Raw genomic sequence first — 72089 nt, forward strand, 5'->3', positions numbered from 1 at the left:
AATTTCATACAGAGACTCATACAAATAGAAAAGGTTTAATGCAAAAATTTAGAATAACTAGGCAAGAAGCTCGGAATAATGTTGAAAACTCTCCTAAGTATAGTATTATAAATGCTCTTAATCTTCCTTTCAATAGGCCACACCCATGCCTAGAGAAAAGGCTGACTGTGTCATTCAACATCTTATTGAAGCTTTTAATGTTATCGGCATTCCTAAAGCAATTAAAAATGACAATAATATGACCTATACTTCTGCTAAATTTTAACAATTCCTAGCATTTTAGAATATTAAACATATTACTAGAATTCAATATAATCCACAAGGACAAGTGATTATTGAACACAGTAATTGCACTCTGAAAAATGTTACTTAAACAAAAAGGAAAGAGAAGGAAGATTATCCCCTAAAATTATGTTACACAAAGCTTTATTTACTTTAAATTTCTTAAATACAGGAGAAGATAATTTGACTGCTGCAGACAGACATTGGACAAAAAATAACAGTTCTAAAATTAATCAACCTATACATTATAAAAGTGAGTTGGATCAATAGGTACCTAGTGTAGTACAACATTGGGGAACATTAAGTCATTTTTCCATTCCAATTCTACTGTGACCAGCGTGGGGAAGTGAAGACCTGGAGTTAACTAAGAAATTAATGAAAACACAGAGACATAAATAGAGTTTCGACCAGGTGGGACACAGTGCTTGGATAGAGACACAATGACACTGAGCCTGGAAAACCTGTCACTTGCCAGATCACTCAAGGACAAACACGTTCCTTCCTCTGTTCTCAGTTGCATGTAGGCCAGACACATTCAGATGAAGTGGTTCTCTACACAATTTTCTTTTTATTTTGTATTTTTTTTTAAATGAGAAGCTGGGAGGCAGAGAGACAGACTCCCACATGTGCCCGCCTGGGATCCAACTGGCATGCCCACTAAGGGGCAATGCTCTGCCCATTTAGGGTGTTGCTCTGTTACAACTGGAACCATTCTAGTGCCTGAAGTAGAGGCCATGGAGCCGTCCTCAGTGCCTGGGCCAACTTGCTTCAATGGAGCCTTGGCTGCAGGAAGGAAAGAGAGAGACAGAGATAAAGGAGAGGGGGAAGGGTGGAGAAGTAGATGGGTGCTTCTCATGTGTGTTCAGGCCAGAAATCAAACCAGGGACTTCCACAAGCCAGGCCAACGCTCTACCCCTGAGCAAATTGGCCAGGGCTCTACAAAATTTTCTGATTAACTCCAAATACTACATCATTACATGCTTCTCAAACTGGAATGTGCACAGCCCAGGCCTGGGCCAGCCTGCTACAAAACAGCACAATATCTGTGCACAGCTTCCTGGAGCATCAGTCTTCCTATCAGGTTTGGAAGAAACAAGTTCAGTGAGTAACAATAATCCGCTTCCCTCCCTCCACAAACATGTGAGATAAGACAGAGAAGAGTGGGGGAGGGAAGGACTCCCAGAGATACAGTCCAGTCTCTGAAGAGTCACCAGATGGGCTGGATGGGCCAACCTGCAACGAGGGTGGTAGCCTCAGTTTTTGTTTCCCAAACAAACCTGGCAGCTCTAAGAGCTCAATGGTTATTTTGGAATCAATAGTTTTTGAGGTCCATGGAGGTGGCAGCCAACCTCTTCATCTGAACCTTATTGAGGGAACACCCTGTAGTTTGCAAACCGCCATCCTTCACAAAACCAAGTCCTCTCCCCTGGTCGTGCCGTGCAAACAGGACCACGTGTGCTTCTTGCACAACTCTCACCACAGCTGCTTGTGTCCGGCACCTGGCTGGTCTCCTGGGATTCTCTAGAAGTCGTGGTCTTCCTGCTCTATATAACGTGCGGGGAGTGTGGCTTCTCCACGCATCCTTGACCCTTAAATGGTGAATACTGACCCCATGGCTGAGTGATACCTGCAGGTCAGTAGTTCAGAGCATCGGAATTGCCTGATCCACACATTGATTTTCCACTTAAGAACCAGAGAGCTTGGGCCATTGAAGATCAGTATCTCAGAGTCTACATCTGATGGGCTAGAGAAATAAAAAGAACTCCAGGTGAAGCTAGTGTGTGTGTGTTGTATAAGTTAATGTAAGAAAGTGTACAGCTGTGACGGAATTTGAAGATGCCTTGCTCACCCGAGATCCGCACCTGTGACATGGTTCCCACCGCCCTCTGCCTGTTTCAGGTCCCTGGCTCTCACAAACGGGGTTGCATGCACATGCGCAGTACATGTCCCTTCGGGTGGCCTTGGGGCTGGGCCCACTACAGACCACCTGTTTGGCCTCCAGGGAAGAAGGAACCCACCCCATCCCCCAAATCGCTCTCAGGCAGCAGCTGCAAATGGAAGACAGCCCACAGTGGGACCTGGGGCTTCTTCAGAACCAGGGCTCATGAGTCTCTCCTGTGAGTACACAACTGCTTCCCTCAGGCCTCTCCCCGGAAGGCAGCCATGTTTCCTCTGTACTAACCCTCAGGGCAGTGAGGCCCTGGGTGGGTTCGGGGTCGCACTGGGATAGATACAGTGTCCACCCGAGAGACTGCGCTCAGGGCTGTGCCTCCCCGTCCCCGACCAGCTCCGCCCAGAGCCCTGGCTGCCCGCGCCTGCGCACTTCTCACCGTTACCGCAGCCTGCGGAGCTGAGCCCGCCCTCAAACCTCCATAGTCTCCGGGTCAGAGGGAGCCAACGACCCCACATGGCTCCAAAGCAGCATCTGCAAATGAGCATCAGTGTGTCACCATGAGGATGTGTGGCCTTACAGGCTCCAGGTCCTCCAGTGGAGGACACCCGGCCCGTGTCTCTCTCCCACCTGAAAAGCAGTTCGTTCTCCTCTACTTTCCGTGGACAGATGCGCATTGGGTAGTTTAGGTCTGTGCATGAGGAGCTGCCTGGTCCATAGACTCTGCTCCTGTATCCAACCGTCCCTGCTGTCTGGCTTCTCCAACGTCTGCGGCTTCTAGAGCCCTGGCTGCGGGAAACGGTACCAAACGCGCATGCGCTGTATGAACCATTACCGGCTGAGGAACGTGGGCCTCAATGCGCGGAGCTGAGGGATCCAGACAACCCGCGGGGCGGCAAGGTGGGGAGAGCCCATCCCCCTCAAATTGCTCCCGGGCTGCAATGGTCACTGGCAGGTGATCAGTCCCCATGTGGACTTGGTACATGGTGAAACCCGAGGCTTTTCCAGCAACCAGGGCTCCCGATTTTCTCTTAGGGAAGGTTCTCAGGCCACCCTGCCTGGCATCTTTCCAGCGTTGCGTGGAGGCTCCTCCAGCCCTGCATTTAATGAGAGTGGGTGTCATTAGTAGGTTAAGCCTTGCAATTAAGCAGATCACTTGTTTCCCCAACATCTCAAAACTCAGAACAAGACTTTCTCGACCCCTTGTGTGTTTCCGGTCCTGTCTGTCCTAAGCTGTGCTGACCCTGCGTGAAGAGTGTGCACCTGTCAGAGGCCCCGGTAGCTGGAGGCCATGGAGCATGCGCCATGCCGCCACCACCTGCACCTCGTCTGTGTGCAGGGGGCTCGCCCCACCCTCCCCAGGTGTGTGCCCTCTGCAGACAGAAACCCAGACACAGCACAGTAATTCTGGAAACTCAGAGAAAATGCAAGCTACGAGACTACCTGGCATAAATAAACAAATTGACCAGGAAATCATTACATCATAAGCAAAGAAATGAATTGCTTTTGGAAAGTTAATGTGTACAAATAGAATTGTGGAACTTGAAACTAGGGAATTCATTACCAGTCAACTGTCATTCATTAATCAAGGATGGCTTTGTGATGATGGAGGGATATCAGGCAACATGCAGATATCAGAAAGGTGAGCCTAAAATGCACTTGTACAGGTGGGGTAAGTGGTCCACTGACCGTGGATGGCAAGTAGCTTTCTCTCACCACATCATCCAGGCTCCTAAGAGAAGATACAGAGCACATGTCCCATGTCCCTCTTCTCACTGAAGTCTCAGGGTCACCATCACACGCAGATGGTGATAGCAAGTTTCTTATTTACTGTAAACTTACAGCTCTCTACTACCTTTGGAATTTGGGGCTGCTTAGAAGATGAAGAAGAGGAAAAGATAAGGTGTCTGACAGGCTATACCCCCCCCCCCCTCAGCTCTGATTCTGGCTTCTTCTCACAGCCCTGGTTATCATCTTGCCGTCTATACAGCCGCCTACATAGCTTTCAAACAAGCCGAGAAACTGGCCTTCAGCAAGAATACTTTGTAACTGAAACAGCTTTAGCTGAAATTGCCTAGCCTTGTGACAGACTCTAAAAAAAATCTTCCATTGAAGGAGCAGAGTGTGTGAAGTGGAGTGGGAGCAGGGTGGTGGGTGGGCTTACTCGATTCTAAGAACAAGTTGGTCTTTGGGGGACAAGATTCGGATGTTCCGGTCCCTAGCAGAGTGCTCTTTTATTCACTGCCTCCCCTGTCCCCCACTTTCCCTTGTCCTGCCTCTGGGATGCACTTTCAACAAGGCCACGTCATCTGAAGAGCTGCAGATTCACTTTGAAGGCTCTGCTGTAAAAGCAGATGGAATGTTCCTTCTGAGCTGATCCTTGCAGGCAGAAAGCCCCATCTTGACATCTGCCTGGGCTCCAGATAGTCCGTATAAAATGCTCACTAATTCTGCAGACCCTGCAGTCACTAAAGCAGCGGAACTACCTCCTCCAGAGCTGGCACCCTTTGTGAAACCGGCACGTGGTTACTGCCCAGCTGCCGGCATCAAGGGCCCCAGACACCGCAAGGTCTGTCTCCGTGCACACCTCCACTGTCACCTTGTCAGGTCCAAAGGATCGGAACAAAGCTGCATTACATTCTCTCTCGGAGGTGTTTTATAAATGATGACTTAGTTTAGGGTTTTCTGGTTGTTTTGCTTTGCTTGCCTGACGTATTTTGAAGGCAGCTTCCCTTCTAATGATGTCTCCGTTATTGCCATGCTCTCTTTACAGCTGCAGGTATTGCCCGGGTAGCTTTTTCTCTAAAAACAAAAAGAAACCTCCTGAATCATTTCTCTCTTTTATGTTCTGCACCAGAAAACTGCCTGCAGGAGGTCCTTGAGGCGTTGGGTGAACAGGCACTTGGCTGCTGCCTAGTGTCAGACCTGCGAGTTTAACGAGATACAGAACCAGGGACCACTCCCAACCCTGAGATTCCAGTTTGGAGCCTTCTGCTCCTGCGCCAGGTCCCTGTGAACCAGACAGACCCACCCCCGTGCTCCTAGCCCACTTCTGCCTGCCCATTTCTGCCTGTGCTTGTGACTCTGCTGTCACTTCTGTCCCCATTTCCTGAGTTGAGAGGCTCGTTATGAGACCTGAGGGTTTAAGGAAGTCCTCATAGTAAGTAACATCAACCCGTTCACGACAGAAACCATCCAAGAGAAGATGGTGGATGGAGAAGAATGCTGTTTGAGGTTTGCAGAGGCCCATAGGTGACCATGACTCACCACGTACCTGGTTCCAGTCCTCAGACCAGCATGTGCGCACAGCCTGGCTAACTTCCCTGATAAAATCAGTGTCCTCTTACTTGATGATCTCACAACCAGTGAGGCCCTGCTAACTTCAAGTGTAAGGAGAGAGTCATGGTCCTTGAGCTCAGGGCTGAGGTCTCATCAGCTGTGCCCACCCACCCAGGGTCCTAGCAGAGTCCAGCTGCCTGTGGTTCCACCCAGCAGCTGCTTCCTCTAAGACATAAATTCCTGAGGAATCCTTTCTTCTAACTGGGTCATTTTACTTCTTCATATGTTACTTAGGAACAATGTGTTTTTAACCACTACTCTAATATAGAAGTGAAGGAGGGGAGTGCATTATCACTGTAAGTGAGAACACTGTATCCCATAGAGCATGTGTGCTGTTAGACATGAGAACGTCATTCCAGGAGACATGCACAGAATGCTCAAGCTGGCCCAGAGCTCTGAGCTAGAACAACAGAAGAAAAAACCATAGAAAAATCATTTGAACTTTGTCAAGTTTTAAATTGCATGCTCTTTGAGAGACAATGTTAACAGAATGGCAACAGAGCCACAGACTTTTTGCAAATCACATATCTGAAAAAAAAAAAAAAAAACTGTCACGTAAAGCACCGCTGATCAGGTTATCAAAAGATGCTCCACCAAAGATGATATACAGATGACAAGTAAGCACATGGAAGAATGTTCAGCCTCAGAAGATCTCAGTGAAATGCAGATTGAAACCACAATGAAAAGGCACTGCATCTCTTGAGAATGGGTAAAGTTAACACGACCGACCATGTCAAGTGCAGACAAGGACGTGGCACAGTTAGAACCTTGTGTCCTTCTGGTTGGAGTGAAAATGATTAGATCACTTTAAAGAATGGTTCTGTTCTTTCAAAAAAATTAAACATATACTTGTTAGCATGTCCCACTATTGTATATCACAAAGAAATGTACACATACTGTATGTGCTTACAATAAGTCCCCCACAAATATTTATAGCAGCTTTATTTATAATAGCCAGTTACTGTAAATGACCCCCATGTCTCTCAGTAGACAATAGTTAAAATAAACTGTGCTATATCCATAGAGTGGGTACTTTTAGCGACTAATGACTTATGGATATATGATAAAGTGTAGATTAAGTTTTTAAAATGCCACATGAAATCTAAGGACAAACATTGTAACCTCACACTTCATTTTGATGCTTGGACATCATTAGTGACCTACAAAAATGAATGTCTCAACACAAAATTACACTGAGGGGATCTATTGATTCTAAAGCACTGGGTAGTGGCATCAGAATGACCCAATTTCACATACCAGAGCCCTTCCAGGAGAGCTGGGTGGTATGAAATGGGCTGCAGGATGTGCATTCTGTGACCAGCAGGGGGCGCTGGTGGACTGCGCCTGAGGCTCAGGGTTCTGGACCAGGCAGGCTAGGAAAGTTCTCTACTGGCTCTTGCACACTTGGGTAGGCAGTGTCCTCACTGAAGTGTGACTTGCCTGCACCTGTGGACCCAGGAAGGCCCAGAGGGCTGTGACTCACACACTTACCTCATATCTCAGCCCCTTCCCCTCATGGATTCAATTGTCCAGGCCTGATATACAGCTCAAAATAGATAGAAAATCACACAACACTTTCATTTTCTATTAAAAAACTAATTAAACTGCAAACAGAATGAAATACATATAGATACAAAATGGTAAAAAATGCTTGGAAAACTTCATTTTGATATCATCCAAAGAATGCAAATGATTATGTATAATACTAAAATTTAATATGAATACTGTATTACATTAATGCATTATTAAAGTTCCACCACTAAATGAGTCTGGATTGTATTTATTATTTGATGTATAGAGTTTCTGGCAATTGGTGTATTTTTACCAATTATTGAGGGATATTATATTAGATTTTAGTAAATATAAATAATCTTTATAATACAGCTCCAGTCCCAGTACTAGGGAAAGCCTGCCCACTGAGCAGATCAGAACAGTCTCATCACTGAGGACTATGTACACCTGGGTGGTCAGCGTGGGAGAATATGCTCAATACAATGTGTCATTGGGCATTGTAAGTTTAAACAAGAGATGCCACTAGTCCCATTAGAATGGTAACCCTCAATACAAGGATGACAGCAAATGCTACCCAGGATGTGGGCAGCAGGAACTCTAACTCATGCTGCTGGCAGTTCAAAGTCGCATGGTTGCTTTTGTGACCCTATATCAGTTTCATACAAAAATAAACACACTTTTATATGATACAATTCCTGGGTGTTTACTTATATCAGTTATTTGTGTCCAAACAAACAATGCACAAGAAGTTGTAGCTTCTTTATTCATGCTTATTATAACTTAAAGAAGCAACTGCTATGTCCTTTAATAAGTGAATGAATTAGCAAATTCTTGTCCATTTATACAATGGAATATGATTGGAAATATAAATAATAATTTATCAGGATACAGAAAAACATGAATGAATGTAACACACGCATATTATTAAGTGAAATGAGTCAATCTGAGAAGACTGGAACCCTGAGGGGACCCATCAGGGCCAGGATAAGGGTAGGAGCACCCAGACCCAGCTGTCGCCTGAGGCTGCCATGTCTCCTACATCCATCCGAAGGAGCGCGTGCCCCCAGTTCCTGAGCTGTGAGTCCCCTCCCTGCCTCTGCAGGTTCCCTGTGTCATCCTTGGGCTGAAGCCCTCCCACTCCTCTAGTTTCCTCATATCAGCTGGATCCCAGCTCTGTAAAAGGAGCCTAAGGAAAAGGAAGATTGCACAGCCTCCAGAAAGTGGAAGATTTGCATAGACTTCCCCCCTCTGTGTCAGGGGGACATATAAGAAGAGTAAAGGCTCAGGCCTGGCTGTGGGTCAGGAAGCAGAGTCTGGGGCGTCTGCACCATGGATTGGGCTCCACTCCTCCTCGCCCTCCTGGCTCACTGTACAGGTGGAGCCTGAGGGAATTCTGGGAGGGCACCTGTTTGTCACCTGGGAGGATGACCTCTCTCTCCTCCCTGGGAAAGGGGTCTGTTCTGTCCTCCCTGATCTCTGTGTTCCTCCCTCCTTGCAGGGTCCTGGGCCCAGTTTGTGCTGACTCAGCTCTACTCTGTTTCGGGGTCTCCTGGACAGAAAGAAACCATCTCCTGTACCCACAGCAGTGGCAACATAGGGACTACTATGTGTCCTGTTACCAGCATCACCCGGGCAGTACCCCCACCACTGTCATCTATGAATTTTTTATTTTTGTATTTTTCTGAAGCTGGAAACGGGGAGAGACAGTCAGACAGACTCCCGCATGCGCCCGACCAGGATCCACCCGGCACGCCCACCAGGGGGCGATGCTCTGCCCCTCTGGGGTGTCGCTCTGCCGCGACCAGAGCCACTCTAGCGCCTGGGGCATCTTTGCTCCAATGGAGCCTTGGCTGCGGGAGGGGAAGAGAGAGACAGAGAGGAAGGGGGGGGGGTGGAGAAGCAAATGGGCACTTCTCCTGTGTGCCCTGGCCGGGAATCGAACCCGGGTCCCCCGCACGCCAGGCCGACGCTCTACCGCTGAGCCAACTGGCCAGGGCCTGTCATCTATGAATTTAACAAGAGACCTTCTGGGGTTCCAGATCGGTTCTCCGGGTCCACCCATAGCTCTTCCAACATCGCCTCCCTGACCATCTTCGGGTTGCAGCCCGAGGACGAGGCCGACTACTACAGTTAGTCTTATGATTATGATAGCAGCTATAAGCACTCAGTGCTCCAGACTCAGGGGAAGTGAGACCAAAACTCCCCAGAGCCTCCCCGTCCTGGGTCTGCCCTCACCGTCTGCACCATGGAGAGGAGTTCCTTTCTGTCCCCTGCTGGAAAGTTTGTGTTGAGATTGTTGATCTCTGAGTCCTTCTCTTTTTTCTTTTTCCAGATTTTTCCCACGTCTTGATGATAATTGCCTATTTCCATTGCATTCACTTCATGGAGGTGATTTAGTTCAAAACAGGGTTTCTGAGCCTCTGCACATCTGACATTGGAGATCGGGTCATCGCCTGTGGAGAGAGGTCTTCTGTACACGTGAGACATAGAAACATTCTTTGGGCTCCATGACTACATTGCTAGTAGTTCCCTGTTCTCTAAGTAATGACCCAGAAATACAGCTTCAGACATTTCCAAATGTCCTCTAAGGAAGCCTAATCATCCTGGTATGAGAACCACTGTGTTAAAAGGACATGCTCTCAGCTATTGGGACACCTTTGACTTTCAGTTCTGTTTAGGCCATTCAGCTGGACGGAGACTAGATGTGTCATCTCTCTGTCTTTCCGTGTTCCCGTCTGTTAGACAGGACAGTTACACACACTCACATGAGGTCAGAGAGTGTGACCCAGTCACATGGAATCTCCTACCAACCAGAGAGCAGAGTACAATATTTGGCCAGACTACGTGTACAGTTCATATATTGAAACTTTATATAATGCTCATAAAAATATAGCACCTCTGTCTTTATATATTATTTTTTGGTGTATTTATCTTTTTTAGAGCATTTTTTAAATGTATCTATTAATTTTAGAGAGAAGAAAGAAAGACAGACAGAAAGACAGAAACATTGACCTTTTCCTGTGTGTGCCCTGACCAGGGATCAAACACACAAACTTTGCATAGGCCCTGGTTGGCAAACTGCAGCTCGCAAGCCACATGCGGCTCTTTAGCCCCGTGAGTGTGGCTCTTCCACAAAATACCACGTGCGGGCGCTACCTCGATAAGGAATGTACCTACCTATATAGTTTAAGTTTAAAAAATTTGTCTCTCAAAAGAAATTTCAATAATTGTACTGTTGATATTTGGCTCTGTTGACTAATGAGTTTGCTGACCATAGCAGGATGACACTCTAAGCACCTGAGATATCCAGTAAGGGCTGAAGAATTTTTCAAGCATGAGACAAAAGGATGAATAAAAACATGATAGTTCTTATACTCTTGGTGTCCGTATTTTTCGGTGGGTCCTAAAAGAACAGGCAGCTGTTTAAATTTACCCTCTTCTCCCATTTCTGTAAATGTCATGGATACACTTAAACACCAAGAAAGACAATGCAAATCCCTCCTTTTCTGAAACGTTCCCTAGGCTACCCGTTGTGAAGAAATGTGAGAGCCTCAATTCATCATACAGGGATCACCTGTAAGTTGAAATCAACCACAACTGTAATATGACGTCCCAGATGGATACACCCAGAGATGTTTTCACAGATTTCATCAGATGGTGTTTCTCTGGGGCAAATGCACTTCTTAAAACTTCAGAGGACACAAAACACAGAATTCAAAGCAGTGCATAGTCCTGAGGTCACCCCTCCTGGGGCTCTTTTACCTTCTCCATAATATATGTGTCTAGATACACACTATATAGACATTAACATAGTAAGTCAATGATATACTTTTAAATTGATTTAGTATATTAATTTACAAAACAAGCCACATATTTTTCTTTGGGATTGTTTTATTCTCTAATCTGGAAGTTGTACGCAAAGTAGATGACAAAGAAGGGTCATATTTTGGAAGAGGAAATGCTAGTCGTGGACAAACAGGAAGGAGCTGGAGAGGGAGGGAAGCCTTCATAGAATGGCTGCTCCCGGGAAGGGGGAGAGAAGGATGGGTAGGAAGAGCCTCAGAGCATAGCGCAGGTCTGGGGAAGTCTCAGGTGGACAGGGGAGACTGAAAGTCTCCTGCGTGTGGGGTGACCACAAGGACACTACCTATAGCAGGAAAGGCTGGACTTTAGGCACCTGCTGGGCCAATCATGCCTGGAGCAGCCTCAAGGCTGTGAGACTATAGGGTATGTCGGCTCCCCAGTCAGCATCTCCTGGAAGTCGTTCTGGGTGGTGCACTTCCAGAGCTGCCTACATGGCCTGTGTTGCTGCATTCCACCCCAGGAGAGGGGCAGGGCCCTCCTCCTTTCTGCCTTCTCCTTTAATTTGTCCCTACATCCATAAAGACACTGTCCTCCCTGCACTAGCTGCAGACTTGGAGGGAAGGCTCTGTAAGACACTCACTGTCTTACTGGTTGACTCATCTGGGAGATGCCAGGAATCAGTCAGCCCAGTAGATCCTCTGGAGCCATCTGCACCCCTGCCTGTGCCCGGATCCTCCTGCTCCAGTGATCCAGGCTCTGGCCTGGCCCTTTCCATGTCGCGAGTCTGACTCACAGGAGACATTCCTTACTTATCTGGATGTCCAGGCCATGCCCAGGCCCCGTGCTCTGTGGAAACCTGATGCATGTGCCATCTCCTCTCGTATCTGCCCTGGAACTGTGAACATTCCTCATCTTCTATGCCTTCTTCTGTGAAGATCTGTTTCTCTTTGGTTTTTATGTAAGAGGCAGTGAGATAGTGAAACAGATTCCTGTGCACACCCTGAGGGGCATCCACTCTGAAACCAGTCTTGTGCCAATGCTCCAATCAACAGAGCTATTTTTAGCACCTGAGGCTGACTCTCAAACCATCCAGCTATCCTTAGTGCCTGGCCCAATGCTTGAACCAGTCTATCTACTGGCTGAAAGAGCAGAAGAGAGTAGGGAGAGAGCAATTGGAAAAGAAGCAGATGGTGACTTCTCATATGTGCCCCGAATGGGAATCGAACTAGGATTGTCCATACACTGGGCCAAAGCTCTATCCAGTGACCCAATTTGGACAGTGCCAAGATCTGTGTCCCCTTAATAAGCCTCTGTTCACACTCAGAACACAAAGTAATCCCTTCCACTGGGCCTCCACACCAATGGGACTCAATGTTTTATTGTTTGTTTATTTGTTGCTTTCTGTTTCCCTTTCTGTGTTCTGAGCTCTACGGCAGTCCTCTCCTGAGTCAAGATTCATGTGTGTCCGAATCAATGAAGGTCAAACCAGACCGAATTTGCATTGTCCCCTTTAGGGATGATTCTTAACCTGTTGAAAACAGAAGAATCAAGAACAGGTGAAGGCTAGATGTTGAAATAGCTTGAAAAAAAAAAAAAGCGGTTTGCCTGGCGACCAGCAGAGGGCATCACATGACTGTCAATAGGGATTTCTGCTAAACAGGAGCTCCCTGCTGGGCAGCACCCCAGTGAGCGGAGGGTCCAGGGCTGGGCCCATTGCTGACTACAGACTAGCGGACATGACTCCTCTGGGCCTGGCCGAGTGTCCTCCATGTGAACTCCTGTGAGCTCCCAGTCATGGTGAAACTAGTGCAGCAGGCTGACCTCCCTGTTCAAGTGCCCTAGACCCTGTCAGTGTACTGGGGGAGGAGCAGGGGATGGGGCATATTTGCATGAGCAGTCCCTCCTCTGTGAAGCCAGCTGGGAAGGGATAAGAGGCCTAGGCAGCCCACTCCAGCTCTGTGGACTAGGGAGCAGCTGTGAGCACCATGGCCTGGACCCCTGTGTGCCTCGTCCTCCTCTCTCACTGCACAGGTGGGGCCAGCACCCAGAGACCCAGAGCATCTGCACCCTGACCCTTCTATTCACTCTGATGTGTCTGTCTGCAGGTTCCCTGTCCCAGCCTGTGCTGACTCAGCCACCCTCCGTCTCTGCCTCTCCAGGATCAACAGCGAGACTGTCCTGCACCCTGAGCAGTGACCTCAGTGTTGGTAAAAACATCTACTGGTACCAGCAGAAGTCAGGGAGCGCTCCCTGGTTCTTTTTGTACTACTTCTCAGACTCAAGCAAGGAGCTGTGCCCAGAGTCCTCAACCGAGTCTCTGGATCCAAGGATACCTCAGCCAGTACAGCATACTTGCTCATCTCTGGACTTAGCCTGAAGAGGAGGCGGACTATTACTGTGTGATCAGGCGCAGTGATGGTCCTCACAGTGACAACACAGGGAAGTGGGACATAAATGTCAGCCTGCTCAGAGTCTTGTTCATGACAGTTTAATAAGTTGCATATACACAATCTCTACATGGAAGTATTTCTGATTCACAATGTCTACTATTATTCATTCAATGTTTCAAATCCACAGAAAAAATAAAAATAATTCAAGGTGACAGTGAAATATCTGGCTTTTCATGTGGTAAAACCAAAGACATTAAAGCTTCCTTTATTGTCTTGAAACAAATAAAATGAGCCTGTTCTAAGTCATTCTCCCCAGAGCTCAGGGACCACCCCAGCAGGTGGACTATCTTCCAAAACATAGACTGCCCATCAAGGGGTCAGGGCAGAGACTTTTCTGTCCCTTTTCAGCTCCCGTATTCAGGAACAGTCTAGGAGAACTGTGTCTCAGGGACCAGGCACTAAGATATGAGATGCTGTGTGAGGACACAGGCCCGGGAATAATGGGAAAAGGAGAGAACCTCAGAAGAGAAATAGAAGTCATAAGCCCTGGCCGGTTGGCTCAGTGGTAGAGCGTCGGCCTGGCAAGCAGGAGTCCCGGGTTCGATTCCCGGCCAGGGCACACAGGAGAAGCGCCCATCTGCTTCTCCACCCCTCCCCCTCTCCTTCCTCTCTGTCTCTCTCTTCCCCTCCCACAGCCAAGGCTCCACTGGAGCAAAGTTTGCTCGGGTGCTGAGGATGGCTCTGTGGCCTCTGCCTCAGGCGCTAGAATGGCTCTGATTACGGCAGAGCGACGCCCCAAGATGGGCAGAGCATTGCCTCCTGGTGGGCATGCTGGGTGGATCCCATTCGGGCGCATACAGGAGTCTGTCTGACTGCCTCCCCTTTCCAGCTCCGGAAAAATACAGAAAAAAAAAAAAAAAAAAAAAAGAAAAAAAGAAATAGAAGTCATAAAAAGAAATCCAATAAATATGTAGAAATGAAAACACAATAGATGTAATTTAAAAATAAAAGTCTCTGGAAGGATCAAGAATACATAATATTTATTTATTGTATTATTTATTTGTGTGCTAAGATGTTTATAAATTGAGCAAATTTTTCACACTGACATAAATATTCTCTAGAGGATGTCATGAGGGGTCACTGTGGATCTTCTTATAACTACAAGGCCTGAAACCAACTCAGATGGCCCTAACTAAATGGGCCCAGGGCTGATGCTCATGGTCTGAGTTAGAAGTGATAGACGGGCTTCCTGTTAAAGGGACAACCTGCCAGCCTCCTCCTGAGAGTAAAGCTATTTGCGTAATGCACCACCAAACACCCTTTATGAAGAAAGCTAAGGAGAAAATTAAGACTCCCCAGAGGCAAACACCAGCTTCAGCTCAAGGAATTCTGGGAAGTCTCTACCATGACCTGGACTCCTCTCCACCTCCTTCGTCACTCAGTGCCCAGGTTCACAAACATTTCAGAAAGCAGTTTTATAATGGACCTATCTGACTATACTTCATTCCTGACACATTCTATTTTCATTTCATTTCATGATCCCTCTCTCAGGCTGTGGTGACTCAGGACACCTCTCTGACTGTGTCCCCAGGAGGGACAGTCACTCTCTCGTGTAGCTCTGGCACTGGAGCATGTACCAGCAGTGTGGTCACACTGATTTCAGCAGGAATCTGGCCAAGCACCTGGACATTCATTGATTTGTGATACAAACAATAAGCAGTTCTGGACCCCTGACTGGTTCTCAGGGTCCCTCCTTGGCCACAGAGCTATCATGACCATTTTAGGGGCCTATTTGTAGGACAAGGCTTGAGCACTACTGCTGGGACTCTGTAGTAGTGATTGACACAGTCACAGAACCAGGAGAGGGACCGAGACACCACCTGCCCTTTGAAAACCTGGGCACAAACACTGTCATATGATATAAAATTACATGACCAGACAACTGAACAGCAGGGCAGCCAGAGTGTTGACCATCCATAGATAGAAGGTATGGAGGTTGTTATTAATACAGCCTCGTGTGACTGCCTGTGTCTGAAATGTTTTCTCTCAAAGATCGTTTTCCTTGGTAGTTCTACATCCAGGATGGACAGGCATTTGCAGGCGTACTCACAGCACATGCACCATCATCAACTTCACTCTGCCCTTCACCATTAAACTGATATTTATGAACTGACCACTATACCAATACCCTGAATGTTTCTCTGAAGAGGTAAATATTTATCCTAAGGGATGAAGCCAACATCTAGTCTCCTCAGTCCAGAGTGAGAGCTGAGCTCAGCCCCAGGGCTCAGGGAAGAGCTGGGTGGTCACTGCCGGACACACATTTGCATGGACAGCCCCTCCTCTGGCAGAGGGAGGAGAAGAAAAGGAGGCCTGGGACAGCCCAGCCCCACTGTGGGCTCAGGGCTGTAAGCACCATGGCCTGGACTCCTCTCCTCCTCGTGCTCCTCTCTCACTGCACAGGTAGGGACAGGTTCAGGGGACACTGGACATCCTGAGAATATTTACTTGGACCCCAGACCCCTCACACACTGGTGACTATGTTTGCAGATTCCCTGTCCCAGCCTGTGCTGACTCAGCCACCCTCCCTCTCTGCGTCTCCTGGAGCATCAGCCAGACTCACCTGCACCCTGAGCAGTGGCTTCAGTGTTGGCGACTATGGTATAATCTGGCTCCAACAGAGGCCAGGGAGCCCTCCCCGGTACATTCTGTGGTTTAATTCAGACTCAGATAAGGACCAAGGCCCTGGAGTCCCCAGCCGCTTCTCTGGATCCAAAGAAGCCTCGGCCAATGTGGGGCTCCTGCTCATCTCTGGGCCCCAGCCTGAGGACGAGGCAGACTATTACTGTGAGATCTGGCACAGTGGTGCTCCTCACAGTGACACACACAGATGTGAAAGTGGGACATAAACTTTAGCCTCCCCAGAGTTTTACTTTATTACAAATGAACATTTCAAAATAATTTCTACATGTAAATTATACTGGGAACTAACTCATAATTTTTGTGGAGCCTACTCCCATTTTTTTCCATGTTTCTGAATTTTCACTATAACAGGATCAATACCAATAATTTATTAAGGCAGTGAAATTTTGCCTGTTAGCTATGTGTAATAAAGCCAGAGCATGAGGGACTGCTGTGTTTCTCTTGAAATAATGAAACAGCATTAAAATTTTTTTTTCACAACTCAAGAACCATCCCTTTAGGTGGATCATCCTCCACTACCAGAACATTTCTCTGTGAGCGGTTAGAGCAGTGACCTTCCCCTTCCTCCCAAGCGCCTGTGCACAGGCAGCAGAAGAGCTCTGAGGACTGTGGAGGAGTCACCAAGATGTGAGGTCCCTGGTAACAACTCCAGCCCGGGAGGACTTCCAGCTCAGAGCTGGGGCAACCTTTGCTGGGCACCTGCGCCTGCTGTTCAATCAGAGAGAAGGGGTTACCAAGAGAGAAATTTGTCACCTGAGGCCAAGAAATCTTTTTTGGGGTCTTGATGGGTTGAAAATGCTCCACTGGCCTGACTAGGCAGTGGCGCAGTGGATAGAGCGTCGGACTGAAATGCAGAAGACCCGGGTTTGAGACCCCGAGGTCTCCAGCTTGAGCGTGGGCCTATCTGGTTTGAGCAAAAAGCTCACCAGCTTGGACCCAAGGTCGCTGACTTAAGCAAGGGGTTACTGGGTCTGCTGACGGCCCATAGTCAAGGCACATATGAGAAAGCAATCAATGAACAACTAAGATGTCACAACAAAAACTGATGATTGAAGTTTCTCATGTCTCTCTGTTTCTGTCTGTCTGTCCCTATCTATCCCTCTCTCTGAATCTCTCGCTCTCTGTCCCTGTAAAAAAAAAAAAAGAACAAGAAAATGCTCCACTGTTACTGGAAAAATGTAGAGCTTACTCCCAGGGAAGGGGGTGAGGTGGATCAGTGGTCAAAGCACTCTTATAGCCGACAGCACCCAGGACCATGGGGACTCCCGAGAGGGGGCTCAGGTACTGACTGTGTCCTCTCCTCTCACAGCCCACTGGAGCTTTCCAGCACTCAGTGTGGGCTGGGCTGTGGGACATCAGGAGCAGGAACTCCCCAGTGTGTGCCGTGTCACTCCCCCTGTGAAGCTCTCGATGAGCCCAGATAGAAGGCCATGTTCTCTTGAACAGGGAGCAGCACACCTGACCTTGTCTAAGACTCCGGACAGATCTCTTACCTTGTGAGCTAGGTTAGAGATGACTGAGTCCCAGACTTCAGCTTCTTCCCTGGCTCCTGTCACTCCTCCTGTGAAGGTCTTGATGAGCTCAGACCTAGGTAGCTTTCTTCTCCACGAGGCATGGCACATACATGGAGAGTTACCATGGCAATGGTTCCCAAGGCTCCAGGGAAGGTCTCTTACCTTGTGACATAGACAGGGGTGACAGACCCTCAAGGATTCTTCCTCTGCTCTGGCTCCTGTGTGTGGTCACAGCCTCCCTGACCCCAGGCTCCAGCTGATGAGGAGGCTGACCATCACTGCCACCAACTCAGCACAACCCAATGCCTAAGAAGTTCCTGCCATCAAGAAGTGAGGTGAGGAGATGGGAAGATGGCAGCAGAGTAGGCAGATGCACAGACGCCTGAATCTCCTCTGCTTACAGGAATGAAGGGGAGGGGGAGGCTGAGAGCCAGAGGGGATCTCACCAAGGGAAAAGAGCAGAAAATAATGCTCACAGCCACTTGCCTGGCAACCAGAGAGCGAGGTATGTTGAAAAGACCAGCTTATCTCCCAAGTGGAAAGGACAGGGAGAGGGACAGACTGTGAGGGGCTAAGGAATGCAGGAAATGAACTAGAAAAGCTGACTCATCAGTGCTGGAGGCAGCCAGAGCTGAGGGAGGGACTGAACCTTCCACAAAACAGTACTGAATTGCTTCCAGATCAGAAATCTCTGGACATCTCTCCAGCTCCAATCAGCACAACAAGACACAGCTGAAAACAAGAAGTGGGGAGGAGGGGTAGTAACTCAGGTCTCCATGGAGATCTGAGATACACCTCCCCCTACTGAAGCTGAGAAAACACCCTGCCCCCAGAGAGATTAGTTGGCTGAAGAGGCCTTCAGAGTCTCAGGTTACACCCATCGCATTCCTGGATACACTTTCAAGGAAGCCCCTTGCTGAGATCAATAAAGAAGACTATCACCTGTTAAGAAAACAAACAAATCAAGACTTCAAAGCTGCCCAAATCCAAAAGTGGATTACAAATAATAGCTGATACCAACCCAAGAAGACCTAGAAAAACACAACTGAAAACTGGAGGCACACAACACCAAGCCTAGACTCAACAAACTCTACAAATAAAACACCCAAACACAATGAGAAGACAAAGGAGTGCAATCCAAATAAAACCACAAGAGATACCTTCAGGAGATGAACTGAGTGATATGGAAATAATCAAACTTCCAGATGAGGAGTTCAAAATAATGATTGTAAGGATGCTTAGGGATCTTAGAACAACAATGGATGGTCATTATGAACATCTAAATAAAGAAATAGCAAGTATAAAAAAGAATCAGGCGGAGATGACAAATACAATATCAGAAATAAAGACCACAATAGAAGGAATTAAAAACAGGACAGATAGAGCAGAGGATCGAATCAGTGAGTTGGAGGACAACTGGAATGAAGGCATGAAAGCAGAGAAGAAAAAAGAAAAGAGACTCAAAAAGTCTGAGGAAACTCTTAGAGAGCTCTGTGACAACATGAAGAGAAATAACATCCACATCATAGGGGTTCCTGAAGAAGAAGAAAAAGAACAAGGGATAAAGACTTTGTTCAATCATATCATAGCTGAAAACTACCCTAAATTAATGCAGGAGAAACTCTCACAAGATTAAGAAGCACAGAGGACTCCATTAAAGAGAAACCCAAAGAAACCTACACCAAGACACATAATTAAAGTACCAAAGCTAAGCAATAAAGAGAAAATATTAAAAGCTGCAAGAGGAAAAAAAGCTATCACCTACAAAGGAGCCCTCATAAGGATGACATCTGACTTCTCAACAGAAACACTTGAGGCCAGAAGGGAATGGCAAGAAATATTCAAAGTAATGCAGAACAAGAACCTATAACCAAGACTACTTTATCCAGCAAGGCTATTGTTTAAAATTGAAGGAGAAATGAAAAGCTTCCCAGACAAAAAACCAATTTTTCATTACAACCAAACCAATGCTGCAGGAAATGTTAAGGGGCCTGTTGTAAACAGATCAAAGTGGAAAAAGAATATAGCAAAGGAGGAATACAGCTTTAAACTATAAAATGGCAAAAAACAACTACATATCAATAATAACCATAAATGTAAATGGATTAAATGATCCAATCAGAGACATAGGGTAGCTGTGTGGATAAGAAAACAGGACCCGTACATATGCTGTCTAAAAGAGACACACCTTAGAACAAAATATACACATAGATTGAAGGTAAAAGGATGGAAAAAAACATTTCATGCAAATGGAAATGAAAAAAAAGCTGGGGTAGCAATACTTATATCAGACAAATTGGACTTTAAAACAAAGGATATAGTAAGAGATAAAGAAGGCCACTACATAATGATAAAAGGGAATAATCCAACAGGAAGATATAACTATTATAAATATCTATGCACCTAATATAGGAGTATTTAAATATATAAAGCAGACTTTGGTGGATTTAAAGGGCGAGATCAGCAGCAATACTATAATAGTAGAGGATTTCAATACTCCACTAACATCACTAGATGATCCTCAAGAAAGAAAATTAACGAAGAAACAGCAGACTTATTGGACACACTAGATCAACTCGACTTAATAGATATCTTTAGAACCTTTCACCCTAAAGCAGCAGAATATACATTCTTTTCAAGTGCTCATGGTACATTCTCTAGGATAGACCACATGTTAGGGCACAAAAGTGCTCTCCACAAATTTAAGAAGATTGAAATCATATCAAGCACTTTCTTCGATCACAACAGTATGAAACTAGAAATGAACCACAACAGAAAAGCTCAAAAATTCTCAAACACATGGAAACTAAATAGCAGGTTGTTAAATAACGAAGGGATTAAAAATGAGACCAAAGAAGAAATAAAAAAATTCCTAGAAACGAATGACAATGAGCATACAACAACTCAAAATTTATGGGACACAGCAAAAGCAGTACTGAGAGGAAAGTTCATAGCACTACAGGCACACATTCAGAAGCTAGAAAAAGCTCAAATAAACAACTTAACCCTGCATCTAAAAGAACTAGAAAAAGAACAGGAAATAAAGCGCAAATGTAGTACAAGGAAGGAAATAATAAAGATCAGAGCAGAAATAAATGACATAGAGGCTAAAGAAACAATACAGAGGATCAAAAAAACTAGGAGCTAGTTCTATGAAAAGGTAAACAAGATTGATGAACCTTTAACTAGACTCACCAAGAAAAAGAGAGAAAGAACTCAAATAAATAAAATTAGAAATGAGAGAGGAGAAATAACAATTGACACAACAGAAATATAAAATATTGTCTTATAACTTTTTTTTTTAATTTTTTTTATTTTATTTATTCATTTTAGAGAGGAGAGAGAGAGAGACAGAGAGAGAGAGAGAGAGAGAGAGAGAGAGAGAGAGAGAGAGACAGGGGAGAGGAGCTGGAAGCATCAACTCCCATATGTGCCTTGACCAGGCAAGCCCAGGGTTTCAAACCAGCGACCTCAGCATTTCCAAGTTGACGCTTTATCCACTGCGCCACCACAGGTCAGGCAGAAATATAAAATATTGTAAGAAAATACTATGAAGAACTGTATGCCAAAAAACTAGACAACCTAGATGAAATGGACAAATTCCTTGAAACATACAATCTTCCAAAAATCAATCTGGAAGAATCAGAAAACCTAAACAGACCGATTACAACAAATGAGATTGAAACAGTTATCAAAAAACTCCCAACAAAGAAAAGTCCAGGGCCTTTGGTCAAACTGAATTCTACCAAATATTCAAAGAGGAACTAACTCCTATCCTTCTCAAACTATTTCAAAAAATTCAAGAGGAAGGAAGACTTCCAAGCTCCTTTTATGAGGCGAGCATAATTCTGATTCCAAAACCAGGCAAAGACAACACAAAGAAAGAAAATTATAGGCCAATATCCCTGACGAATATAGATGCTAAAATTCTCAACAAAATATTAGCAAACCGGATCCAACAATATATGGAAAAAATTATACACCATGATCAAGTGGGATTTATTCTGGGAGGCAAGGCTGGTACAATATTCGTAAATCAAACAATGTAATTCATCACATAAACAAAAAGAAGGAGAAAAACCATATGATAATTTCAATAGATGCAGGAAAAGCATTTGATAAAATCCAGCACCTTTTAATGATCAAAACTCTCAGTAAAGTGGGAATACAGGGAACATACCTCAACATAATAAAAGCCATCTATGAGAAACCCACAGCCAAGATCATAATCAATGGGCAAAAATTAAAAGCAATACTTTTAAGATCAGGAACAAGGTAGGAGTGCCGTCTTTCACCACTCTTATTTAACATAGTCCTGGAAGTCCTAGCCACAGCAATCAGACAAGAAGAAGAAATAAAAGGCATTCAAGTTGGAAAAGAAGAAGTAAAACTATCATTATTTACAGATGATATGATATTGTATATAGAAAACCCTAAAGTCTCAGTCAAAAAACTACTGGATCTGATAAATGAATTCAGCAAAGTGGCAGGATATAAAATCTATACTCAGAAATCAGAGGCATTTTTATACGCCAACAATGAACAGTCAGAAAGAGAAATTAAGGAAACAATCTCCTTCACAATTATAACCAAGAAAATAAAGTACCTAGGAGTAAACTTAACCAAGGAGACTAAAGACTTGTACTGGGAAAATTACAAAGCATTGATAAAAGAAATCAAGGAAGATACAAACAAGTGGAAGCATATACCGTGCTCATGGTTAGGAAGAATAAACATCATTAAAATGTCTATATTACACAAAGCAATCTATAAATTCAATGCAATACCAATTAAAATACCCATTACATACTTTAAAGATATAGATCATATATTCCAAAAATTTATATGGAACCAAAAGAGAACACGAATAGCCTCAGCAATCTTAAAAAAGAAGAATAAAGTGGGAGGTATCACACTTCCTGATATCAAGTTATACTACAGGGCCATTGTACTCAAAACAGCCTGGTACTGGCATAAGAACAGGCATATAGATCAATGGAACAGAACAGAGAACCCAGAAATAAACCCACAGTTCTATGGACAACTGATATTTGACAAAGGAGGTAAGGAAATACAATGGAGTAAAGACAGCCTCTTTAACAAATGGTGTTGGGAAAATTGGACAGCTACCTGCAAAAAAATGAAACTAGATCACCAGCTTACACCACTCACAAAAATAAACTCAAAATGGATAAAAGACTTAAATGTAAGCCTTAAAACTATAGGCATATTAGAATAAAACATAGGCAGTAAGCTCTCTGACATCTCTCGGAGCAATATATTTGCTGATTTATCTCCACGGGGAAGTGAAATAAAATACAGGATAAACAAATGGGACTATATCAAACTAAAAAGCTTTTGCACAGCTAAAGACAACAAGAACAGAATAAAAAGACAAACTACACAATGGGAGAACATATTTGACAATACATTTGATAAGGGGTTAATAACCAAAATTTATAAAGAACTTGTGAATCTTAATACCAGGAAGACAAACAATCCAATCCAAAAAAGGGCAAAAGAAATGAATAGACACTTTCCCAAAGAGGACATACAGATGGCCAATAGGCATATGAAAAAATGTTCAACAGCACTAATCATTAGAGAAATGCAAATTAAAACCACAATGAGATATCACCAGTCAGAATGGCGCTCATCAACAAAACAACACAGAATAAGTGCTGGCGAGGATGTGGAGAAAAGGGAACCTTCCTGCACTGCTGGTGGGAATGCAGACTGGTGCAGCCACTGTGGAAAACAGTATGGAGATTCCTCAAAAAATTGAAAACCGAACTGCCTTTTGACCCAGCTATCCCACTGTTAGGAATATACCCCAAGAACATCATAGCACTGTATGAAAAGAAGAAATGCACCCCCATGTTTATGGCAGCATTGTTCACAATAGCGAAGATCTGGAAACAGCCCAAGTGTCCGTCAGAGGACGAGTGGATTAAAAAGCTTTGGTACATATACAGTATGGAATACTACTCAGCCATAAGAAATGATGACATCGGATCATTTACAATAACATGGAAATACCTTGATAACATTATACGGAGTGAAATAAGTAAATCAGAAAAAAACTAAGAGCCATATGAATCCATACATTGATGGGACATAAAAATGGGAATCAGAGACATGAACAAGAATGCGATGGCAATAGGGGTGGGGGGGTGGGGGAGGGGGGGATGGGGCGAGGAAGGAGAGAGGGGTTGGGGGAGGGGAGGGGCACAAAGAAAACCAGATAGAAGGTGACAGAAGACAATTTGACTTTGGGGGTGGGGTATACAGAACAATCAAATGTCAAAATAATCTGGAGATGTTTTCTATCAACATATGTACCCTGATTTATCAATGTCACTGCATTAAATTTAATAAATAAATTAAAAAAAAAGATGTGAGGCGAAAATCTACCCTCCTTCCCCTGTGACCCATCACTGCTCTGTTCCTGACTGTGACCATCCTTGCTCAGGTGTTTCCTCTGCTGAGACATTTGCTTTGAAACCAGGAAGTCTCATGATCTCCTCTTGGCCTGCACCTAGGGGTCAATGACAACATCTCCACTTCTTATTAGTCTTCAGTTCAAACAGATCACTTTGTTCCCAGATTCATTATAACCGTCAGAGTGATGGGCAGGGTGAAAGGACAACAGAAATCTGGGATAGGTGACCTGGGAGACCAGGTGCCTTCTACCAGCCCCATGCTTGCCCTTGCTCTTAGTCTAAGATTTGATGGTCTTTCTTTGAACCCTGACTCCTTTAGGGAACCTGGGTTTCATTTTGCTTTCGTGATGACACTCTGAGGAGCACCTGACCTCCAGGCCCCAGGAGATGCTCTCTAGAAAGGGTGTGGCTCTGAGGCCTGTCTCCTGCTCACTTCCTCTGGTTTAACCCCATGACCTGTCCTACCTTTTTCTATGGGTTCTGTTGTTGGGATGATATGAAATAAATATTAGTTGATTTGGTCCTAGACCTTATTAACATAACCTGCATTAGATCTATGAAGGTCTTAACAAATGAACTTGAGCTGGAGTAATGAAGATTAGAGAACAGAACAGGAGAGTTTATAAATCTCATAATGAAAGAAGAGCCCCTAAAATGGGTAGAGTTCTCTCCATAAGAATATTTTATATCAATTTTTGTACTAAGAGGAATTGCATAAAAGGACAAAACTATCTTAGCTACCTCAGAGTCAGGAGAGAGGAAGTACTGTCAGAATCACATTCAAGGGTGAATGAGAACCTGCATATTATGAAGAACACAAGACACTTCTTCCCAGCCTGGGCTGTGTTCTCGTGGCAAAGGAGACATAAAAAGCCAAGACATGTTCCCTGGGGGCTGGCGACCTAATAGGAAGCCCTCATGACAACAGCAGCGTGGGCATGGCCCTGGCTGGATAGCTCAGTTACTTAGAGCACTGTCCCAATATGCAAAGGCTGTGGGGCTTGATCTCCGGTCAGGGCACATACAAGAGATTGATGTTTCTGTCTCCTTCTCTCTTTTCATTTCTTTTTCTCTAAAATCAATAATAAAAAAAGTCCATGTGCTAGAAGAATAATGTGAACACATACCAGTAATGAGCGTGGGGGCCAGGTAGAAGTAAACTCAACTATCATATAATCCTGTGATATCTGGTAACATCTCATTTTATAGCGCTCTTTGGAGATCATCAATGTTCTGGAAAAAATTAATGGCTTAACCTCATCATCACAGAGGGGATATGCTCATTCTACTGCCCTAGGTAGTGACATGGGAAATATTCAATTGCAAAACCAGAACTCTTCCAGGAGAACTGGGTGGCGCTGGTGGACGGCGCCTGAGAGCTTAGCGTTCTGGGCCAGGCAGGCTAGGGATGTTCTCTACTGGCTCTTGCACACTAAAGCGGTCACTGAAGTGTGTGACTTGCCTCCATCTGATGCCGAAGTAGTCACATGAACGCTCAAATGTGACCCACACATTTGCCCCATATTGTATCTTATCCTTCCATAAAGTCATTTCCCGGTCTGATTTTCAGCCAAGGATACACAGAAAATGACGCAATAAAACTATATCTTGAAGAAACACAACCCACAGTGCTCCGTGGGCAAAGGGGGAGACACCTAAGGAGGGATTTTCCCAGTGACAACATTAGGCCTCAACAAGCAGAGCTCTGGGCTCTCTGTCATGGCCCGGGTTCCTCCCCTCCCCTCCTCACTCCCTGCACAGGGAGTTTCCTGTGGTGGAAAGTGAGCCGGTATGGGGGAGGGGCATCGCTTTCTCCTTCCACCAGCTGCACACAGCGGGGCTGTTCCATTAGCTGTGAGTGTACTCAACCTGCTTCAGGGTCCTGGACCAGAAGGTGCTAGGGCTGTCTCTGCCATCCTCAGTGCCTAGATCTCTCTCTATAATTTATAGATATACATAAAATATAAAACTATATCTTTATGTATATAATTATTTAAGTTTTTTGTGTATATATAATAGTACAAAATTATAATCAGTACCTAAGTTTTTGTGATGTAAAAACTATACATAAATATATAATAGTGTTGAGTTATGTATAAAGACACAGAAATGGATTTACATACAAACCTAAATAAATACATGCTTAAACACACATACTCATACAAGCACTACATACACACGTACTTGCATGCATAAACTATCCATAACTGTCATGGGCAGGTGACTGTGAGGGCAAAGATACAAAGACTCGGTGTCCATAACAGATGCTAACTCAATGGTAAAGATATTTTTATTATTAGTAGTACAATATATTTTCAATTTGTGAAAGTCAGGAATACACTTATTCAATGATTTTTCATAACTCAGTTATTTGTTTTTGTAAGTAGCTAGTTATGCAATTTTGAAATGAAATTTTATAATAAGAAAAAGTTGAAAAATACACACAGATTAAGGAACAGAGCAAGTTACCCCCAAGTTATGGTTTAATTCTCTTATCAGTGAAAACATATGGTGTTCGTCATCCTCTGTCAGACGTATTTCAATTAGCTTATTGTCCAAAGGTCCTATTTTTAGAAATAAATAATATTCTTATATATTCATATCAATACATGTATTCATTTATTGATGACCATTTAGGCCGTTCTTGTATCTCGGTTGTTGTAAGTAATGCAGCCATGAGCTTGGGAGTGCATATCTCTTTTTGAGTTACTATTTTTTAGGTTGAGATAATAAATACCCAGAGGTGGAATAGCTGAATCATAGGTAGTATATTCTTGGGAGTCAATTATGGACATGTGAATAGATACAGTGACCTGGTGATCTTCAGTAACCAGCAGGGAATCCAGACAGTTTCGCCATGAGGAGGTGTGTGTTGATTGACCAGCAGGAGGCGCTGTGGGACAGTCCTGAATTCCCACCACAGCTGGTAAGAACTATTCACTCAATAGAGCCTGGGTCTGAGGATTGGTCCCTGTGTTCCTGATGGGGACTCAGCAGCTGCTCTCACTCTGACCATGTAGAGGCCCTTGAGCCCACCTTTGTGTTGTCTTAGCAGGTGCTTCCTCCCAGGGCTCTCCCAAAGGATGAAATCAAACTTCTTCCTTCTCAGTCTGGGGTGTGAGCTGAGCTCAGCATCAGGGCTCAGGAAGAAGCTGGGTGGTCACTGAGGGACACACATTTGCATGAACAGCCCCTCCTCTGGCAGAGGGGGGAGAAGAAAAGAAGGCCTGGGGCAGCCCAGCCCCACTGTGGGCTCAGGGCTGTGAGCACCATGGCCTGGACCCCTCTCCTCCTCGTGCTCCTCTCTCACTGCACAGGTAGGATCAGGTCTTAGAAACACTGGACATTTTCAAAACTCATTCTCCACTTGCTCATAATCCTGATAATATTTATTGGTGTCTCTGACCCCTCACCCATGAGTGTCTGTGTTTTCAGGTTCCCTGTCCCAGCCTGTGCTGACTCAGCTGCCCTCCCTCTCTGCATCTCCTGGAGCATCAGCCAGACTCACCTGCACCCTGAGGAGTGACATCAGTGTTGGCAGCTATGGTATATACTGGTACCAGCAGCAGCCAGGGAGTGCTCCCCGGTATCTCCTGTACTACAAGTCAGACTCAGATAAGCACCAAGGCTCCGGGGTCCCCAGCCGCTTCTCTGGATCCAAAGACACATCGGCCAATGCGGGGCTCCTGCTCATCTCTGGCTGCAGCCTGAAGACGAGGCGGACTATTACTGTATGACCAGCCACAGTGGTGCTTCCCACAGTGACACACACAGATGGGGAAGTGGGACATAAACATCCACCTCCATAGTCTTGATTCACAACAAATGAGCACTAAAAGCAATTCTAGATGTAAACTATATTTGGAAGTAACTTCTGGTTTAGAATCTCTACTATACATTTATTATTTCATGTTTCTGAAGTCTAAGGAAAATAAAAACAATATCAAAAATAAATTCCTCATTATGTCACTTTCATTTTGCCTGTTCATTATGTGTAGTAAACCAGAGTTTGTGGGACTGCTGCTCTTTTCTTGAAATAAGCAAATGACTCCTTTTTCATTTTTCACAGCTTGGGGACCATTCCAGCAGGTGGACCGTCCTCCACAGCCAGGACTCTGCCCTTCCAGAGGTCAGAGCAGTGACCTTCCCGTTCCTCGCAAGCACCTGTGCACAGGCGGTGGAAGAGCTCTGAGTACCGTGGACGAGGCCCCAAGATGTGAGGTCCCGGGTGGTGACTACAGGCCATGAGGACTTCCAGCTCAGAGCTGGTGCAACCTTTGCTGGGCACCTGAGCCTGCTGTTCAATCAGGAGAGAGGGGTTATCAAGAGGGAAATTTGTGGCTGAGGTCAAGAAATATTTGGGGGTTCTGATAGGGTGAGGATGCTCCACTCTTACTGGGGAAATGCAGAGCCCACTTCAGGGAAGGGGGTGAGTTGACCTATGGATGAGACGCTCTTATAGCCGACACAACTCAGGGCTGTGTGGACTCCTGAGAGGGGGCTTCCTGAACCCTGAAGCCATGACTGTGCCCTGTCCTCTCACCCCACTGGAGCTTTACAACAATCCCGGGTATGGGCTGGGCTGAGGGAAATCAGGAGCAAGGACTTCCCAGTGTCTGTCACTCCTCCTGTGAAGTCCTTGATGAGCCAGGATCTGAGGTCATGGTCTCCTGAGCATGAAGCAGCAAACACACTTATCACCCAGCAAGCGCACACTTCTGCACCTGTGACTTGGGACAAAAGTGCCTGAGTGTCAGGGGTCCAGCCCTCTTTCTGGCTCCTGGTTGTGCACATGGCCTCACTGACCTCCTTTGACCTCCAGCCTGATGAGGAGGTTGACTGTCACTGTCACTTAGATAAATACCACCCCATGCACAAAGGACACCTGTACCAAGCAAAAGAGAGGTAATTTTGTGCCCTCTTCTCTCCCATGGCCCATTCTTTTCCTGTCCTTGATTGTGACCAACACCTGCTAGTCACAAGACATTCTCTGCTGTCACTTGGGCTATTAAACCAGGCAGCCTCATGTTCTTGACTTCGTCTGTTTTTAGTGGTCAATAAAATATTTACTTTTATTATTGGCCTTCTAATTCAAACAGAATCCCTTTGTACTGAGATACAAAATACTCCTCAGAGCTGCTAGCCAGATGACAAGAAATGCACAAGTCTGGCATCTGTGCCCTGGGAGACTTGGGGGCCCTCTCCCGCCTCCCTGCATGGCCCTGCTCCCGGCTTGGGCTTGATGCCTGTCTCCTGCACCCTCACCGCTCAGGGAAGCTGCTTTGTCTGTTTCCTGGAGGTCTCCCTCTGAGGAATCCTGAGTTCCAGGTTCTGGGAACCCTCCCTCTGAGGACATGGCTCTCAGACCTGTCACCTGCTCACCCTCTCCACTGTAACCACATGACCTGTCATACCTTTCCCTCTGTGGTTCTTTGTTTGGTGTGATAATGAACAGATATCTATTTTTTTCAACCTAGAATTTATCGATTTTACCCCATGAAAATTACCGAACCTTCTCATGAGCATGAAGCAGCAAACACTAGAAATGAACTAAACAGGGCTAATGCAAATTAAGAACAATAGGCCCTGAGGATCTTTGAAAAGAGATGAAATATTCTTTCATAGTAATGTTGAGGAGAATTACAAACTAGACAAAAAATACCTTAAATTTATTATATATATATATATATATATATATATATATATATATATATATATATATATTTAAGGGTGGGCCAAAGTTTAACACTGAGTTTATACTTATATTATTATTTATTACTTATCTTTTCTTATACTATTTTTAATTATTATATTATTTATCTGTTTTGCAGCTATTAATCTATTTTTGCTCATCCCTGTGTATATGTATTTCTAGGATGAGTTCAAGCATAAATGAGAACACACTGAACTGATCAACAATGAAGGACCTGCCTTCTCTGACAATGTCATGTTCTCATGGAGAAGACACAGATAAAGAGCCAGGACGTGTGCAGTGAGGACGGGGAGCTGACGGGAGCCCTGACAACCCCAGAAACCAAATCAGTCCACCAGCAAATACAGTAAAATAATCACCAGGTTGGAACCAACAGGTTTCTCTGCAGAACCTTAATCCTCTATCTTGTTTTAAGGTGTTCACTTACCAGTAATGAACCCAGGGGCCAGACAGAAGCAAACTCAAATGTCAGACAATCCTGTAATATTTGGCAGCATTGCATTTCATTTTGCTGTCTGGAGATCATTAGGAAAGTACAAAGAAATAATGACTCAATCCCAAGCTCCACTGAGGAGACCTACTCATTCTAGTGCCCTGGGTAGTGACCTCAAAACGATTCAACCGCACAAACCAGAACCCTTCCAGGAGAGCTGGGTGATATGAAATGTGGTGCTGGATGTGCATTCTGAGACCAGCAGGGGACGCGGGTGGACTGCGCTGAGAGCTCAGAGTTCTGGGCCAGGCAGGCTAGGAAAGTTCTCTACTGGCTCTTGCACACTTGGGCAGGCAGTGTCCTCACCGAAGTGTGACTTTCTTGCACCTGTGGGACCAAGAAAGGCACATGAGCAGTTGGCTCTGACTCATCCCACTTCCCACAAGGATTCAATTGTCCAGGCCTGATTTCCAGCTTTCCCACCCATGTCTGGAACAAAGACTTAGAGACTGCACTTGACTGGACACAGCAGCCTCGGGTCTCACTTGGGTTTCCAGTTACAGGAGGTGAGAGTGTTGGGAAAAGAAGTGATTTAAACTGGGGCATCTGCACTGTGAAAAACTGAGGAGAAAATAGTCTTTATTTTTTGGAAGTAAAATGGATGAGTAATAAATGTCTGTGTGTGTTCTGTTGATCCACCTGCAAGACAAGCTCTCTGAGACCCCTTAACAGTGAGAGGGGCACCCTTAGCCCCACACCCCCTTTGTCTCAATCCCAGAGGCCCCGAGTCCTTATGTGATGTCACAAGCAGCTTCAGGAAAAGGGGTTCAGTGCCCCTGTGCTCCTCTACTGGAGGACCTGGTGAGTCAGCAAGTGAGGTGGGGTCTGAGGGTCGGGTGGGACAGTGTGTGACAATCCTGAGATTGCTCCGACCAGCTGACAGCTCCTTCAGGGCCACTAGGGAGCTTGGCCATCAGTGTGCTCAGTGGGTGAGCTGTCCCGTCAGGACCCATGCTGATCAAGAGCCAGGTGCCTCTGCCTGGGTTTGTCTCCTCCTCCTTCTTGGTCTGGTCTGTGAAGACCACAGGGAATGGAGGGCAGGAGTACTTGCAGAATGCTGTGAATAATGATGGAGATAATGGTCACCTTTGCCTGTTGCTGATTTTTGTGAATGTCCCTTCCCCATCTCATTATCTAAGATGCTGCATTTAGTGCTAAGTTATGCAGGTATGTGAGTGTTTATTAAAATTATAAATGCATATGTTTATATTTTTATGGCTTCTTAGGAGTTGCTATTAAATCTGATAAAAGGGCGTTGCTGGTATCAATCACGACACTATGATCATATTTATTGATTATAAATATATTGTTTTATATTAAAACATTTCTTAATATTAAACAAAATTTGCATTATTAGAATAAATCACACTTCATAAGAGTGTATAGAATTATTTATATGTTATTAGGCTCTCTTATTTCAAAGATTTGTAGCAATATTTCATGTTAATGGACTGTAATTTTCCTTTATGTTTAATTCATGAGTAATGTGTGTTTATCAATGCTATAACCAAAAACTATGACTGCTATATATACTTTTGAGTATTCTGGAAAATATGAAGAACATAATTGGAACCCCCTAATCTTTGAAGGTTTGGCTGAGATTCCCTGTGAAAATGTGTGTATCTTATGGCAATCAATGAAGTAGTTTCATTATGTTTTTAATTTTTCTACAGAAATTGTTTTGTTAATTACTATATTTCTACTAGAGCCAATTTTGTATGTGTAAGGCCAGTGACACTGGTCATGCAGGTTCACATTGGATTTGGGCAGACAGTAAAGGAACTGTAGAGACAGAGTATGGTGGGCCATCCGTTTATTAAAGTCTCACAAAGGTGGACAAATAAGCAGCAGGAAAGAACTGCTTCCCTCTCTCTCTCCAGACTCTCCAGCAAAACAGGCTGGAGGAACAAACCCCTTTCCTAGCAAACAATAGCAAACAATGGCCCCTCCCAAGCAGGCAGGCAATCCACAACTTGCAATCTGCCGCCCTGAGGGCAAGCACCAGTCTCACATAGACTGTACACACATGGCGCTGCCCCGTGCTCAGGCAATATTTAGGCAAAGTGCAAGGGAGTAAACGTAACACACTTGTAACACACTGGTTTGCCCCATAGCATGTTTTAAGGAAAGCATGCATTTTATCTATTTTAATAGAGGTTATCTCTCTTTTTTTTTATAAATAAATTTTTATTTTAATGGGGTGACATCAATAAATCAGGGTACATATATTCAAAGAAAACATTTCCAGGTTATCTTGTCATTTAGTTCTGTTGCATACCCATCACCCAAAAAGAGATCGTCTTCCGTCACCCTCTATCCAGTTTTCTTTGTACCCCTCCCCCTCCCCCTCTCCCTCTCCCTTCTCCCCTCCCCCCACCCCCTGTAACCACCCCATGCCTGTCCATGTCTCTTAGTCTCATTTTTATGTCCCACCAATGTATGGAATCCTGCAGCTCTTGTTTTTTTCTGATTCACTTATTTCACTCCATATAATGTTATCAAGATTCCACCATTCTGCTGTAAGTGATCCGATGTCATCATTTCCTCTAGCTGAATAGTATACCATGGTGTATATGTGCCCCATCTTCTTTATCCAGTCTTCTATTTTTTTTTTACAGTGATTAAAAGCCTTTAAGCAAACTCTTGGCCAATACAGCAAGAATCCATAAAAGAGTAGTGTCCTTAACATGTTCACCAAGTCCAAGTTGGCCCCATCACCATGCCAGATTTCTGAAAAATGCAACCCTACCGCAGTTCAGTCTGTTAGGAGCTGTCATAGGGAGCAGGAGTCCAGGAAAAGTCCACATCCAGGAAAATTCCTCATGGCACTGGAATTGTTGTCACCATTCTATACTTTGCAGCTCATGTCCAAGTCCCAATGACCGCTGCTTCTAGCTGGTAATGATTCAGGTAGACTGGAAAAAGCCATTTGCAGCATGCATGGATATGGAGCTTCTGTTCTCTGCCTGGAGAGATGAGACCAGGTTGCTTTTCCCTGGAGCTCTGCGACTGTGGCATGGTAAAGAGAACCTTGGGGTACACTAAGCTGTGTGGCAAAGGTAGATTCATAATAGAAGTTGGCAAAAGGGGGAAAGAGAGCTCTAAATTAGGAGTAGGTCCCAGCCTGAAATATGAGTGCGGCATTGAGGTAGGAGGGATAAAGGAAGCACTATATATTAAGCAAAGCAGCAGAAAATAGGACTATCAACACCCACAACAGAGATCTTTGAGGGAAGAATAAAAAACCTGACTATTCAGGCAAAACATAGTTAAGTGGCCCTTGTGCAAATGAGATCAGTTAATAGAGGTTATCTCTTAATTTTTATAAATTTTTCATTCTTACATGTTTGACCAAGAGGTGGCATTGCTGAGTTGCCCTGTGGTCTTGACACATCTGTTCAGTAAGGAACATTCATTAAAAAGGTTAAAAAATACAATAATAATAGTAATAAATAAATAACCATGGACCTCAAGTCTGACCCTGTGATCAATGCAATAAAGCCAACCTCCATCCTCCTCAGTCTGGGGTGAGAGTTGAGCTCAGCACCAGGCTCAGGGAGGGGCTGGGCGGTCACTGAGGGACACACATTTGCATGGACAGCCCCTCCTCTGGCAGAGGGGGGAGAAGAAAAGGAGGCCTGGGGCAGCCCAGGCCCACTGTGGGCTCAGGGCTGTGAGCACCATGGCCTGGACCCCTCTCCTCCTCGTGCTCCTCTCTCACTGCTCAGATGGGGACAGCACTTGAGGACCAGACCTCATTTCCCAGCTCCGTTCCCTGTATACTCAAACTAATGTAAAAATTCACCCTGGTCTCTGCCTCAATACTGATGGTGTGTGTATTTACAGGTTCCCTGTCCCAGCTTGTGCTGACTCAGCCGTCCTCCCTCTCAGCATCTCCTGGAGCATCAGCCAGACTCACCTGCACCCTGAGCAGTGGCTTCAGTGTTGGTGACTACGGTACAGTCTGGCACCAGCGGAAGCCAGGGAGCGCTCCCCGGTACCCCCGGAACTACATAGACTCATATAAGCACCAGGGCTACGAGGTCCCCAGTCACTTCTCTGGATCCAAATACTCATCGACCAACTCAGGTGTCCTGCACATCACTCAGCTGCAGCCTGAGATGAAGCAGTCTGTTACTGTGCTACCTGGGACGGCAAGTCTAACAGTTACACAGTGTTCCAGACCCACAAGGATGTGAGACAAACCTCCTCTCTGCTCTCCAGTCCTGGTGCCGTCACCCCTGCTGGGCTGTGACCAAGTCTGGCTCAGACGTGACTCGTGTTGTCAGATCGTCATCCAGCACCTGCTGTTCCTGGGACCAGTAGTTGTGAGAGTGTCACATCCTTGTCTCCGGTTCTTTTAATTATTTTTTTCCCTTCAGTTCAACTTTTAGATGGATTTCTTGCTCATATGTTCTTGGTGTGTCCATGTTATCACAGGCTACAATTCCTTGCTCAGAGACAGACATTTCCCATAGGAGACACTGTGGGGGAGAAAGCAAGCTCATTCAGGCCAAGATCAGCTCAGGGTCACAGAGGGACTGAGGTGATTCTGGTCTGAGTGCTCCCATCTGAATGTTGTGATACAGCCAATGTGCTGAATGAACTGTATTCTATATACGAGCAGGGAACCATCAACATTTCAAAAATAACAACAGTACTTTGTTTAAACAGCATGTGTATTAAATACTTAAGGATAAATCTGAAAAAATTGAACGTCTTATATAGTGAAAAGTATAAAACATTGCAAGGAAATTAAACTTAAGTAGATATCTCAGTTTGTGGTTCAAAATAACAAAATGTGGTTAAGATGACAGCTTTTCCTAAATTGAATATAAAACTAACGGCAAAGTCTTCAGATAAAATACACTTTCGATGAGGATGAGGCAGAAAATTTCAGCCAAGAAATGGAAACTGTAAGAAAAGATGTAACTGAAACAGAGGCCCTGGAATAACCTTCTCTGCTTCCATGAGGACCTGCTGCATGGGGGTGGGGGGGTGGGGCTGCAGGAACCACACCAAGGAGAGGCAGGGACAGCAGCCTCCGTCCCAGAAGTGAATTGTGATTGTGTGAGAAAGGTCTTTGATTTTCCATCCAGGATTCACAGATGCAGGTTCCATTTGTAAGCCCCAGAAATACACTCAGGAGCTCAGCAATCAGTTTTGAGACACTGGGTGAGAAGTCTTACTCAGCAAGTTGCAAGGACACAGTCTTTTATCGGAGTGAGGTGACAATCAGGAACGCGATCCTCTACAGCAGAAGCAGCAGCAGCATGACGTGGACAGGGCGGCCTGGCAGCAAGAGCACCGGGCAGCAGCCCTCCTGCCGTGGGCCTGGAGTTCTGTCTCTGAGCCTTCTGACATGGAACCTCTGGCTTGCGGTCTGGCAAGGGGTGCTTCCCATGGGTCTCTGAGAGCCTGTCCCAAGTAAAGGCTGATCAATAGGTTGTGATATAGAATGATTTAACGATGTGTTGCAGATCTGTGAAGAATGAAGATGCAGCCCCTCCCCCTCCCTCTGTGGTCTCATCTCTCTGTGGTCACTTTCCTTCCTCTGACTTCACAGCAGAGCTGACTGCTGGCAATTCTCTGACTGCCCCCTGAGGACTTGAAGACTTACCAAAGGTCTCTGGCTTTGAGAATAACAGAAATGTTTCTAATCTCATGTTCCCAGTCTGGTTATTTCTCTGCAGATAGACACTTTATCTTGGGGACACAGATTCCCTCCAGGTAATGAATGGAAGGGTTAGTGGGAGGCGGATGCCAGTGTCCTCAGCTCAGGGGTTAAGGACTGACCAGAATCTGACCGGAAGGATCTCATGCAATCTAATCTGAGGCCTTTGTCAAGAAACCAAAGATGTGAGTACTTTTCTCATCTGCACCCAACCCCTGTCTGGTGGCTCCCTACCTGTCCTCAGGAGGACACAGGAAGTCCCCTCCCTGCCTGGTCTCCTGCTTAGCTCTGAGCAGATGTGTTCCCTGTAAGCTCTGCCCTCAGACACCAGGCTCCCTTGTAAGTACTGGGATTCCCGCAGAAGCAGGAAACCAGGGGAGACTGCTCTGAGTCACAGAGGTCACCTCAGCTGGCAGGAAAGTGGGACCTCTATGCCTGAGATCCACGTGCTTAGTCCTGGGTGTGCCCCTCATCTTACTGCTGAGTCAGGGTGTCAGGGCATGGTTCCGCTCAGAGTGGGAGAAATCGTGACAGTTTATGAGGCAAAAGGGAGCCCACTGTCCTTGTCATTTCAACGTGCAAGGCACCTTCCTTAAGTCCATCAGTTCCTTGGAAGATTCTGGAATTTGGAGATAAAGTCTTCATAGCAGGTGTTGGAAAGGAAACATGAGAATTTTGTGAATGTAAAGCTTCACAGTGAATCAAAGAGGGGTCAGTAATGAAGGTGAAATGAGTCTATTTGTTTCAAAATGATTATTTTTGTTGATTTTTTAAATTGCAAATGTTTTAAGTGGAACAATACACATAATATATATTTTTTGTATTTTTCTGAAGTTGGAAATGGGGAAGAGTCAGACAGACTCCCGCATGCACCCTACTGGGATCCACCCGGCATCCCACCAGGGGGTGATGCTCTGCCCATCTGGGGCATCGCTCTGTTGCAACCAGAGCCATTCTAGCGCCTGAGGCAGAGGCCACTGAGCCTTCCTCAGTGCCTGGGCCAACTTTGCTCCAATGGAGCCTTGACTGTGGGAGGGGAAAAGAGAGACAGAGAGGAAGGAGAGGGGGAGGGGGGAGAAGCAGATAGGCGCTTCTCCTGTGTGCCCTGGCTGGGAATTGAACCTGGGACTCCTGCATACCAGGCTGACACTCTACCACTGAGCCAACTGGCCAGGGCTACACATAATATTTTTAATTCATGCTTAAATTCTGCCAATTACATTCAATTACTACTCCTGATTTTACAAAAGTAAATATACATATAAAGAAATAAAGAACACTCCTCAATGTCTTAATGACTGTGCATCTTCATTCTAGAGAAGCATATTGTTCCTAAAAATAAAAAACACCAGCATCATTACCATTTCACTTGGACCATTCACCCTGGCTGCTGACACAACGACTGTGAAAAATGACAACCAGGGATGTATCAAGTCAATAATAGACATTTTAAAAAAGAAAGCTATTCAAAGATGTGGTATCAATTTTTTTATTAAATAATGGAGACTACCACCATGTACATAGGGGAAAGGAGAGTAAATTTAAAATTCATTAAAAAAAATAAATAATTCTAGGCTACAATGAATAAAAATACTATATAGTTTTAAAATTATTTTATAATATACATTATCTTAACCCAAGTATAAAAATATATATATATATATTTATATAAAAAAACTTTGATCAATTCCTCAGGAAAAATAATTACAAAGGTCAACAATGAATAAAATAACATTTGAACAAGTGGTGAAGTATTTTTTTACATAACAACACAGGAAAAATGTTAACACTGGAAGTCAGGCTATATAAGCACTTTTATTATTTACATTATTACTCATTTACACATGCTTTCTCTTGAGAAGGTACAGAGGTGCATGTAAGCAGTTGATACTACAAATTCCTCTTTGTTACAGGGATCAGTAAATGGCAGACATCAGTTACTGATATCACACAGGGTCCTTGTGCCTTCTCAGTGCCAGGCTCTCCAGCAGTGATGTGCCACGTGGTCTCTTCCAAGGTCCTCCGCATGCTCTGTGCTGACTCAGACGCCCACGCTCTGGTTTAATGTCAGCTCCTTTGGTACCAGAAAGAGCAGCAGAGTTGGGCTGACACCAACTGCTCCCACAAGAATCCCAAACAGTGATACTGGTGATCACACCCTCAGGGTCTCTTACTGATTTTTTGGCTCCAGACCTGGTCACTAGTTCTCCATGATGACCCTGGGCTGCTGTCTGAGAATAAAAAGGAAAAAGAAGAAGGTGGTTATAACTAGTTGAGATTTGAAGGGATCCCTGTATTAACCCAGGGCTCTAGCCCTGGAAGCAAATGAGATGGAAGCCTTCCATCTGATCCGCAGCCTGGACTTTTGACTCATTCTCACCTCATGTGACCAACACCAGACTTGGAGAAATCTCTACAGTTATTTGTTCCTCAAGAATCAGGGTTCAGAGGCTCTTCCATGGATCTGTGAACCTTCTGCTATTTCCAATTTTTTTGTCTGTTTGATAGAGAGAGAGAGGAAAGATAGAAACAAACAGACAACAAGGGAGAGAGAAAAGAAGTATCAGTTCTTTGTTGCAGCACTTTAGTTGTTCATTGTTTTCTCATGTGAATTGATGGGGGTGGGGGGCTACAGCACAGTGAATCACCCCTTGCTCAAGCCAGCGACCTTGGGCTCAAGCCAGTGACCTTGGGCTCAAGCCAGTGACCTTGGGCTCAAGCCAGCGACCACTTGGCTGAAGTCAGAGTCCATGGGGTCATGTCTATGATCCCATGCCCAAGCCAGCGACCCTGTGCTTAAGCTGATGAGCCTGCACTCAAACCAGTGACCTCAAGGTTTCAATCCTGGGTCCTCTGCATCCTAGCCTGATGCTCTATTCATTGCATCACCACTTGGTCAGGCCCATTTTTTTATTATTATAATAACATAGAAATTAAAATTAATATGGAGACATTGATCAATAAGAGTATATAGGTTTCACCCAGATTTATCAATGCTATCCCATTAAAATTAACAATAAATTTAAAAGAGTACATAGGTTTCAGGTAAACATTTGTATAGCATTTGGACTGTTGTGTGTGTGCCCATCACCCAAAGTCAAATCATTTTCTGTCATCATATACTTGTTCCTCCTTACTCCCCTTCACCAACCCTCCTTCCCTAATAACCACTTCACTTTTACCTACATACATGAGTCTCAATTTTATATCCCACCTATGTGTAAAATCATATCAATATAATTCTTAGTTTTTTCTGATTTACTTATTTCACTTAATATAATGTGCTCAAGGTCCATCCATGTTGTTGTAAATGGCAATATATCATTATTTCCCAAGGCTGAGTAGTATTCCACTGTGTACATAAACCACATCTTCTTTACCCAGTCCTCTATCCAGGGGCACTTCCATTGTTTCCGTGTCTTCCATTCCTGTCTTTCTACTGAACTCTTCTGATAAGATGTCCCAGCCTGGTCTCTGCCACGCAGGCAGCAGGCTCAGGTGGGAAATGCTCATGGTTCTCCAGATGCCAGACATACGACATCATGTGCACGTCTGTCCACAGACTAGGCAGGCTTGAGAGAAAATGCTTGAATTTGGAACAAGGAATAAATCACACTTCCTGGTTCCCCATCACAGAAAGAGCAACCCTGCATGATTCACCACTTTCAACCTTTGTCACATGAGAAATGAGACAGCGATGCTGCTTTTCTCCATCGTGATTGGTCAGACTGAGGTGCCAGAAGGACAGAGGCCTGCAGGGCGCTACGGTCATGAGTGTCACTGTTACTCACCAAATAGAGCAGTGATTCTGAAACTCAGCTTGTCTACTTAGAGCCTGTGAGTATGTACCCAGGTGGTGATGGATTTTTCTGTAAACTCTTGAAATGTAATTCACATACAATGTGTATTTGGAATTTGGTAAACTTTACAGACACACAGAACATGGTATATGAGATTTCACTCATTTAGAGGTTGGCACTGGCAATTTTTTTCTTAGTGGGACATGCATCTAGGCACACTCAGAATCACACACAGAGATCACACACAAACACCCCCTTCTACGTGCACAGAAGCCTACACCATCCAGAAGGAACAAAACTGCTGTTGAAACCCAGATGTATTCTTTATCTTGGAAATTAGTTTTTGTAAATTGCCCCATAAAGCTATTTTATAGAATCTTACAACTGTGCTATGTGAAGAAAGGTTGACAAAACAACTCATAAGTTAATAGTAACTCTCCTTGTCACATGCAAGGAAGATTTTTTTCCTTCTGGTGGCCCATCACTGCCCTGTTTCTGACTGTGACCAACACTCAGGCAAGTTTTGTATTCTGCTGTCACTTGTGTTACAACCCAGGAGGTCCAGCAATAAGAATACAAGTACAAGTTGGGATCCAGGGTCCCCAGCCGCTTCTCTGGGGCTCCTGTTCATCTCTGGGCTGCAGCCTGAGGACGAGGCGGACTGTTACTGTGTGACCAGGCACAGTGGTGCTTCCCACAGTGACACACACAGATGGGGAAGTGGGACAAAACATCGACTTCTCCGAGATTTACTTTATGACCATTGAACATTTTTAAACAACTTGTGTATGTGCAGACTATACTGAGAAGTACCTTTTGATCCATTACGTGTCTACTCGATATTCTCCCCTATGTTTCTGAAGTCTCAGAAACAAACAAAACCAGAAACAGAATATTTAAGCCCACACTGAAACGCTCTTGTGATGCACGTGTAATAAAACAACAAGCCTGTGAGACTGCCTCTTCTCTTGTGATTAGAAGACAGTGTTTCTATTTGTGTGTGTGTGTTGGCTGCTGTCATTTTGTATTTGAAAATCTAAGGAAAAAGGATCAATGCCGCTGATTAAATAGCCTGGTACTGATCATGGCCAGCGGTGCTCTCTTCATAGCGCCATCACCTGGTCAGGTTTACTTTTATTTTTAATAGAATTTTATTGGGGTGACACTGGTTAACATAACTATACAGCTTTCAGGTGCCCCGTTCTACAACAAACCTCTGAACATCATTATGTGTGTGCACCACGGCCCACGGCAAGTCTCTGTACATCTCCATTTATCGCCTCCCCCTGACACACCGCTGTCCGTGCATCAGATAAGGAATTTTATAAAGGACTTATAAAACTCAACACCAAACAAACAGTGCTATCTTTTTTCTTCATCATAGCTCAGTACCCTCCCAGCAGGTGGACAGTGTTTCACAGCATGGCCTCTGCACTTCGAGGGGTCCCAGCAGAGACTATATCATTCCTACCGGGCTCTGAGCTCAGGGCTGGCCGAGGAGCACGGTGTTTCAGGGCCGAGTAACTGAGTGGTGAGATGTGGGGTGAAGACTCGGGCCCAAGAGGAACCCCAGGAGCAGAGCTGGCCTGTCAACCTCTCTGGGTCCCTGTGTCTTTAGCTGTGAATTCAGGGAGAGGGGGAACCATAAGGGGAAATGTGGGGCCTGAGGCCGGGGAATCCCTTTTGGGCTCACAGTGTGGTAGGGACACTCCATAGTTGCTAGGGAAATGCTGAGGTTCTCCAGGGGAAGTGGGTAAACTGGATCCATGGATGAAATATTCTTATCGCTGCTACCACTCAGGACCATGGGGAGTCTTCTGAGTGGATTTCCTGAGCCCACAGGCACTGACTGTAACCCCGTCTCCTGTCATATCCAGTAGAATCTTCACATCTCTCCAGGGTGTGGGCTGCGCTGTGGCCCATCACCAGCAGGAACTCCCCAGTCTGCACCTGGGCCAAGCCCTGTGTAAAGTTCTTGATTAGTCCAAATCAAAGGTCCCCTTCTCCTGCACAGAGCAGCAGGTCTATTGGTGCTAACAGATCCCAGGCAGAACGATACATTGTGACCCCAACAGAGGGGACTGCCCCTCAGGGGTGCAGCCTAGCTCTCTGGCTCCTGGTTTGTGCACCCAGCCTCCTTGACCACCTCTGGATTCCTGCCCGATCAGGAGGCTGGTTATCACTTTCACATATTTAAATACAGCCCAATACTACTAAGAACTCCCATTACATGTGGAAGTGAGATAACACCTACCGAGCTCTGCCTGGTGACCCATCGCTGCTCCGTCCCTGCCTGTGGCCAACAGGAGCTCAGGTTGTACTTCTGCTATTGCTTCTGTTACAAACCAAGAGACCCATAGATCTCACCTTGGTTTAATCTTTACAGGGTCAACAGTATATCTTCCTTTCTTACTGGTCTCCCTAATGTGAACAGAATCACCGTGTAACCAGTTTTAAAATTATTCTTCAGAGACACTTGTAAAAGTAACAAAGAAAGCAGGAGCCGAGTGTCTGTGACCTGTTTCCCTAAGGCCACCTCTCCCACGTGAGCACCAGGAGGCCACAGGGTGTGAGGGTATGAGGAAATACTTTATTATCTGTCAGTGCCACAGAAGACAGATATATATTGCATCTAAAATATTTTTTAAAACAAAGTTTTGAGACGAATTCTCCTCAAATATTGACTGACTGTTTAATTGTGTTCCCAATAAGATACATTGAGATCCTAACATGTAAGACTCAGAGTGTGGTTTCATTGGAAAGGATTGTCTTAGCTAAGATGAGGCCTCATTACAGTAGGGTGACCTCCTAATCTAACGTGACTGTTGTGCACAGGAGAAGATGGCTGTGTCAAGACAGGGAAACACATGTAGATTGACATGTGAAGGGGGGCAGAGATTAGAGTTACACAGCTACAAGCTGTGGAACCCCAGACATTTCAGGAAAACCTCGATTACCTTGGGAGGGACACAGAAGGGTTCCCAGCAGGTGTCAGATGGATCATAGCCCTGTCGTTTAGATTAAACCAGGAATCCTCAAACTTTAATCTGCACAGGGACCTTCTGGGGACCTTGTAGAATGTGGATTGTGACTCAGTAGGTGGGGAGTGGGGCTATCAATCTTCATTGCTAAAAGCTTTCTTCTGCAAAGTAATCTACACACGTTTCAATACAAGCAAACTTGCATCATCCAGGAAAATGAGACAATGCATTTCTATCATTTCTATTATTGTGATCTACCCACGGTGTTGTATGTTGCTATGGCCTCCCCGGGAAACTGAAACATCAAATAATCAGCATAAGTATAAGGAGACATCTCCACACATTTCCTTCAACTTGGTCCTCAATTATTTTCCCAAAATTATTGTCACATACTTGCTTATATTTGTACCATTTATTACTATTAAAAATATTTAAGGTTGCCTGACCAGGCGGTGGCGCAGTGGATAGAGCGTCGGACTGGGATGCAGAGGACCCAAGTTCGAGACCCTGAAGTCGCCAGCTTGAGTGCAGGCTCATCTGGTTTGAGGAAAAGCCCACCAGCTTGAACCCAAGGTTGCTGGCTCCAGCAAGGGGTTACTCAGTTTGCTGAAGGCACATATAAGAAAGCAATCAATGAACAACTAAGGTGTTGCAACGTGCAATGAAAAACTAATGATTGATGCTTCTTATCTCTCTCCATTCCTGTCTGTCTGTCCCTGTCTATCCCTCTCTCTGACTCACTCTCTGTCTCTGTAAAAAATAGATAAATAAATAAAAATTAAAAAAAAAAATTAAGGTTAATTTAAAATTTTTCTTCTGCCTTTATATATATACATGATTACTGTATATGATTTTGATTGTGGAGGCTAATGCAAATTATAGGTATTAGACAATTATAATTGTTTACCAATATCAGTGTGTGAGGATCGTCTTATTATTATCAAAAAACAGCTCTGGTTATTTATTCGTATTCCGTGTGGAAAGGGGAGGTGCCAGCCATTCTCAGTGGGAAGCCTGGAGAACACCATTCTGGATGTGTGATGCTCACAAGAGGAAAGAGGAAACCAGTGTGATGGACACGGCAGTCCGGAAGAGAACAGATGGAGGGTGAGAAACATTTCACGACAAAACCCCAGCGGGAACTTGGTGCCTGTGAGAAACCAGGGATCCTCAAACTTTAATCTGCACAGGAACCTTCTGGGGACCTTGTAGAATGTGGATTGTGACTCAGTGGGTCGGGAGTGGGGCTGTCAATCTCCGTTGCTAAAAGCTTTCTTCTGCAAAGTAACCTACACACGTTTCAGTACCAGCGAACTCATGAGATTGGTGTGAAATGAGAAGGGAAGATGATTGCATTTATAAACTAAAGAGAAACTTTGACAGAGGAATAAAAACATTTGATTTTAAAAGAAAATAATATCCATGAATAAAACTGATGCCGGTAGAAATGGGGTCCTTTTACGGTGTCTCAGGGAAATGGGGTCCTTTCATAATGTCTCATTGTAAGAGACTCACGTATGGGAGATGGAGGCCCTGTGGTGAGGTTCACATGGTGGAAATAGAAGGCTGCCCTTGGTTCCCCACAGCTCATCTTTATCCTTCCCACTATTACAAATGTCCACCCTGGTCTTCCTAAGGCCCTGGAGAAAGGCCAGTGTCTAAACCTTCCCTGCCATGGTCAGTAGTCCGTGCCTGGCCTCATCTGGTGGGCAGTCTTTCCTCAGGGGCACTTCAGCTGGCACAGTGCCCAGGCCACCTTCGGAGCCCGCACCGCTGCTATGACCACAGGCTGCTATGGAGGTAAAATATGCCAGAGAATGGGGTGTGCACATGTTACAGGGACGGAGGGAAAAAGAGGGAGGGAGGGAGGGAGAGAAGAGAGAGCTTTTGTTAAGCTTGGGTTATATTATCTTGGGTTTGGGAACAACCACATGCCCATTTAAACTAATCAATCAAGTTCTCAATAGTTAGCAAGCATGATTTGGATTCTTCCTCTAAACAATCCATTACCTAGATCTTCTGGATTTCTATATCTTTTATCCAATCCAACCCTTTTCCAAGGCAGGACTGACAGGCCTCTTTGGTCGCCATCTTTGTTCCTACTGCACATGCCTCATAGTGGAAGCTCATCTACATGTGCTGTCTTCACTTCTACTGGGCATGCTCCCAAAAGAGGAATTTTTTGGTTCTTTTTATTTCTTTCCCATTAATGACCTTTCCTGCTTACTCCAGGGGGTAAAAATTAGGTCCCTAGGATAAAGGATACCCTAGGGTGTGTGTAAAGCTATGATTCCTAGTGAAGCCTTTATTGTCCATTTTATCTCCTCACTTGAATCTGCTCAGTGTCTGATTCCCTCTGCCCCTTCCTTTATTAATATCTAGTTAGCTGTGCTAACGAAACCACCCCAGTTTCAGAACCATGGGTTAAAAGGATGTGCTCTCAACTATTGTTCAGTCTTTGTGTTTGATTCCTGTCCATGGTTCTCAGATGATGGAGACTAGATGTGTCACCTCTCTGTGCCTCTGTGTTGTGATCTGTTAAACAAAATAACAGTTACATAGACTCACATGACTCAGAGATCCTGTGACCCAATCACATGGAATCTCTTCTCAACCAGATTGCAGTAGATGCTTTGGGTAGACTATGAGTACAGTTAATATTTTGAAGTTTTACACAATGCACACGAATATCTAACAGATCTATTTTCATTTATTCCTGTAGGGAGTCTTTTTCAAACATGAGACAAAGATCAATAAACACAGAACCAGGTTTTATATTCTTGAAATCTCCATTTTCTTATAGAGCCCAGAGAACAAACAGGAGCAGTAAATAAGCAGCAAATTCTAAAGACAGAAAATGATCTCCATGAGCAAAAAAACTGCTGAGTTCCAGGTCATTGTTTAAACGTCTGTTCAATCATCACTGAACTAAGTTTCGTAAGATCATCAATAATTGCCAGATACTGAAGACACAGCTCAAAGTTCACCTTGTGATCAATGCAATTTACTATACAACTCTTCAACCCAATCTCCCACAAAGGACCCTGGTGGAAAACTCAAGGAGGAAGCATGATGGGTTTGAAATCTCTTTAAAAGATGATAGGGTTTCATGTTAGAAACTTGGGTGAAGGAATCAGATACCTGATTGTCTGAGGCTGTGTGTGCTAGTCTGGACTTTCTTCTACTCATCTGTCACCCACAACATCAGGGCTCCAGACAAAGGATTCCTGGATCCTTTTTAGCTCTTTAGTTACAACAATCATCAATTAATCATTCCAGAGATTACAACACACATATATTTGTGTGAAGATAGTTGGAACTTATTGATTGTATGAACAAGAGTTCAGGAACATTATAAATGTACACTGATATTAAGGCACATATAAATGGCAGGACACGGTGTGTGGATGTGTTTTCCTAGTCGCCCAGGGAGTAGAAGGAAGGGACAGAGGGTGGAAGGTTGAAGAAGAGGAGTCCTAGGGATGGTGATTGATGGGAGATGATGGGGGAGGTGAGACCTTAAACTATTCTCTATAATTTTGTAACTTCACTATTACCCACAACATGTATTGGCTAATGCACTAGTCTTACCTATGATGATGCTGGCGTGTCCTGCTATTAAGAATCACACAGATTTGCCAAAATATTTTATTACCACTCTCATCTCTCTCTTTGTTTTTAAAGAATATTTTTTAAGAATTTATTTATTCATTTCATAGAGAAGAGAGAGAGAGATAGAAGGGGAAGGAGCAGGAGGCATTAACTCTCATATGTGTGTTGACCAAGCAGCCCAGGGTTTCAAACGGCAACCTGAGTGTTCCAGGTCGACGTTTTATGCACAGCTCCACCACAGGTCAGACAATCACTGTGACCTCAAGCTTAAGCCTACGTCTTCCATAAACAAAGAGAAGGAGTTACACCATGAAGGGCAGGAGTCAGGTTTGCAGTAACAGGAAAGTGAGAACAGTTGAAGGTCTGAGGACAGAAGGGCAGGGTGGTTGGTGTGGAAAGGGAGAGGCCAGACCATGGAAGGTCTGAGGGGAGCTGAGAAACCAGGGCTCTATGCTCACATCAGTGAGGACACACGGTGAGTTTTCAGCAGGGAGAGGCCTGCCTGAGCTGAATGAGAAAGGTCCCTCTGAGTGCCATGAGAGGAGCGTGTCTGAGGGAACTGGTTTGCTGGTCCCAGTCATTTACTAAGAGGCCCTGTGAGCCGAGAAGCGTGGACACCATTGGACCATTGCACAGTTAAAGCAGAGTTGGACACGGGGCACAGGGAGGACATGATGGTTTCTGCATTCAGATGCCCAGACATTCACACATTGGCAAAAACATCATACTCTCACATTTAGCTTGTTAGCAAACTAAGACAGTGAGTAAGGAAACACAGGTAGGAATCTTTATTTTCTTTGTTTAAAATATAAAAAAAATTCTAAGACACCAAAATCAAAAGTCTGACAAAAATATGTAACACAGAGAAGGAGGACACTACAGATGTAAAGTCAGTATTTATTTTTTAAAAAGCATGCAGCATTGTCCAGAGGGAAACATGAAGCTCACCAAAGCTGGTATTTTTACCAATTCCTGATTAAAATCAGAAATCTATTGGAAACTGTAAATGCATCAAAGGACTTGAAATGTAGGCTGGATGGTCTCACTTTGAGTTTGTCAATGATTGAGATCCAGGAAACTTCCTTTATCTGTCATTTCCCTTAACATTGCACAAGCCCTTCGACTGGATTAAAATGCTCTCATTGGTGAAGTCTTATAAGAAGTTCACTGTGCATTTATTTTTGCAACATTTTCACTGGAGTTACATCAAATTAATTTATTATTTATCTGTATGTTAGCGCCTCCCATAGATGGGGAATCTTGAGAGACAAATTGTATAGTAATCAGTGCATTGTATCAGAGTCACAGTATATGGGAAATAGCCCCTGGATTTGTGAGTAGACACAGGACCTGGTGAGCTGCAGAAAACAGCTGGGCTCTCAGGGCTCTGGGCCATGTGGGCTATGTGACCTGCCACCCACAGGGGGCGCTGTGAGACTGCACTGAGATCTCCACACAGATGCTCAGTAAAGACAATTTGCTCACAGGAACTGTGTCTGTGGTCTGGTTGCTGAGTTCCCTGCTGGGACATCTTAGATGTGTCCTCTCTGTCCTGGCAGGACCCTGAGCAAAACTTTTGTGCTGTATCAGAAGGTGCTTCCTTCCGGGGCTTCCTAGAGACCAAAGACACCCTCTATCCTCTTCACTGTGGGGTGTGAGCTGAGCTCAGCCCCAGGGCTCAGGGAGGGGCTGGGAGGTCACTGAGGGACACACATTTGCATGAACAGCCCTTCCTCTAGCAGAGGGGGGAGAAGAAAAGGAGGCCTGGGGCAGCCCAGCCCCACTGTGGGCTCAGGGCTGCGAGCACCATGGCCTGAACCCCTCTCCTCCACGTGTTCCTCTCTCACTGCACAGGTAAGTATAATAATTTAGAACACTGGGGAACACCCAGCATCACTTCTGTCTTACTCAGAAACTTGAGAAAGTAGATCCTTGAACCATCACCATGAGTGTCTGTGTCTGCAGGTTCCCTCTCTCAGTCTGTGGTGACTCAGCCACCCTCCCTCTCGGCATCTCCTGGAGCATCAGCCAGACTCACCTGCACCCCGAGGAGTGACATCAGTGTTGGAAGCTATGGTATATACTGGTACCAGCAGAAGCCAGGGAGCCCTCCCCGGTATCTCCTGTACTACTACTCAGACTCAGATAAGCACCAGGGCTCCGGAGTCCCCAACCGCTTCTCTGGATCCAAAGATGCCTCGGCCAATGCGGGGCTCCTGCTCATCTCTGGGCTGCAGCCTGAGGACGAGGCGGACTATTACTGTGTGATCTGGTACAATAGTGCTTCCCACAATGACACACACAGATGAGGAAATGGGACAAAAACGTCAGCCTGCTCAGAATCTTCTTTTATGACAATTTAAACAAATTGAAATAAATAGCATATATATAAACTATATTTGGAAGCATATTCTGATTCATTATGGGCCAACTCTGATTATCCTTTCACAATTTCTGAAGCTTAAGGACAAGCACACCCAGAGGAAGCCGTGATGATGCACTAATGTTCTCTGATTATTTACATATAATAAACCAGAACCTATGAATCTGCTGTTTTTCTCTTGAAATAAGGAAAATGAGGCTTTCCCAGCATCTGTCTTTATCAGGGCTCAGGGATCATGTCCGTAGGTGGACGGTCCTCACAGCATGGATGCTGCTCTTCAAGTAGTCAGAGCAGGGACCTGCCTGTCCTTCCAGGTCCAGAGCTCTGTGTCCCAAAGATGCGGCACTGAGGTGTGAGGTGCTGGGTGAGGACGCAGGTCCTGCAGGAATTCTGGGCACTGAGCTGGCCTGGAAGACCTGCTGGTTCCTGAAACTTCAGTTGTGAAGTTAGGGAGAGCAGTGTTAGTCAAAAAGGTTATTTAAGTCCTCAGGTCAATATATTTCTTTATGAAACATGAGTGTGTGTGTGTGTGTGCGTGCGCAAAGTGTGCCACACAGATGCTGAGAAAATACCGAGTCTGCTCCAGGGAAAGAGGTGAGATGGTTCCATGGATGAGACGTTCATACAGCTGACAGCTCTCAGGGCCTTGGGGCCTCCCGAGGGATTTCCTGAGCCTCCAGGCCCTGCCCGGGTCCTGTCCTCTCACCCTGGAAGAGCTTTCCAACAATCCAGGGTGTTGGCTGAGCTATGGAGCATCAGGAGCAGGAACTACGCAGTCTGTGCCTGTGTCACTGAACCTGTGAAGCTCTAGATAAGCTCATACCTGAGGTAGCCTTCTCCTGCACAGCGTGTGGCACTTACACGGAGGGTTCATGGAAAATGGCAATGGCCCCAAGGGCTCCCGGACAGATCTCTTACCTTGTGACACAGACAAGGGTGACTGACCCTCAGGGGTTCCACCTTCTTCTCTGGCTCCTATGTGTGCACACGGCCCCCCTGACCCCCAGTCTCCAACTGATGAGGAGGCTGACCATCACTGCCACCAACTCAGCACAACCTGATGCCACAGAGAACTTCCCGCCTACTGAAGTGAAGGAAAAATCTACCGTTCTTCTTGTGTGACCCATCACTGCTCTGTCCTTGATTGTGATCAACCTTGTTCAGGTTTTGGCTTCCTTTGGCAGTTTTGCTTTAACAATAGGATGTCTCATGACCTTACCTTGACCTGTATGTAAGGGTCAATGACATCATCTCCATTTCTTATTGGCTTTCAATTCAAACAGAATCACCTTGTGCCAGTTATCATATATTTATCTGAGTTTCTGGCTGGAGTGACAAGGACAACAGAAATCCAGAATATGTGACCTGGGAGACCAGATAGCATCTACCAACCTCATAGCTGCCCTTGCTCCAGGCCTATGATCTGATGCTCATTCTATGAACCCTGACACCTTGGGGAAGCTGAGGATTTATTTTGCTTCTGAGATGACACTCTGAGGAGCTCTGCTCCAGAAAAGGTGTGGCTCTGAGACCTGTCTCCTGTCACTTCCTCTAGTTTAACCGCATGACCCATCCTTCTTTCCTTATGGATTCTCTGGTTGGGCTAGTAAGGAATAAATATTAATTGATTTGGATCTAGACCTTATAATTCAATCTCTATTAAATCCATGGAGCTCTTAACAAATGAATTTGAGCAGAGACAATAAAGATTAGAGAACAGAAAATGAGAACTTATAAATCTCATAATTGAGGTACAGCCTCTAAAATTGGCAGAGTTCCATTCATAGTAATATTTATATCAATCCTTGTACTGAGACAGATTACATATCTGAACAAATCTCTCTTAAATACCTAAAGAGTCAGATGAAAGGAAGAATTGTCGGTATCACAATCAAGGAGAATGAGAACCTGCAGAAGGATCAATCCCCTCAAAGCTGATCCACTCTCCCTCAGCTGTGATGTTCAACAGGAAGCTCCCTGTGCATTTACTTTTGCAATATTTTTGCTGGAAGTAACACAGATTTAATTTATTATTTATGTATACGTTTGCACCTCCCATAGATGAGAAACTTCAAGAGACAAATTCTACGTAATCACTACTTTGTATCAGAGTCACAGTAAATGGAAAGAGCCCCTTGTAGTATGAGTAGACACAGGACCTGGTGAGCTCCATACAGAAACCAGCTGGGCTCTCAGGGCTTTGGGCCATGGGGAGCTGTGTGACCTGCCACCCACAGGGGGCGCTGTGAGACTGCATTGAGATTGCCACCAATGGTTCAGTGATAACAATTTGCTCACAGGTACTGGGTCTATGGCATGCTTCCTGTGCTTCCTAAAGGAACACAATAGCTGGGTGGTATCTGCCCTGGGAGAGTCCCCTGAGCACAACATTTGTGTGGTCTCAGCAGGGCTCTCCTGAGGTGTGAAGTCAGTGGCCATCCTCCTCAGTCTGGGATGTAAGCTGAGCTCAGCACCAGGGCTCAGAGAGAGGCTGGTCAGTCACTGAGGGACACACATTTGCATGGACAGCCCCTCCTCTGGCAGAGGGGGGAGAAAAAAAGGAGGCCTGGGACAGCCCAGCCCCACTGTGGGCTCAGGGCTGTGAGCACCATGGCCTGGACCCCTCTCCTCCTCATACTCTTCTCTCACTGCACAGGTAAAAAAAATACTATGGGACACTGAAAAACACCAGATGTCACTCCTGTCTTATTCCAAAACTTGAGAAAGTTTAGGAGTGTTTCTGCCTCCCCACCCATGAGTGTCTGTGTCTGCAGGTTCCCTGTCCCAGCCTGTGCTGACTCAGCCACCCTCCCTCTCTGCATCTCCTGGAGCATCAGCCAGACTCACCTGCACCCTGAGCAGTGGCCTCAATGTTGGCAGCTATGCTATACACTGGTACCAGCAGAAGCCAGGGAGCCCTCCCCGGTATCTCCTGAGTTACTACTCAGACTCAGATGAGCACCAGGCTCCGGGGTCCCCAGCTGCTTCTCTGGATCCAAGGGCACCTCGGCCAATGCGAGTCTCCTGCTCATCTCTGGGTTCCAGGCTGAGGACGAGGCGGACTATTACTGTGCTACAGGTCATGGCAGTGGGAGCAGCTACCATTACTCACAGTGTCTCAGATATCGAGAAAGTGAGACAAAAACCCCTGGGCACATAGGTCTTGGCTTTGAATTTGTTTTAAGAAAATCTTGTAATGACATCTGTAGGGGAGGCTTCTTAATGGTAACACATGTTTTTTCAGGAAGAAACTATAACATGGAATTTATGGCTGTCACCTGAGCCAGAACAGGGCATCCCAGGATCACACACACACACACACACACACACACACACACACACACACACTATAATAGATCCCAAGTTCCATGCCCACAGGAATGATTTACTGGAGTAAATCAAGAAGAAAAAAATACTGCCTAAAAAAAAACAACAACTCAGTTTTCTCCTGCTGTTATATCTTCTTCAATACTCAAAACTTTTAGTTTTGCCCGACCAGGTGGTGGCACAGTGGACAGAGCATCAGACTGGGATGCAGAAGACCCAGGTTTCAAACCCTGAGGTCGGCAGCTTAAGTGAGGGCTCATCTGGTTTGAGCAAAAGCTCAGCAGCTTGGAACCAGGGCAGGTCGCTGTCTCGAGCAAGGGGTTACTTGGTCTGCTGAAGGCCCACGGTCAAACACATATGAGAAAGCAATCAATGAACAACTAAGGTGTCCCAATGAAAAACTAATGATTGATGCTTCTCATCTCTCTCCATTCCTGTCTGTCTGTATCTATCCCTCTCTCTGACTCTCTCTCTGTCTCTGTAAAAAGAAAAAAATCTTTTAGTTTTGACACTCTGGTCCCCAATGTGCAGGAAGTGTTCTCCACAACAAGAATTTCTGTGATGCACCCATTGTATGTCCTACGAGTTCCCTCCATTCTCACACTATCTGTACTGAGACAGAGTCAGACTCACAGGATTAGGGCTCTGTCCCTCAAGACTGTCCCCACTTCAGGTGCCAACCACAAATAGGAGGTCTCCCACTGCCCACAATTTCTGTTTGAATTTTGAATCCGGAGCTTTCCACGTTCCTGTCTTTGGACTTGATGAGCGCACTAGAGCATCGCATGGAACCCAGGGAAATATGTGCTTACATTTCTGTGTTATTAGAGGACGTGGTAAAGGACGCAGGCAGACAGGCATATGATGACACATCGGGGTAGAGGTCTGAGAAGGTCCTGAACACAGACCTCCCTCAGCATTACTGACACTTCTCATAAGGTCAGTCGTGACATCACAGACAAAGGAGGGACTGGATATCATATTTCAGTACCTGCCAGCTTTTCTCTTGTTCCCAAGAGTATTTGTATGTTAAGAACTTCAGGATTCACTTTAACTACACACACATTTATCTCATATTGATGAATTCCCTCCTCTCTCTGAGTGCACACCCCCTGAGCTCTGCAGTTCTCAGGCTCCTGTCCCCCCAGAACTCAGGAATCACTCTGTGCTAACCCAGCATCCTCAGAGTCAGAATTGTCAGGAGGCAGACTGTCCCTCAGAGGGAACCCTGGAGACAGGAGTGTAGCTGGGGTCCTGTTATAAGAACCCCCAAGAAATGCCCTGAGCACCTGCTCTACCGGGATAGGTGTGACACTCAGGTCCAAGAGTGAGTCTCCAGGCCTTGTCGGCAGCTCAGCTAAAATCTCCTCTGTCCCAACCTGGGCCACAGGCTTCTTACCTCAGGCACATAGTCTGCCCCTGTCTCCTCCTTGTGACACGTGGGTCCTTTGACAAAATATGTTGGGTCTAATTGGCCGTTGGTAATTGAAATAGATTCCTCTACTTATTGAGTGACTGAATGAACAAGTTCTCTGTCCTGAAATGCTGGACACAAGAAGCAGAGATGTGGGGGCGCCCACCTCTGACCCCATGTCGCTCTGACCTGGGAGCTCTGGCTCCGCGCGGTGTAGCCGTCACCGAGATGGTCTGAAGTTCATGGAACGGGACACTCTGGGGTTTCACTGAGCACCTGGTCTGCTTTCCTACCTACAGGCTCATTTCACAATGCAAACCTCATAATAATACATAAAATAGTAAATAAATAGACAAATAAATAAATAATAAATACAATTAATTCTGGAAATAATATTATATGCCCCTGTTAAGCCTAGAATAGATAGCAAACATTTCCATTGTTTCTTTCCTTTTTGTTTTGAAATACAATTTATATTAATATTCACCATCTTTGTTTTAAAATCAATCTTATGAAGGAGAATGCATATCATTTAAGTACACAGATGGGAAGGTGGTGACAAACATATAAACTCTTTAATCAGCCCTATCAGGACAATTTGGAGGTTTACCTCATTCTATTCTATAAGTAACTGGCTTTTTGCCCTCTTTGACCTTATGGAAAAGCGACAAACAAGGTCATTATGCGAGGCTCCCACAGGCTGAGCACTGTGATCTGAGAAGGAACTCCTCACTGTTGGTCCCGCTAGGAGTACCTGGCAAACGTGTTTCAGGTGGAAAGAGTGACAGACAATAACTATTTACACAACACCACGCACTGGGAATTCTCTCAGGGGCCTCCTTTTACCCCGCTCTCAATCCCCAGAGAGAAGAGCCCCACCTCCTCACAGCTGTGGGATCCGCAGGGATCAGAGCCTGACCACAGGGAGAAATGATGTAGAGCAGAGAATCCGTGTTGCACAGAAGGGGACCTATCCTTGTGGGGGAAGTCACTGCTCCGGACTTGATCCTGATCTAAGAGGAGTGTGTATGAGACACACTGCTACTTTCCTGACCACTGAGCAGCCAAGGACAACTGGACAGACCCCCTGAAGTGTCTGTGTAAGGTACAGAGTCCACTCTGAAACAAAGACAGAGCTAACTGAGGGCACCTGCCTAGCTCTAAGGCAGGGGACCAGGGCTGGGACAGAGCAGTGGGGAGGCAGGAGCTGTCTCTGCTGGCTCTGGTCACCATGTCACACAATGCTGTGTCTCTGCCTGACCAACAGGGGGCACACAGGGTCTGTTCCTGAAATGTCTGTGGGTTAAGAGAGCTGGGACCAGCCACCTGGCACTGCCTGTGCCCCCTGTTAGGACTCACAGCTGTGAGCTCTCCAACCCTTGAGCCCCAAGCCACACCCTAACTCTGTCCCCACCCCATGACAATCTCAAACAGAGAGACCTGACCCAGAGACCAGTGAGAACCAGAAAGCTGAGGGGTCTTATTTGCATGAGTGGCCCCTCCCCCTTGCAGAGTATGAAGAGGGGCAGGGAGAGATGTGGGGGAAGCTCTGCTTCAGCTGTGGGGCCACAGAGACAGGACTCAGGGATGATCCCCACCATGGCCTGGTCCCCTCTCCTTCTCACCCTCATCGCTTTCTGTCCAGGTGACTGCAAAAGGGGACAGAGGGTGGGGCCCTAGGAAGACGCATGCTGTAGCTTTCTTCCTTGTTTCTCAACCCAGAATCATCATCTCTGTGTCTCTCCCTCTTCCAGGATCCTGGGCCCACGCTGTGCTGACTCAGCTGCCCTCAGTGTCTGGAGCCCTGGGACAGAGGGTCACCATCTCCTGCACTGGGAGCAGCTCCAACATTGGGAGTTATTATCCTTTCTGGTACCAACAGCTCCCAGGAACAGCCCCCAAACTCCTCATCTATGGTGATAAAAATAGAACTTCATTGGCCTCGAATAGATTTTCTGGCTCTGAGTCTGGCAACTCAGCCACGCTGACCATCGCTGGGCTCCAGGCTGAGGATGAGGCTGATTATTATTGTTTAGCACTGGACAAGAGTCTCAATAGTCACACAGTGCTGCAGGCCTGTGAAGAAGTAAGACAAAAACAAGGTGTTCCTCTTAAAGTTGGGTTCCCTAGATGGACCCCACTACAGTGACAGCAGGTGCCTCCTTTGTTTGTCCAAATACTGGGCCTGAGACCCACTTGAGTGAACTTGGGTGGACAGTCTGTCTACATCCTTTAAATTCTGCCCTTGCACCTGTCCTCTGTAGCAACCCATTGTGTGATTTTCATAAAATGAATAGAAATTCCTGAATGCTGGGGCAGGCTGCCCTGGGAATAGAGTCCATGATGGGTCAGGGCAGAACCAGGGACACAGAATCCATTGTGTCTGAGTCAGGACATATCGATTGTATCCAGTATGTGTCCTGGTACCAACAGTTCCTGAACTAAGGCTCAAAGCCCTCAGCTATTATATAGAATTGATCCTAAGGGTCTCAACTGATTCTCTGGCTCAAGTCTGGCAAGTGGGAGTCCTTGTCCATCACCCGGCTGAGACCTAAGGATGAAGCTGGTTCTCAGTGTGTCTGTTGTGACAGTAGGTGGCCGCCACGTGTCCACAGAGCTGCAGGCCTATGGGAACTGCCACCAGTGCCCCATGCTCACCTGTTGGGAGGAGGAACAACCCAGCAACCACCTGCCCAGGCTCACCTGTGATTCTGCTGCTGCTGTGTCTGCTGCCACCATGGGCCAGGTCCATTCAGGGGCAGCACCTGGGAGTGAGGGTTCATTTTCTCCCTCTGTCCTCAGACCACTCATCACAGCCCATCCTTAGGCAGAGGGACACAGAGGAAACAGAGGATCCCCTTTCTGTCACCTGTGGACACACAGACTCTATGCACTGAAGCCCAGGGTCTGAGGGGGGGTCCTGGCTGTCGTCATCTCTACCTGGACTGACCTGGACTGTGACGAGGAAACCGCATCCCCACCACTGGCTGTTTACCTAGTTCCAGATGTTCCAGAGCTCTGTCATCCTCTCATTAGTCTTCACCATGCAAGTCTGTCCTTCTCGCTCACAAGAGGTTTCTGCTGTCACTGCTGTGGGGTCAACAGAGTGCCTTGGGCTCTGTCACACACATGGGACTTGGGATGACTTCCTGTCCATTCCCATCAGTGCTAAGGTCTAACCCAGGGGTCCCCAAACTTTTTACACAGGGGGCCAGTTCACTGTCCCTTAGACTGTTGGGGGGCCGGACTATAAAAAAAAACTATGAACAAATTCCTATGCACACTGCACATATCTTATTTTAAAGTAAAAAAACAAAACAGGAACAAATACAATATTTAAAATAAAGAACAAGTAAATTTAAATCAACAAACTGACCAATATTTCAGTGGGAACTATGCTCCTCTCACTGACCACCAATGAAAGAGGTGCCCCTTCCAGAAGTGCGGCGGGGGCTAGATAAAGGGCCTCAGGGGGCCGCATGTGGCCCGCGGGCCATAGTTTGGGGACCCCTGTCTTAGAGGAAGCAGCTGCTGGGTGGAACCACAGGCAGCTGGGACTCTGCTGGGACCTGGGTGGATGGGCACAGCTGATGAGAGCTCAGCCCTGAACTCAAGGACCATGTCTCTCTCCTCACACTTCAAGTCAGCAGGACCTCCCCGGTTGTGAGATCACCAAGTAAGAGGTGACTGAATGTTATGCCAGGTTGTACACACACTTGCTGGTCTGAGGACTGGAACCAGGTACTTGGTGAGTCATGTTCACCTCTGGGCCTCTACAAAACTCCAACAGCATTCTTCTCCCTCCACCATCTTCTCTTGGATGGTTTCTGTCATGAACGGGTTGATGTTACTTACTATGAGGGCTTCCTTAAACACTCAGATCTCATAACGAGCCTCTCAACTCAGGAAATGGGGACAGAAGTGACAGCAGAGTCACAAGCACAGGCAGAAATGGACAGGCAGAAGTGGGCTAGGAGCACGGGGGTGGGTCTGTCTGGTTCACAGGGACCTCGAGCAGGAGCAGAAGGCTCCAGACTGGAATCTCAGGGTTGGAAGTGGTCCCTGGTTCTGTATCTCATTAAACTCGCAGGACTGACACAAGGCAGCAGCCAAGTGCCTGTTCACAGAACACCTCAAAGACCTCCTGCAGGCAGTTTTCTGGTGCAGAATATAAAAGAGAGAAATGATACAGCAGGGTTTTTTTTTGTTTTTGTTTTTAGAGAAAAAGCTACCCGGGCAAGACTGGCAGCTGTAAAGAGAGCGTGGCAATAACTGGGACATCATTAGAAGGAAAGCTGCCTTCAAAATAGGTCAGGCAAGCAAAGCAAAACAAAAACAAAAACAGAAAACCCCTAAACTAAATCATCATTTATAAAACAACTCTGAGAGAGAATGTAATACAGCTTTGTTCTGATCCTTTGGACCTGACAAGGAGACATTGGAGATCTGCACGGAGACAGACCTTGCAGTGTCTGGGGCCCTTGATCCCGGCAGCTGGGCAGTAACCACGTGCCGGTTTCACAAAGGGTGCCAGCTCTGGAGGAGGTAGTTCTGCTGCTTTAGTGACTGCAGGGTCTGCAGAATTAGTGAGCATTTTATACGAACTATCTGGAGCCCAGGCAGATGTCAAGACGGGGCTTTTTGCTTGACAAGGATCAGCTCAAAAGGAACGTTCCATCTGTTCCTACAGCGAAGCCTTCAGAGTGAATCTTCAGCTCTTCACATGACATGGCCGTGTTGCAAGTGCATCCCAGAGGCAGGACAAGGGAAAGTGGGGGACAGGGGAGGCAGTGAATAAAAGAGCACTCTGCTAGGGGCCAGAACACCTGAGTCCTGTCCCCCAGAGAGATGAGAAACATCAATTCATTGTTGTGGCTCCTTAGTTGTTCATTGATTGATTTCTCATATGTTCCTTGACCCCGGGGGCTACAGCAGAGCGAGTGGCCCCTTGCTTGAGCCATCGACCTTGGGCTCAAGCTGGTGAGCCTTGCTCAAATCAGATGATCCCACGCTCAAACTGGCGACCTCGGAGTCTCAAACTTGGGTCCTCCGCATCCCAGTCAGAGGTTCTATCCACTGTGCCACCACTTGATCAGGCTAAATTTTACATTTTTAGATGTTTGCCAGGTGGAGGCACTGTGGGGCAGACCTGTGATCCCTACACAGCTGTTCACATAGGACCATTCACTTGAAAAAATCTGGGACTCACAGAGTGGGGGCCCTGTGCTCACTGATGAAGACACAGCACCTGTGTCATTTCTGTCCTGGCAAAGTCCCCTGAGCAGAGACGTTTGTGTGGTCTCAGCAAGTGCTTCCTCCCAGGGCTTTCTCCCAGGGGTGAGGCCAAACTTTATCCTCCTCAGTCTGAGGTGTGAGTTGAGCTCAGCCCCAGAGCTCAGGGAGGGGCTGGGCAGTCACTGAGGGACACACATTTGCATGGACAGCCCCTCCTCTGGCAGAGGGGGGAGAAGAAAAGGAGGGCAGCCCAGGCCCACTGTGGGCTCAGGGCTGTGAGCACCATGGCCTGGACCCTTCTCCTCCTCGTGCTCCTCTCTCACTGCGCAGGTAGAGACAGACCTCACAGACACAGGGCAGCTGTTCATCCTGGATCAGACACTTAGATTCAGACCCTAAGGTACATTACCTTGGTCCTTGTCCCATGTGCCATTTGTTTTTGCAGGTTCCCTGTCCCAGCCTGTGCTGACTCAGCCGCCCTCCCTCTCTGTGTCTCCTGGAGCATCAGCCAGACTCACCTGCACTCTGAGCAGTGGCTTTGATGTTGGTGGGTACAGGATATATTGGCACCAGCAGAAGCCAGGGAGCGCTCCTCGGTATCTCCTGATGATCAACTCAGACTCAGAGAAGCACCAGGGCTCTGGGGTCCCCAGCCGCTTCTCTGGATCCAAAGATGCCTTGGCCAGTGCGGGGCTCCTGCTCATCTCTGGGCTCCAGCCTGAGGATGAGGCGGACTATTACTGTGATATATGGGACGATGGCAGTAAGAGTTACACAGTGCTCCAGAGTCACAAGGAAGTGAGACTAAAAGCACATAACGCTCTCCCTGCTATGGTTATTAACCTTGTTCTGCCTGGAACCAAGGATAATGCAGGGTGAAATCTATTGTCACCTCTGCAGTCAATCTCTTTACACCAATAGTGTGCAAATATCTTCTTTTTCTTTAGTCAGAATGTTCATTCATTTATTGCTAACACCTTCTCACCATGATTGTGTGCACACAGACACCATCAGGTCTTAGGGCTGTGCTCCTCCCCTTAGGGTTGATGGGTGAGGAAGGAGGTGTCTGACCTCAGCCATGCCCAAAGCAGGGTCAAAGTCTGACTCACCACTGTGGGTGGTCTGAGTGATTCTGGTCAGTCACTATGTCCAGCTTTCCTCTCGCTCATCTCCAAGGGACCAGCTCCAAAGGTTATGTCACCTCCCCTCTACATGTGTTCATTATGATGTGTCTGTGAGAACTATCATTCTCCTCCTGAGGCTCAAAGGAAGCAGGTCTGTGGCTCCAAGGATGCTGAGAAAAAAGAGTGTTTTCCAGAATGAGACGTGACTATGTGTGACCTCCTTCTGCGCAAGGGACACCAGTGTCAGCTTCCTCACACCCGTGCGGGTTCTGTGAGAGCCATCTCTCTCCTCCATCTCAAGGTGATCTGAGGCTCATGCCAAGATGTCAATGGAGCTGGGGACAATTAATGTTTAGTAACATCAGGTGATAGAGATCCCCCCACACAGCTCTGAAGGAGGATCATGCAGGTGTGGGGAGTTTTAGGGTACCAACTCTGGGGACACTACAGGCCTGACATAGGGTCCTTTCTCCTCACTCTTCTCTCTGCACAGGTGAAGGGCTCAGGGCGTTTTGGAAAAGGTCATTTGGGACAGAGTCCCTGTCCCTCTTCTCCTGTCTCTGGTACCGGGTCAGCCCTGGTACCACGTTCACTTCCCACACAGAGTGAAGCAGCCGTCTGTCTGTAGGTGACTCCCGGGTCTCTCTCAGGGTGCTCTGCTTTGAGCTGGATCAGACTGCCATCTGTGCCTCCACCTGTGACCTAACTCCCTGGGTCTCCAAGTGTCATGGACATGGATCTATCATGGCCACACGTCTGCTCAGAACCACTGTTGAGTCTCCTCCAGGTCTCACATCATGGCCCTTCACTCTCTTCATTTATTAAAGACACATAATGTCAGGTGTGAGTACTTGTCTGGAAAGACAACCCCACATCCATCCTGCTGCCCCTGGTCCCACCCCGTCTGCTTCTCAGGAGGCTCAGAAGAGGGTAGGAGGGCCGTGGATTTTGCTGAAACCTTTCCTGTAATTTTCCCCAGTAAAACAGATGGGGGACACAACATGACATTGGGGTGCTGGCTTTTGCACATGGTGCCTGATGAGGATGATCACCCCTCATGAATCTGGGGACTGGGTGGAATCTTACATTTGAAGACTTTGTGGAATGAGAAACATCTCAGGAATTAACAGTCATTTACCATCGTCTGTCCACCCAGCAGTTAGTCTCCATTATTCTGCTTTTTATGTTTACATCTTTAGCTATTTTGTGCATTTTAAATAAATAAAGCTAAATAGCTTTACATGTAGTCCTGTGTGAATATTTTCCTTCATTTAGTGCTTTCACACAATAAATTACAATCCACCATGTTGTGGAGGGGATATGTGCCTCTAATATGAGCACACACTAACATTGGAATATACATCTCAAAAATATCATTAAATTTGTCATTGTCCTATTCATCTGATTATAAGGGTAGGAAAGAGTTCCAGGAGGCGCCCCTGAGTTGAGCTTGGCTTTCTAGAAAGGCAGGTGGAAGCCAGATCATCATGAAGACACTGTTGTTTTGACAATGACTTTGCAGTTAATTCTGAGAGATGTTTTAAAGGTAAAGCGGAATGGAGAACTTTGACAGGGAGGGAGGGTATAGGACTGTTGTCATATTCCAGGACAAGATGCAGTGTCTGAGCTCAGGACAGAGTGATGATGAGAAGAACACAGAAGAGTCAAGATCTGTTTTTGTTGTAGAATCAGCAGAATGAGGGTTGTTGGAGATTTGGGTGAGGAAGGTGGGTGTCTCTAGCATGACTCCATGTCTATGACTGGGATCAGGGAGTATGGTTATGTGATAAGGCTCTGAAGAATTGCAAAAATTGTTAACATAAGTATTTTAAAAGAAAGAGTCAGGCCCCCTATAAAGTCAGTAGTTATGGCCACTATCACAGCCGCCTGGCCCATGCAGGTTCACATTTGATTCAGACAGACAGTAATGAAACAATGAAGCCAAGAACTGGTGGGCCATTAGCTTTAATCCTAGCTTGCACTCAGTGGGCAACTAAAAACACACAGTGGGAAAACACTTCCCTTTCCATTCATGGCTTCCAAAACCACTGACACATCCGAGTTTCCTAGAATCAAAGGTTTGTACCTCACCAGCCTTATTCACCGCTGTTCCTCCTCTTCTTCTCTCCACAAAAACTCTGCACAAACTGGCTTCTCCTTCAGCACTCCACCATCTTGGCTGCTTCTCCTCTCCCTCATGTGGCCTTTCTCTTCTCTCCTCTCTAATACTAATCTCAGGAACCGAGAGAGAGCAAGCTCCTAGTATGCCCCATTTTATAGTGTAGAAATAAAAATCTTTAATCCAATGTACAAACAGGAAGTCTCTGATACGAAGTCACTTAGCGTGGGAAAGGCTTACTGTTAAAACCAAGCCTTAGAGTATAACAACCCTGCCTGCTTACAGCCTGTCCCCCACACCCAATGCAAACTATAAATGAGCAAACATATATATTATATTTACAAACTTATCTGACCAACACCCCTTTACTCCTCCTTTCTGAAAATAAAAAAATAACCCAGAGAAAGAGATTAAAGGGGCAAAAGTTAGGAACTAATCTTAAACTATAGTTCTCTGGAAGGACTAGGCCACTTGCTAGACAGCAAAGAAGATAAAAGTTATCTGAAAACTTCCTCTTCCCCTTCAATAAGATCCTTTAGGAGACAATGTTTATATAATTAAAAATTCCTGCACTGATTCTAACTCTTTCCCCCCCTGGGGTCCTGAGAGTGACTTACACCTCTAGACAAAGGCATCACAAGCCCACTTCCCTTGCTTGAAAAACCTGCATTCCATAACATTTTATATGCTTTCTAATAATCATCCCTTTTGAAATCCTTTATATGTATAAAAACTTGTAAACTAAACAAGCGGGGACTAGCTTATTAGGTTTCCTAATAAGTAGCCCCAACACTGTTAGCAAAGGTAATTTCAGTTAGCTTCTCTCCTTATTCTAAGCTGTTGGTCAAATAAGTTTTTAAATGTGATATATATGTTTGGTCACTTATAGTTTGTATTGGGTGTGGGTGCAGGCTGTAAGCAGGCCAGGTCGTTATGGCCTAAGGCAGGGGTAGTCAACCTTTCTATACCTACCGTCCACGTTTATATCTCTTAGTAGTAAAATTTTCTAATTGCCCACCGGTTCCACAGCAATTGTGATTTATAAAGTAGGGAAGTTACTTTATAAAGCAGAGTTACAGCAAGTTAAAGCATATAATAATAAGTACTTACCAAGTACTTTATGTTGAATTTTCACTAAGTTTGGCAGAATATGTTTTTATAAAACAGCTTACTATAGTTAAATCCATCTTTTTATCTGATATTTATACTTTGGTTGGTCCGCTACTGCCCACCATGAAAGCTGGAACGCCCACTAGTGGGCGGTAGGGACCAGGTTGACTACCACTAGCCTAAGGCTTAGTTTTAAGATTAAGCCTTTCCCACCCTGTGCTGGTGCACCCTCATGAGGAATCCCATCATGCCTCAGATAAGTGACTTTGTATCAGAGACTTCTTTATTTGTATATTGGATTAAAGGTTTTGAAACTACACTATAAAGTGGGCAGACTGGGAGCTTGCTCTTTCTTGGTTCCTGAGATTAGCCTTAGAGAGGAGAGCAGAGAAAGGCCACGTGGAGGACAGGAGAAGCAGCCAAGATGGCAGAATGCTGAAGAAGAAGACAGTTTGTGTAGAGCAGGGGTTGGGAAGCTTTTTGGCTGAGAGAGCCATAAACGCCACATATTTTAAAATGTAATTCCATGAGAGCCATACAAAGACCCATGTACGTTACGCATTATCCAATAAAAATTTGATGTTGTCCCGAAGATAGCTGTGATTGGCTCCAAACACGCACAACCATAAACATGAGCAGTAGGAAATAAATGGATTGTAATACATGAGAATGTTTTATATTTTTAATGTTATTATTTTTTTATTAAAGATTTGTTTGCGAGCCAGATGCAGCCATCAAAAGAGCCACATCTGGCTTGTGAGCCATAGGTTCCCCACCCCTGGTATAGAGTTTGTGCAGAGAGGAGATGGGAAACAGAGGTGAATAAGGCTAGTGAGCTAGAAACCTTTGATTCTAGGAAACTCAGATGAGTCAGTAGCTTTGTGAGCACTGAATGAATGGGTTTTGGAGCCCAGTGTGTGTTTTTACTTGCCCGCCGGGTGCAAGCTAGGATTAAAGGTAATGGCCCACCAGTTATTGGCTCAGTTGTTTCATTACCAACTGTTCAAATCCAATGCGAACCTGCATGGGCCAGCCGGCAGTGATGGTGGCCATGCCTACTGGCTTTGCATAAGCTAACCATTTCGTTGTGGCAACAAGCATGGGTCGTAGACACTAGAAATTTGGGAATGACTTTGCCAGGTATGTAAAACAATTTTTACTACTGTGTTATCTTGTGGTCTTGATGTATAAAAATGCTTTTTCCTTTTAATAGATCCTATAGATAGATGTTGTAAGCTTGTTAGTAATTGACTATTGTACCATGCTCCCTCCTTACCCACCCCAACTGGTATATGATTTGGTCTATAACATGGTAGGGACTGGCTACATGATTTGGGATTGTGCCCGTGTAGCTAGCCAGCTAATTAATAAACACCTCAAAAATTCATTTGGACTTGGTATCTCTATGTAACCCGTGGATTAAGGTACAGTACTTTACAACAGTTACAGCACAAATGACAGTAACCCTGTAACCATGTCTTCATCCCTTGTCACCCATGTGTTAGAGAGGGTGAATGGGCATTTAAAAATATATTTAATGGGCCCTGACTGGTTGGCTCAGCGGTAGAGCGTCGGCCTGGCGTGCGGGGGACCCGGGTTCGATTCCCGGCCAGGGCACATAGGAGAAGCGCCCATTTGCTTCTCCACCCCCCCTCCTTCCTCTCTGTCTCTCTCTTCCCCTCCTGCAGCCGAGGCTCCATTGGAGCAAAGATGGCCCGGGCGCTGAGGATGGCTCCTTGGCCTCGCCCCAGGCGCTAGAGTGGCTATGGTGCGGCAGAGCGACGCCCCGGAGGGGCAGAACATCGCCCCCTGGTGGGCGTGTCAGGTGGATCCCGGTCGGGTGCATGCAGGAGTCTATCTGACTGTCTCTCCCGTTTCCAGCTTCAGAAAAAAAAAAAAAAAAAAAAAAAATATATATATATATATATATATATATATTTATATTTAATGACTTACTTATATATATTTTTTTATAATAAATTTTTATTAATGGAAATGGGATGACATCAATAAATCAGGGTACATATATTCAAAGAAAACATGTCTAGGTTATTTTGTCATTAAATTATGTTGCAAACCCCTCGCCCAAAGTCAGACTGTCCTCCACCACCCTCTATCTAGTTCTCTGTGCCCCTCCCCCTCCCCCTAACTCTCTCCCTCCCTCCCTCCCATGTCCTCCCTCCCCCCACCCTTGGTAACCACCACACTCTTGTCCATGTCTCTTAGTCTCATTTTTATGTTCCACCAATGTATGGAACCATGTAGTTCTTGTTTTTTTCTGATTTACTTATTTCACTCCTTATAATGTTATCAAGATCCCACCATTTTGCTGTAAATGATCTGATGTCATCATTTCTTATGGCTGAGTAGTATTCCATAGTGTATATGTGCCACATCTTCTTTATCCAGTCTTCTATTGAAGGGCTTTTTGGTTGTTTCCATGTCTTGGCCACTGTGAACAGTGCTGCAATGAACATGGGGCTACATGTGTCTTCACGTATCAATGTTTCTGAGGTTTTGGGGTATATACCCAGTAGAGGGATTGCTGGGTCATAAGGTAGTTCTATTTGCAGTTTTTTGAGGAACCACCATACTTTCCTCCATAATGGTTGTACTACTTTACATTCCCACCAACAGTGAATGAGGGTTCCTTTTTCTCCACAGCCTCTCCAACATTTGCTATTACCCGTCTTGTTGATAATAGCTAATCTAACAGGAGTGAGGTGGTATCTCATTGTAGTTTTGATTTGCATTTCTCTAATAACTAATGAAGCTGAGCATCTTTTCATATATCTGTTGGCCCTTTGTATCTCTTCCTGGGAGAAGTGTCTGTTCATGTCCTCTTCCCATTTTTTTATTGGATTGTTTGTTTGTTTGTTGTTGAGTTTTATGAGTTCTTTGTAAATTTTGGATATTAGGCCCTTATCTGAGCTGTTGTTTGAAAATATCATTTCCCATTTAGTTGGCTGTCTGTTTATTTTGATATCAGTTTCTCTTGCTGAGCAGAAACTTTTTATTCTGATGTAGTCCCATTCATTTATCTTTGCCTTCACTTCTCTTGCCATTGGAGTCAAGTTCATAAAATGTTCTTTAAAACCCAGGTCCATGAGTTTAGTACTTATGTCTTCTTCTATGTACTTTATTGTTTCAGGTCTTATATTTAGGTCTTTGATCCATTTTGAATTAATTTTAGTACACGGGGACAGGCTGTAGTCGAGTTTCATTCTTTTGCATGTGGCTTTCCAGTTTTCCCAACACCATTTGTTGAAGAGGCTTTCTTTTCTCCATTGTGTGTTGTTGGCCCCTTTATCAAAGATTATTTGACCATATATATGTGGTTTTATTTCTGAGCTTTCTATTCTGTTCCATTGGTCTGAGTGTCTATTTTTCTGCCAATACCATGCTGTTTTGATTATCGTGGCCCTATAATATAGTTTAAAGTCAGGTATTGTAATGCCCCCAGCTTCATTCTTTTTCCTTAGGATTGTTTTGGCTATTCGGGGTTTTTTATAGTTCCATATAAATCTGATGATTTTTTGTTCCATTTCTTTAAAAAATCTCATAGGGATTTTGATGGGAATTGCATTAAATTTGTATATTGCTTTGGGTAATATGGCCATTTTGATTATATTTATTCTTCCTATCCAAGAACAAGGAATATTTTTCCATCTCATTGTATCTTTTTCGATTTCCCTTAACAATGCTTTGTAATTTTCATTATATAGGTCCTTTACATTCTTTGTTATGTTTATTCCTAGGTATTTTATTTTTTTTGTTGCAATCGTGAAGGGGATTATTTTTTTGAGTTCGTTTTCTAATATTTCATTGTTGGCATAGAGAAAGGCTATGGACTTCTGTATGTTAATTTTGTATCCTGCGACCTTACTGTATTGGTTTATTGTTTCTAATAATCTTTTTGTGGAGTCCTTTGGGTTTTCAATGTATAGGATCATATCATCAGCAAAAAGTGATACCTTTACTTCTTCTTTTCCGATATGGATGCCTTTTATTTCTTTGTCTTGTCTGATTGCTCTGGCCAGAACTTCTAGCACCACGTTAAATAAGAGTGGAGAGAGTGGACAACCCTGTCTTGTTCCTGATTTAAGGTAGAAAGTCCTCAGTTTTATGCCGTTTAAAATGATGTTGGCTGATGGTTTATCATATATGGCCTTTATCATGTTGAGATATTTTCCTTCTATACCCATTTTGTTGAGAGTCTTAAACATAAAATTGTGTTGTATTTTATCAAAAGCCTTTTCTGCATCTATTGATAAGATCATGTGGTTTTTGTTCTTTGTTTTGTTGATATGGTGTATTACGTTAACCGTTTTGCGTATGTTGAACCATCCTTGAGATTCTGGGATGAATCCCACTTGATCATGATGTATTATTTTTTTAATATGTTGTTGTATTCGGTTTGCCAGTATTTTGTTTAGAATTTTAGCATCTGTATTCATTAGAGATATTGGTCTGTAGTTTTCTTTCTTTGTGCCATCCTTGCCAGGTTTTGGTATGAGGGTTATGTTGGCCTCATAAAATGTGTTTGGAAGTATTGCTTCTTCTTCAATTTTTTGGAAGACTTTGAGTAGAATAGGAACCAAGTCTTCTTTGAATGTTTGATAGAATTCACTAGTATAACCGTCTGGGCCTGGACTTTTATTTTTGGGGAGGTTTTTAATAGTTTTTTCTATTTCCTCCCTGCTGATTGGTCTGTTTAGGCTTTCTGCTTCTTCATGACTCAGTCTAGGAAGGTTGTATTGTTCTAGGAATTTATCCATTTCTTCTAGATTGTTGTATTTGGTGGCATATAATTTTTCATAGTATTCTACAATAATTCTTTGTATATCTATGATGTCTGTGGTGATCTCTCCTCTTTCATTTTGGATTTTGTTTATTTGAGTCCTGTGCCTTTTTTCCTTGGTGAGTCTTGCCAAGGGTTTGTCAATTTTGTTGATCTTTTCAAAGAACCAGCTCCTTGTTTTATTGATTTTTTCTATAGTTTTTCTGTTCTCTATTTCATTTATTTCTGCTCTGATTTTTATTATCTCCTTTCTTCGGCTGGTTTTGGGTTGTCTTTGTTCTTCTTTTTCTAGTTCCTTAAGGTGTGAAGTTAAGTGGTTTACTTCGGCTCTCTCTTGTTTGTTCATATAGGCCTGAAGTGAGATGAACTTTCCTCTTATTACTGCTTTTGCTGCATCCCAGAGATTCTGGTATGTCGTATTTTCATTTTCATTTGTCTGTATATATCTTTTGATCTCTGCGCTTATTTCTCCTTTGACCCATTCATTTTTTAGAAGTATGTTGTTTAGTTTCCACATTTTTGTGGGTTTTTCCCCCTCTTTTTTGCAGTTGAATTCTAGTTTCAAGGCTTTATGATCAGAAAATATGCTTGGTACAATTTCAATTTTTCTAAATTTGCTGATATTGTCTTTGTGGCCCAACATATGGTCAATTCTTGAGAATGTTCCATGTACACTAGAGAAAAATGTATACTCTGTCGCTTTGGGATGAAGTGTCCTGTAGATGTCTATAATATCCAGGTGTTCTAGTATTTCGTTTAAGGCCACTATCTCTTTATTGATTCTCTGTTTGGATGACCGATCTAGAGCCGTCAGCGGAGTATTGAGGTCTCCAAGTATGATTGTATTTTTGTTAGTTTTTGTTTTAAGGTCAATAAGTAGCTGTCTTATATATTTTGGTGCTCCTTGGTTTGGTGCATATATATTAAGGATTGTTATGTCTTCTTGATTCAACTTCCCCTTAATCATTATGAAATGACCATTTTTGTCTCTGAGTACTTTTTCTGTCTTGTAGTCAGCATTATTAGATATGAGTATTGCTACACCTGCTTTTTTTTGGGTGTTGTTTGCTTGGAGTATTGTTTTCTAGCCTTTCACTTTGAATTTGTTTTTATCCTTGTTGCTTAGATGTGTTTCTTGTAGGCAGCATATAGTTGGATTTTCTTTTTTAATCCATTCTGCTACTCTGTGTCTTTTTATTGGTAAGTTTAATCCATTTACATTTAGTGTAATTATTGACACTTGTGGGTTCCCTACTGCCATTTTATAAATTGCTTTCTGTTAGTTTTGTATCTAGTTTGATTCTTCTCTTTTGTTTTTCTATCATTTGTTTTTGTTTGTTTGTGTTCCATACTTCTTTCCTCTGTTGCTACCTTTTTTAAGTCAAGTGTTTTTGTGGTGGTTTTTTCAAGGGTGGTTACCATTAAGTAATGAAAAGGGTACCTACCATATTCATTGTAGTACCCTATCTTATAAGTATTTCTGCACTTCATCGTCCTTTGCTACTGTTAATCTCCATCCTCTCCCCCCTTTTTTTCCTTTGTTGTCACAGTTTAAGTTTGGTTTTATTGTGTTCTTGGTGGAGCTGTTACTTGTGGTGTTGTTTTCTTTTGTTCTTTGAATCTGGTTGGAAAACCCCCTTTAGTATTTCCTGGAGTGGGGGCTTTCTGTTGATAAATTCTCTCATTTTTTCTGTATTTGTGAATGTTTTTATATCTCCTTCATACTTGAAGGATAGCTTTGATGGTTATAGTATTCTTGGCTGAAAGTTCCTCTCTTTCAGGGCTTTAAATATTGGGGTCCACTCTCTTCTAGCTTGTAGAGTTTCTGCTGAGAAATCTGATGATAATCTAATAGGCCTTCCTTTATATGTTGTACTCTTCTTTTCCCTGGCTGCCTTGAGAATTTTTTCTTTGTCATTGGTTTGTGTCATCTTTATTATGATGTGCCTTGGAGTGGGTTTGTTGGGGTTAAGAAAACTCGGTGTTCTGTTTGCTTCTTGAATTTGAGGCTTTAGTTCTTTCCACAGGCTTGGGAAATTCTCGTCTATTATTTGTTTGAGTATATTCTCCATTCCATTTTCTTTTTCTTCTCCCTCTGATATACCTATTATTCTTATGTTATTCTTTCTGATGGAGTCAGACAATTCCTGTAGGGCTTTCTCGTTTTTTATTATTTTTGAGTCTCTTTCTTCTTCTCTCTGTTGTGCCTCAAATTGTTTGTCTTCTATTTCACTAATCCTATCTTCAATCTGGGCTGTTCTGTTAGCTAAGCTTGTTACCTCGTTTTTCAGCTCATGAATTGAGTTTTTCATTTCTGTTTGATTTGTTTTTATAGTTTCAATTTCCTTGGTAATATATTCTTTGTGTTCATTGAGTTGTTTTCTGATCTCCCTATATTGCCTTTCTGTGTTTTCTTGTATATCTCTGAGTATTTTTAAGATTTCTATTTTAAATTCTCTGTCATTTAGCTCCAAGGCTTCCAATATGTTAAATCTTTTCTCCATAGATTTTTCCACATCTATTTGTGTTACCTCTCTTTCTTTTGTATCCATAATATTCGATTTCCTCTTTCTTATTGGCATCTGAGGGTGGTCTTGTTGATAGCACACAGGCTCACTTCCTCGCGGCTTGAATGAACGTCCCTGTGGTAGCTTCCTCCACACCCTCGTCTCTCAGATTCAAGTGATAACAGTCCTTTTGATATCAGTTTGTGTGGAATTCCGGAATGCTCCGAGGATAGATTTTTCTGTTTCTAGTTGATAAATTTGTTGTGATTTAGGGGAGAGCTGTCGGACGCGCAGCTCACGGCGCCATTTCCATGACGTCACTCCGACTTACTTATATTTTCATTCAAAAATACTTTTTACTGACTCCTAAGTGTCAGCACTCTCCATGGATGGTTCGGGTTTCAGAGCCGGGAAACCACATTGTAAATGGCATGACATCCCATGGGTTTTAGTCTGATTCAGTGCTATTGACACTGATATGATGTCATCTGTGAATCTTTAGGTGAACACATGAAGTTCTAAAGCAATGAGTACAGAAATATGAAGTTGAAATGCAAGAATTTGTTTAGAAAAGTGTGTATAATTGATTACATTTTATGAATGCCACTGAGACTACATGTGTGGATTAGGTCTCTGGGAAAAGTAAATATTAATATTCATAAAAGCAATTAGAATAGTACCCACCACAGTAGGTCCCACAGAAGAATGTGTGGAATAGTGAAAATAGTTGACTGTGAGTAGTTAGTGGGCTTAAGCAGGAATTCTGGAACTCTATGTTTTTTCCCTTGTCGCAGTTCTTGCCATTTCCACCTGTCCACACCACCCAGACCCAACAGCACCGTGCAGCCCACCCTGTCCTGTGTGGAGACCCGTCCCCCTGGTGTGCAGTCTAGGGCTGTGGGTTCTGGCTGCATCCCACGGTGGGTGTCCTTGATCAGCTTCCTCAGGGTGGAGGGGCCACAGAGAAGCAGTTCTTTCTAAATAATACAGATCTGTTCTGAAAGAATTTGCTGGGCATATGCTTTAATGGATCCTGCTTATTTACGTTTAAAGATAAGGACAACAAATGAAGAGGGTTATGGACACTTGCCTTGTAGGCGGGAATTGAAGTGGGATGAAGGGGCCTGATTTGTCAGTCTCTCCCACAGAGAGGGTGTAGAGGGGTGTCAATATCTTCTATTTTCTCTAGCTGGGTGCAGGTCAATTGCTTCTGCAGGATTATTCATTTAAAGGCCCTCCTAAAATAATGATCTAAACACTAGGGGAGCACAGGATGACTTCATGCTGAGTGAATGTATTTGAAGTAAGGAGTGAGGTGTGGGCACACCTGCTGCACAGTAAGGAACCCCTGAGGGATGGGAAGCCCTGCCCTGTGGGGGTGGGTGATGTGTAAGGAGGGGCTGGAGACCAGAGTCTCAGTCCCTCTCTGCTCTGCTCCTGCCTCTGCTTTGCAGTTACAAGTGAGTCTGCACTCTCAGACAGCAGGGGGTGCTGTGGGCTTGTTCCAGAGGGAGAGCTGAGGGGGTTCAGTTGAGAAACAAGCCCTAGGGACTTAACCTTTGTTCTCTGCTCTGTGCTCACTGGGACCAGCAGCTGTGACCTCTCAGTGCCCAGAAGATGCTCCCCCACTCTTAGCTTTCAACAAATTTCAGCCTAGGAACACCCAAGAGAGGTAAAATTTGCATGAGGGTTCCTCCCTGCCCTCCCCTGAGGGGACAAGATAAGAGAGACTGTGTGCAGTTCTCTCACGTGTGGGGCTCAGAAGCAGAGTGTGAGCATCTCCGCCATGGCCTGGACCCCTCTCCTCCTCGCCCTCCTCGCTCACTGCTCAGGTGATGGACTGAGGGAAGGGGAAAGGGTTGATGGGGACAGCTGGGAATTCACTTTTGTCCTGCCAATTTGAGAACATGCTGTGAAA

General features: G+C 44.9%; 1 long non-coding RNA gene and 2 gene segments (V, D, J or C); 2 read left to right on the forward strand and 1 right to left on the reverse strand.

The window, feature by feature from the left end:
- Positions 1-396: 396 nt before the first annotated feature.
- Positions 397-2967, reverse strand: LOC136392860 (uncharacterized). The gene is made up of 3 exons (XR_010748996.1): positions 2804-2967; positions 2613-2707; positions 397-2026 (listed from the first exon to the last, which is right to left on the reverse strand). It is a non-coding gene; the product is annotated as an uncharacterized lncRNA (long non-coding RNA).
- Positions 2968-15758: 12791 nt separating this feature from the next.
- Positions 15759-16127, forward strand: LOC136392478 (immunoglobulin lambda variable 5-45-like). The segment is given in 1 exon segment: positions 15759-16127. A coding segment is annotated over 1 exon segment (369 nt).
- An 11010-nt stretch (positions 16128-27137) lies between these two features.
- LOC136392857 (probable non-functional immunoglobulin lambda variable 5-48) lies at positions 27138-27627 on the forward strand. The segment is given in 2 exon segments: positions 27138-27195; positions 27314-27627. Coding segments are annotated over 2 exon segments (348 nt in total).
- The last annotated feature ends 44462 nt before the right edge of the window (positions 27628-72089 follow it).

Source organism: Saccopteryx leptura, chromosome 2 (assembly GCF_036850995.1).
Source record: "Saccopteryx leptura isolate mSacLep1 chromosome 2, mSacLep1_pri_phased_curated, whole genome shotgun sequence".
Lineage (NCBI taxonomy): Eukaryota > Metazoa > Chordata > Mammalia > Chiroptera > Emballonuridae > Saccopteryx > Saccopteryx leptura.